The sequence below is a fragment of the Astatotilapia calliptera genome, chromosome 9 (genome assembly GCF_900246225.1).
Source record: "Astatotilapia calliptera chromosome 9, fAstCal1.2, whole genome shotgun sequence".
Classification (NCBI taxonomy): Eukaryota; Metazoa; Chordata; class Actinopteri; order Cichliformes; family Cichlidae; genus Astatotilapia; species Astatotilapia calliptera.
This window is the reverse complement of record NC_039310.1, coordinates 2,111,741-2,183,829: the sequence shown is the minus strand read 5'-3', so window position 1 is coordinate 2,183,829 and position 72,089 is coordinate 2,111,741. Positions and strand designations below refer to the sequence as shown.

Below are 72,089 nucleotides of genomic sequence, written 5' to 3'. Positions count from 1 at the left end.
TTGACAGCGTTTTAGTAGATAAAGGTGATGCTTGGATATGAATTGAGCTGCGGTTTGGGGAAGGTCTCGAAGGGGACTGCCGGCGGCTCCCGTCCCTGGCAGATGCCCATGCACTAAACTGAAGTGAAGAAGTTAAAGAATTGAAAAGGGGAAGAAGCGTGGGGCACATAAACGAGAAGGAACAGCTTGTAGAACGTGTTTGGAGATGTGGTCCCGCTCCTGAAATTCCAATACTTTATCTCCAGTTAATTAAGTATTTATTTAAGTATTTTAACCTTAACCTTGCTACATTTTTTTAGTATTTACTATCATCTTAGTTTGAAGACTTTTTGTGATCATCTTGCTCCAGTCATTGTTCCTTGGGCCGCTTCACATATATGTGTACAGATGTCATTGTCTCTAGAATATCACCAGGGGCTGCCACACATACAAGCCATCAATCAAACTCTCTTCTAGTAAGCCAGCCAATTTAAATGACAATGCTCGCTTTCAGGTGAGCTACTGCAGTCACTGTAGCTCCAGCTTCCAGCCCTGAAGTCTGCTACAAACTCATCTGGACCCAATGTTTATTTAAAACTGCAATCCCATCCATAATCCCTGTGACTCCTGAATGGCAAACATAATTGCATCACTGTAAGACATTATAAAATCTTTCTCTACTGCCTCTTACTGGGCTTTAAAAAAATGTAGCTCCTTAAATATTTAAAATTAAACGTTGATCAACTGTCACAGAGGCAGCTCTGATCAATATACAGTATTGGATTAGGTTCATATACATGTGGTAAGGTTTGTTATTTTAGCTGTGTAGTAAAAGGGGTTTATGTGCCTCAGTCTTTTTTATAAGGACCAAAATATAACTGTGAAACTTACTGAAGATAGGATTCAACATCAGCTGAAAAACACAGTGAAGGTATTGTGATTCACTGGCACGCATGGCCTGAGTTTTACCAAAAACAACCAGATGTATGCCACGTGAGGCGCTGTGGTGGTCCACTGGTACCTCACAGCTACAAGGCCCTGAATTCAACTCCACCATCTGAGCCTGTCTGTGTGGAGTTTGCATGTCTTCCCTGAGTCCTCCCACAGTCCAAAGACATGCAGTTAGTTACGTTAGGTTAATTATTGCTTCTAAATTGTCAGTGGTTGTCTGTCTCTAAGTTGTCCCTGTGTCAGATTAACAACCTGTCTAAGGGGCAATCATGACAGCTGGGATAGGCTCTGCCCCCGTGACCCTGAGAAGGATGAGTGGAGGAGAATGATTGGACGGTATGTGTTCATGCATCAGAGCTCCTGTTTGAAAAGCTGTGTAACCGCAACAGCAAATTTACATACATTTGTCAACTGACAACAAGATTAAATGTCAGACGATTATATTTTATGAATATGAAGCTGTCACTCTAGCTTCATATTCATCTCTGCCTGTCATTTCTCACTATTCTCAGTAAAATAACACGAATTTGCAGCTGGCTGTCAAAGGCTTAGTGTCACAATCATAATGTCTTCTTTTTCTTCTTGCATGTGTCTTAAACAAAAACCAACCCCAGCCCTACAAGCAATCATTTAGTGGATGTTGAGAAGTTAATGATACTACACATGCTATACTTGCAATACATACTGTAGGTCACCAGCATGGTTGAATTCACCCATCACATTCACATTAACACGGTTTCCTTTAACTTCCATGGAATGAAAGTGCAAGTAAAAAGATGGTGGTATCAACAGTAGAGGTGTGAGTGCGGCCCTTCCAACCAGAGCTGACTGGGAAACGGAGGATTCTCCAGAGATCACAAACACACTCCACTAACAGTGTGTCAGGAAGGACCTTTTGGGGTTTTTAATAGAGTCCACACACACACACACACACACTTGATGAAAGCTTTTTGGGAGAATGTTTCATCTCACTGTGCCCTTAGTGAGATGGGAAGAACAGGAGCACAAGTTTGAAGATATCTTTATGTGTGAGGTCTGTGTATGTGTGTGCACTTTAGCAAGGCAGCTGGGTTATATCACTGCTGGATTTGCAGTGTGTGTGTGGCTGTGTCCGCGTGCACCTGTCTGCCTGACGGCCACAAGCCAGCTCCTCAGCAGAGTATGAGTTTCACACACATTTCATTTCCTGCAGTCAGCATCAATTCAAACCCTCAGAGGAATTAACTCTATCTACCTGCTTGTCGGCTTCTTCTGTCGCTGCAGGCGCACCTCACTCGAACACACACTCTCGCCTCACACACCCTTACACAGTCGCACGCATTTTTCTTTGAAGGTTTTCAGTCTCCTCAGCCAGTCTGCGGGGGAGATAAGACTACACACAGGAGAAAAGAGAAGTCACAGTGATGAATGGTGTGCACAGCTGCAGCACAATGCTCTACTATTAATGTGTTATTGATTAATGTCTGTCACTGGCCCCCCACTATATGAGAACACACACACAGACACACACACACTGGCCCAGCACCATATCTTCATGCTATCATTAGCAACTGACACTAATTTGCCCCTTATGGTTGATGTTAGCACTGTGTTAAAAATAGTTCCACCTAGTATGGAGGCAGTCGTCAGTATTTTTAAGCTAAAGCTGCTGATGCAGACGAAAATATTGCTGATTTTTTTGTCTTTTTCACATTGTCTTGTGTAAACTTATTATATGCAGTGTCCTGAAAACTTTTTTTTGTGTAGCTTTAGCAGTCAGCTGATGTCTGTCCAGCAAACTCTGAGAATTAAACCTTATCTTGACAGCTGCTGCTCAGGTTGTCTTTAAATTAGGCCCCTGCAGTATGAAAAAGTTCAAGACACCAGTGTTGTCTTCTCCTCATCACCTATCCTGAACACTTTCCCATCTACCCGGCAGCATATGACCATTCACAAACTGAGAGGATTACTGGCAGCATAGACGCTGACTATGTAAGGGAAGAGCAGCTTGTAATATTGGAAACCACTGAAGAATAAAAACAGAATGCAGGCTAAAACAACACCTTTGTTTCAACCCAAGCAGACTTGTGTACGTATATATATCCTAATTTTTTAAATTACAATGAATGTATCTACACTTTAAGACTTTTAAAATGAAAAACACTAAATTAACAGTGCTCATAGTTCAACAATAAGAAAATGACTAGATAAAATTAGCATCCATGGAAAAAAAGGCTCATCTCACATTTACCAAAAAAAATATTAATGATCCCAGAAACTATTAGGAAAATATTTTTTGATCTGACAAGATAAAAAGTTGGAATTTTTGGATGGTCTGATTTCTGTTCTGTCTCATGTATCAAACGTGACAGTCAAACATGGTGATGGAGGTGTGATGTGGATATGGACCACTTGCCATATTGGATGGTACCTTGAATTCTGCTCTCTACCAGAGATTCTTGACTTAGAACGTCCATCCATCTGTTCTTGCTCCAAAGCTCAAGAGCACTTGAGCAGCAGGACAGTGAATCAAACCAGCAAGTCCACCTCTGAAACAAATGAAGGTTTTGGGATGGCCGAGTCTAAGTCCAGATGTAAAACAGCTTGAGATAATTTGGCATGACCTTTGTGCTTAAAAAGCCACAATTTAGAATTTAAACAATTCTGCAAGGAAGAATGGGCCAAGATTCCTCCACAGGGACGTGAAAGATTTATTGCCAGTTATCACATTCACCTGATTGCAGTTCTTACTGGCCAGGTTGGCAAAACCAGTTGTTAGATTTAGGGGGAAGTTATTTTTTCACAAAGGACCAAATAGGTTCGGAGAACTTTTTTCAGTTAATAAATGAAGTCATAATTTAAACACTGCATACGGTGCTTACATGGGTTATATTTGTCTAATATTAAAATTTGTGTGACGATCAGAAACTTGCAAGTTTGACACAAATACAAAAATATCACAAATCATAGACAAATACATCGTCACTCTAAACATCGTGGACAGTGGCCACATATTCACTGAGTGGTCAGTTATATTAATTAAAACCATGGATAGAGAGACTCTAGCATAAACATCCTCAATAACATAAAAAAAAATGCCACATGGCCTGGCAACCGCTTAAAAGCACACAAAAAGAAGGAGATAAGCTATAGAATGACAAACTCAGCAATGAAGTGTAAAATAAAAATGTAGCTATACAAAAACTATTTACAATAGTATGATTTTATCAAGGTGACAGGTGCAGCAGAAGGTTTAGATTTCTAAGCAAATCAAAATTTCATCAGCAGTCAGGAGTATGAAACTAAAAAGGAAAAAAGAGGGGAATCATACATTGTGCTATATGTGGAGTTGAGCCAGCTGAGGATGAATAATAATCTTAAAGTGCCAGAAAAGTGTTACACTGCTCAGTGCAATGGAAAACTGTCACATGATCTAAGGCTGTTGTTTGCAGTAGACAAAAGAGCTGTAGTATTTTTCCTTCACCACACCTGATTAGTGTTGCATAATATTCAGATTTAGTTGCAAACAGAACCTGCTTGAAGCAGCACATGACTTCTTGAAATATGTCCTCAGGATCAGCAAGACCAAGTCTTTGTGCAGAGGCGTTTCAAGCGGCAGACTTTACCTTTAACTTAGCGTAATTGTGGGTGAACCAGGGAGCAGAGTGAATAAAAGAGACAGTCCAAGCTTTCCAAAGAGCAAGTGCAGAAAACTCTGTAGTCCATTGTTGTACTGAGACAGTTCATCAGGAGTAGATAAATTGTCTCTTCTAGGCAGACTGTCAACTCCACTGAAGAAGGCAGATACATCACTGTCCTTAATGTCGCAATATGCAACAGAGCAAAAATAGTTTGATGCAGATGATATTAAAGTGACATTAAAAGATAGCAGCTTATGGTCACATATTGAAAGGTCAGATTCTACACAGTTCTGAAGAAGAACACCAGAGCAACAGATAAGATCAAGAACACGTCCCTCGGAGGGAGTTGGAAAATCAATAAAAATCTTGCAGATCAAAACTATGAGGAGAAATCCCGCAGAGACAGGAAAGAGTGCAATTACAGTAAGCAGACTAAAGGTTTCCATTTGGGGAAGGCACGGTTACAATAACAGGGTATAACAACCACTGTCAAATAGACAAACAGACAATAAATTAAGTAACAGAACTAATAAAATTATTAGTTCTGTTGGAGGAGTGGCAGCCAATAGTGCCGGAAAGAGTTGTAAGGCAAAACCTAAGAGGTGCAAGCTGAGGGACCATTGAAGCCAAACATTGCTGGAAGGTGACGCTATCAGGAGCCTGCTGTTATAAATACACACTGAACAGGCCTAACATTATGACCACTGACAGGTGAAGTCAGTCACACTGATTATCCTCACAACACCTGTTAGTGGGTGAGATATAAAGAGCGCCTTCTTTGATTTTACTGGAAAAAACAGAAACAGACACTGGATTTCACATCATAGACATCACTGGTCTATGATGTCGGGCATCTAGCCTAGAGACCGGTTGGTGACAAATCTGGTGGCTGGTGGAAAATGTGTGTGCTGTGAATGGTTACCAAGTGGTTGCTGGGAGAAATCAGCTGAAATGAAGGTGGTGCACTGAAACCCTTCCTCTTTAGTGCAGCATCATATACGTCTTTGTGACCAGTCTCACCTAGTATCAGCCAGCAACCAGTTCACTAACTGGTCAGGGGATGCACATTTTCCCTAGCAACTGGTGCTCCCCAAGCAGCCACTAAGCAGCCTCTAGCAATTGATTTAATACTCACAGGTCTTTGCCACTTGGGTCACTTCATGTGACTGAGGACAAATTTTCGAGTTGCAACAACAGAGTAGGGCAGAAAAAAATGGTGAAAGATTGTGGAAAATTAATTAATTAGTCTTTCTGTCAGAACTGAGCCATACCAAGCCTGGTTCCTTACATTATGATGCACTATAAGTATAAATAAAGCATTTGAACGCTGGTATTATTATGCATTTTGATGTTGAATTGCTGTTGCAGGTTAGGCTTAACTACATGCTTAACTAGATGATTTTTAAATAGCTCCTTTCACAAATTTTAAAAGTGTCAGAAGGCAAACCATGCCCATGTGCAAAAAGCTTCTCTCTATTTCGATAATTACCAGGGTGAGGAGTTCCACCTCAGGCAATGGTAATGGTAATTAGCTGAAAAGGTTGGACATTTTGCATGTACTTACTCACAAAAGTGCAAGAGGTGATTTAAACAGTGCCTGCTTCAACCCTCTTTTAAAACGGTTGTAAAAAGCACAACGCTACAGTAAATACAATGTACAACTAAATTGGTATTTGAGACGTTTGGAAAGTGGAAATAAACAAAAATGGGAAGCAGCTGCAGGTGTGCAGCCTTAGAGCAGGAATGCCTGCAAAATGGATGGCAAGGAGAGAGGAAAAACTATGGGGGAGAGAGAAAATAAGGAGCCTGAAAGGTTTGGAGTCTGAGGACCGGATTATTTAGTAAAAGCTGTGGTTACACCTACCACACACTCCACATACACTTGTAAACACCCAAACAAATTCAGAAAATCCAGGATCCCGGTCTGGGAGCCTGTGATACAGGCAGCATCATCAACCATGTCTTGATGACATTCACGTTCATACACACTCTCTGTCCCTGCCCCCTACTGACACAAACACACTCCAGTCCCGTTTGATTTCTCCCTTCAGGAGAAGGGATAAATCAGCTAGCTGGAACCTGGCAGTGTTGGTCCGAGAGTTTTCCCTCTTGTCCTGTTCTACTTCCAGCTCACAGTCTGTTTTCATAATGGAAACACGGGCTAGAATGTAGTCTCTATCTCTGCATGCACAGTGCTGATTCTGAGAAATGAAGTGCCACCACTGAAGCGGCAAAGTCTATGAAAAATAGAATTTCTTAACACAGAACTTAAAGCACGTTCTGGGTGACCTTTCACTTAAAATACGTTGTTCTTTTGCTGTCCTGTGATTAAACTTCTACACTAGCTATGGTTTATTTAAAGGGACAACAACATTCACCATTTTATACAAAAATGTGATAAATTCATACATGTATGTATTTGTATGCATGATATAGTAACATTATCAATCATTCTGAACTAAAATACCCAATTTTGTCAGGATGCCAGAGTACCCAGAGAGAACCCATGCAGACACAAGGTCCCCGGCTGGCTTCAGACCAAACACCTTCTTGAAACAAGTACAAAGAATAATTGAATGCAAATAACATGAGAAGGAAATTTAAGAGGCACATGAAAAAGAAAAACAGTAAGGCTCACAACAAGAACCCTGTTGCAAATAATCTGTGTTAGATGCTCACTTAGCAATTACAAAGACAATGTGTTTGTATTTGTTCTGTCCTGAAGGAAAGACAAACGAGTAGTCGAACGACAAACAATGCTACAATGTGTAATATCAACTTTTTCCCAAACAAAATTATTTAAATATTTAAGGATAGTATCCCACAAAGTTTCAGCATATCCCCGTCTACACATGCAGTTCCAAAAACTCACAGGGGCACATTAATTGATGATTATGCTACGTTAGCCTGTTCACAGTTCCTGACCTTTTACAAGCCATTTTGTAGCCTGTAACTCTTTTCTTCATGCTGACATATGACATATGACATCTATGTCATATCCAGGGGCGGAGCGTGGGGGTGGCTTACTGGGCTTAAGCCCGGGTTGTTTTGTCAGAAGCCCGGGGTCTTTTGGAGTGTAATTTTTTCATATTTAGATGCCTGGCTGACAACTGTATAAAACAAAGAGTACACACAATATTCGAAGCACATAGTGCGCACTGTGGGAATTTACGACTGTGTGTGAATCCCCCCTGATATTGGTATGATCCGAGCTCAGGCACTAAGCCACTGAGCGAGGGGGCGGGGCAGCTGCTGCCTGTGAGTGCGCTATTGGAGAAACGGAGCCAGCCGTACTAAGGAGAGCTTAAGTTTGACCAGGTACCAAAGCAAATCATTCGTACCGTACAAATAATGTAAATATGACGGTGCATCACGAAAGATTGATATCAAACGGATCACTTGACCCATATTACGTTACTCGCTCTTCAAGTGAATCAACAAATGGCGAAATGAAAAGCCGAACAAATGCTATTTTTTTTTAGAGTCTTAGCTTACATGTGTTTATTTCATATTTTCAGTTCTTGCCCTCCCCGACTAAATCGGTTTCAGTTATGTACTGAAATATAAGAATGGACATTAGAGGCTTCTTTCAAAGAAAAAACTCAGGTAAATGTTATTTTATATATTATGCTTTGTATGTTGTTCAGTATATTTCTATGCAAAACAAGGCTATCTGTGTTTTCAAAAATACCCGGGTACGTACCCGGGTATTTTTGAAAACACAGATTTTTCTATGCGTTTGCACCTTTCGTCCACACGTAAACGGCGTTTTTGGTCACTGAAAACGGAGACTTTTTAAAAACTCCGGGCAGGGTGGATATTTTCTAAAACTCCATTTTTGCATTTACGTGTGGACGAGAAAAACGGAGAAAACGCAGAAAACGCAGCGTCAAAGATGTGCGCCTTTTTTGACGTCACACTGTGCGCCACGTTATTGTTTCGGTGAAATGAATTTCTACAATACTGTTACTGTTAATTCTGCAGTGTTTAAATGCTTACATATACACACAGTTACTGTCCCTCCACACATACGACTCAGTTCTGCTTCTATGCCCCAGCTTTGTTTACTTTTTCCCACCGAGGCTTCTAGACTTCTGATTGGCCAACATTTCTACATGGTTAGGAATATAGCGCCACCTGCTGCTTTGGCATGTTCCCAGCAGCGTTTTCCTTCATTTCTGCCTTTACGTGTGGACGGGATTATTTTTTTAAAACGAAAACAGAAAATCTCCGTTTTCAAAAATACCCGTGTACGTGTGGACGTAGCCCAAGAGGGATTTCAGTACACAGCAGGATATTCACATTTGTAACCAGATATTTACATACATTTTAGGGAGAAAACATAAAACATTTTTACTGTACAACATCAGTTTAGAGTAAACTTTTGTTTTAGATAAACATTGAAATATCTTTTGAATTAGTTAAATGTCAGAATAAAGAGAGACAGAGCTTTCTGTTTTTTATCACTTTCATCAAATTTAGGGGTACATGTACACTAAGTTTATTGTTAATTAATAAGAAAACTGCAGACGATTCCATTCTGAGCTGAAGAAGCTTCTGATAGGTTAGTAGAGTCCATGTGAGTAAATTGGTGGCACACCTGTGGATGTATATAAGGCAAAACACAGAGTCTGTTTCTTTGACATGGGAACATCAAGAGATGTCAACCAAAACACCAGGAACAGAACTGTCACGGTCCTGAGTCTGTGGACTCAGTGTTTTTCTGTTTGTATTAGTTATCTTTGATTTCATGATGTGTTTTGATTCTCTTGGGTTTGATTTCTGTCGCTAGTATTCCTAACTCCCTAGGTCCTTGGCATTTCTTGTGTTCTCCTTCTTAGGTCGTGGTTCTGTGTTACTTCTGTTAGTATACAGTCATCTCTGTCAGTGTGTCTCTTGTTATGTCACTGTATCCCCTAGTTTAGTCCACGTCTGTTCAGTTTCCTGTTTTACTTTGAAAGTCTGTGTACTATGTCAATGTGTTGAGTTTTGCCTCCCCTTGTCTTGTCATGTCTGATGAGTCCCAACTGTGCTCTCCTCCTGTTTCACATTCCCTAATCACCTCAGTATGTATTTAAGCCCTGTGTTTTTCCCTGCCAGTTGTTGCGTCCCCCACTTTTGTCGTGTGTGTATCAATGGTCGTCTACCTTCAGCATCTCCTGTCTAGTTAGTTTAAGTTGTTGTTTATGTATCGTCCAAGGGTGACTCTCCAGCAAATAAAGCCGTCGTTTAAGTTAATGTTTTGTCTCCGAGTCCTGCACGTGGGTCCAGCCACTGACAGCCACACAACTCATCGTGACAGAAGGACGCAACCATAACATGGACCCAGCGGACTCAGCTCACCTCGAGAGAGAGGTGGACCTTGCTCGCATCCTCGGACTGATGACTCGCATTAGCCACGCCTCAGATTTGCAGACGTTCTCAGTCGGGCTGAATGCAATACAAACCATATTTGACAGAAATCCTCAACTGCGCCAGCTGTCTATTGCCTCGGAGTTCAGGCGTTCGCTGACCCAGGCTAAGGAGGCAGTCAAAGCCCGGGAGCTGGCCCAATTCACCCTCATCTCCTCATCCACACCGCCTCAGTCACAGCGAGCAAGCCCTCTCATGCCGCCGCAGCGGGCGGAGCATTCTATAGCCCCACTGCAGCAGCATCGGACTCCTTCCTCCCTCACGTCTGGTTCCGACCACCCCTCACCTGCCTCATGCCTGGCAGGAATGTGGTCGGAGGATGAGGGACCAGTCACTGTTGCTCCGACAACCTCCGTTTTTTTCTGTCGCTCCGGTTTCCAGGAGAAAGCGGCGTTCTCGTCGTCGCCGTCCCTCCCCGCAACCCGAGTCCAATTCCTGCTCTGGAGTGCTGGACGAGTCGCCCGTCCAGCCTCAAGTTTCGTCAGCTGGGGGTTCGGGAGAACCCAGCCAGCCTCAAGTTTCGTCAGCTGGGGGTTCGGGAGAACCCAGCCAGCCTCAAGTTTCGCCTGCTGGGGGTTCGGGAGAACCCAGCCAGCCTCAAGTTTCGCCTGCTGGGGGTTCGAGAGAACCCAGCCAGCCTCAAGTGTCGCCTGCTGGGGGTTCGAGAGAACCCAGCCAGCATCCTGCCTCGTCAGCTGGAGGGCCCGAGTCGCCCGCCCAGCCTCATGCCACGTCTGCTGGAGGGCCCGAGGAGCCCGTCCAGCCTCATGCCACGTCTGCTGGAGGGCCCGAGGAGCCCGTCCAGCCTCAGGCCACGTCTGCTGGAGGGCCCAAGGAGCCCATCCAGCCTCATGCCTCGTCTGCTGGAGGGTCCGAGGAGCCCACCCAGCACCACGCCTCGTTAGCTGGAGGGTCCGAGGAGCCCACCCAGCACCACGCCTCGTTAGCTGAGGGTCCTGGAGGACCCAGCCAGCACATCCTCACATCTGCTGACGGTCCGGGGAGGTCTGTTCAGCCGTCACCTGCTGACTCATCCCCCGCGACTTCCACATCACCGCCTGCAGCATTCACATCACCGCCCGCAGCCGTCCCGCTGCCGTCAGGTTCCGCAGCCGTGTCTTCATCCACGCCTGGTCCGGCCTCCGTGCCTTCATCCACGCCTGGTCCGGCTTCAGCTCTGCCTTCGTCTTCGTCTGGTCCTGCCTCGCCTGGTCCTGCGGTTGCCACACCGCCGTCAGAGCCAGCTCGACCTGTTCCGCCTCGCCTCTGCCAGCTGTTTTCCAGGCCGCTAAGTTGGCATCATGGCCTTTGGGGACGGCTTCCGGAAGGAGTTCGTCGCCACCGCTGGCATCGCGGCCGACCTCCGGACCTGCTCAGTGGCCGCCACTGCCTTCCAAGTGGTCGGCCTCCTGATTGGTTTTGCCTGCGCTGCCGCCGTTGCCGTGTGCACGGTCGGCCCCCTGAACTTTTCGTGGACTCTTGTTGAGCTCTGGTTTTCGTTTTGTTTTTGATGTACTTTCCTGCGTTTTTGGACTCTGGTGCTCCTTGTTTTTTGTTTGGTCTCTGTCCCTCCATCCTGGACACCCTCCGCCCACCCTGGCCTGGTGCTTTGTGCTTTTTTTTGTTTGGGGCTGTCGGGAGCCAGCCCTTTGAGGGGGGGTACTGTCACGGTCCTGAGTCTGTGGACTCAGTGTTTTTCTGTTTGTATTAGTTATCTTTGATTTCATGATGTGTTTTGATTCTCTTGGGTTTGATTTCTGTCGCTAGTATTCCTAACTCCCTAGGTCCTTGGCATTTCTTGTGTTCTCCTTCTTAGGTCGTGGTTCTGTGTTACTTCTGTTAGTATACAGTCATCTCTGTCAGTGTGTCTCTTGTTATGTCACTGTATCCCCTAGTTTAGTCCACGTCTGTTCAGTTTCCTGTTTTACTTTGAAAGTCTGTGTACTATGTCAATGTGTTGAGTTTTGCCTCCCCTTGTCTTGTCATGTCTGATGAGTCCCAGCTGTGCTCTCCTCCTGTTTCACATACCCTAATCACCTCAGTATGTATTTAAGCCCTGTGTTTTTCCCTGCCAGTTGTTGCGTCCTCCACGTTTGTTGTGTGTGTATCCATCGTCTACCTTCAGCATCTCCTGTCTAGTTAGTTTAAGTTGTTGTTTATGTATCGTCCAAGGGTGACTCTCCAGCAAATAAAGCCGTCGTTTAAGTTAATGTTTTGTCTCCGAGTCCTGCACGTGGGTCCAGCCACCGACAGCCACACAACTCATCGTGACAAGAACTGTGGAGCTCCATAAGTGTGGCTCAGTTTGAATACAATTTGGTGCCATTTACAATTAAGAAATACAGATAGTTTCTCTCTTTACGCTTAAAGTTAACAAATATGTTTTTTATATTTATCAATCTAAAAAAATAAACATTTAGTCTGATTTGATGTTACAATTAAAAAAGTGTTTGTGTTTTTATCTGAAGAGTTTGTAAATATCTGTATATTTGATGATTGTCAGCACAAAGAGAGAGAGGAACAGAGAGGGAGAGAGAGGAGAATGAGGACAGAACAGAGATGAACAAGAGCAGGTGAGACACACATGTTAGTCAAATGGTCGTTTACCAAAAGTATCACCGTATCACAGGTCCTCATGTATCTCGTACCTAGTGTTTCTTTTTAGGTTTGTTATTTTTCAAATTCTATATTTATTAAGTTATGCAGGCTTGTTTACACAACAAGGCTAAATAAATATATAAACGTTTCTCAATCTAAATAGTGGACTTTGGTAGAATTAAAAAATAAGTGTAGTGCAGGTCTATGATGATTTTTAGTGCTACTATCATCTAGTTCTGATTCTGGTTCTGTCTTGGTTAAATCCTCAGTAGTCCTGATTTTGAACTGTTGTAGTCCTGTTTTAATTCTGGATCAGTTCTGGGTCTGGTTGAATTGGGGTTTAGTCCTTGTGTCTTGATACAGCCCTGACTTTGTTCTGCCTCGCCGCTTAATTAAAAAACTAGTTTAAGGTGTCCTGCACATGTGATATATATTTTTCCCTATATGAAGTCATTCTTTCTTGAACAAAACTCAAAACAGAGCCTATTAATCTTTCAGTCATTTCTACCCCCCCCCCAAAAAAAAATCCCACATGCATGCTACCCTTTTGGGCTAAGCCCTGGGTGTTTCAAATGTCTGGCTCCGCCTCTGGTCATATCTGATGTCACTAGTGGGCTGGGGTCTCTTGCACTCCCTGCCTCTGGCTTGTGCATTGAAAAGTAGGAAGGTCCGAGAACAGAGCCATGCTACTAAATATAAATCACCGCAGATGGCCTGACTGAACAGTTTTTGGGGTTTTTTTGTCGTAAGTCATCAACACTCTGCTGACTCAGTAACTCTAAATAACTGCAGTTCCAAACCTCCTCTGGTGTTGACAGCAGAAACACTGTGTGACAGGAGCTTCAAGCACTGGTTTCAATATCCAAACTGCTCCCATGTACTGTGCAGGAAGTATAGTACTTTTGTCCAGAGCATATCTGCTACTGTGCACGTTTTGACTTTTTATACCAGTGAGGCGGCTGTGTTATTTTGATGTGGATTATTTATTGGCCACATGGCCTTTGTATCCTTGTAAATGATGTAATGCTACATTTGCAAACTCTGCAGTAATTTGCATCATATGTGTATTCATTACCACTAATTTTATTTCATGCATTTAAAATAGCCCACAAAGCAGTTTTCAGTGGTGGTCCTAGCCTGTTTGGCGCCCTGGGCGAACACTCCCCCCCCCCCCACACACACACACACACACACATAAAACATATTAAGGATTGTACATTAACATAAAAGGCTACCACAGCCATCATAATTCGTCAAACAATGAGAACAAGACGAATCAACAACTGACAATGACTAATTAATATTAAAATCTGTAACATAATGTATTGTTTGGAGTTTAGTTTGTTACTGTTGCTATTTTTACCATTTCTTCTTGGAGCAACTGTAACCCACATAATTTCCTGAGCGATTAATAAAGTATTCTGATTCTGATTGTTTCAGGATGACCTGCCATCATCCAATCACACATCTTCTTACCTCCATCTTTTGCTCGTTTCTCCTCCTCTTCTTTTCTCTTTTTTCTAAACTGAGGACCTGATGGCTTTGAACTTTTCTTGTCCATCTTCCATTGGTTTTAATTTTGCACTCCAGTATGAACACCCATCCCCTACAACCTACACCTTAGTTCACAGATTCACTTTGTCTAGGGTTTATTTCTGGGATTTCACACAACCCAGGATTCAAATCATGAATACATGATGGACTTGGATTTACATCATTATGAATGAAATGTGCTCTATTTGGAAGCAGGCCCCCCTCCCCATTCGACGGGTTGTGTGTGAGACTTTAAATCATCAAACTGTAAATTATAAATTTTAAATTGTTATTGATCCCTTTACCCCGAGTCCTAAAGTGTATATTTATTTTCTTACTCTTCTTATATTTGTTGTTTGTTTACTTGCACTGCTGTAACTGGAGCCTCGTCGTCTCGTCTCTCTATATGCTGGACTGTCTGTAGCGGAGATGACAATAAAGTTTACTTTGACTTCAGCAGCGCGCAGTCGCACCGAGGGCTCTCGCGCTCACTTTTCGTGTACAGAATTTTGAAAAAACATCGGTGCAAATTATAAGTCTGTATCATGATGTCTGGTGTGTTTGTTGGTTTGTTTTTATTTTCGTTTTATTTTGCGACTTGGTTATTAGATGCTGCTCCATTCGGTCAGAGAATCCCCCGCAGCCCCACCCTCTCCTCCCTGTACCGCAAGCAGCAGGCGCACCTCGCAAACGGAGGGCGCCCTTGCTCCCAGCAAATGGCCGATAGAAAACCGATCGGTGCCTATGCCATTCCCGATATGCGCTGGAATGACGTATGAGCAATTTTTATTTTTATTTTTACTTTTTTTGCCGATGCCCGTGATGCCGCCCCCCACCACGATGCCGCCCCGGGCAACCACCCGTGTCGCCTGTATCAAAAACCGCTACTGGCAGTTTTCATGAATGTGGTTTCGTCTTGCTTGGACTTGCCATACTCCCCAAAGTAATACTGAAACTACAACACTGGACCAGTCAATCAAAAGCTCCCTTTGTGCTTTTATTTATTTAGTTCATGCATATTGTGTTGTGTATACCTGGAGCACACTTTACTCCCAAACTCATACTTATTGGTTTATGCAGTTGGTTGAATACTGAACAAAAGCACACATTTAGAGCATTACAAAAAATTATTAAAATGAAAAAATCTAATTATAGAAATGAAATTATAGTTGGTGATATCTGTACATACTTGTATACATTAATTTAACAAGATTCCCATTAATACATATATTTTAAAATTTGAGTTTGTCTTGTGTGCATCTTCATCAAGTAACTGTTATCCATCCAACAGGATGGACTCAAACCCTTAATACTGCACTCACAACAAACTCATCTTTCAGTACCATTTCAAGTGAATGAATACTCGCAGGGTCAAATGTGTTCAGAAAAAGAAGAGGTTCTCTATTTATCCCAATAGTTGGAAAATGACTGTGTCAGGTCAGCCAGAAATATTTAAAAACATGAGTCAATGAATGAAAACCTAAATGAGGTGGTAAAGATGTCCTGTATTGGTCTTTGTGGCAGCAGAGCTGAGTGTTCAGCTGCATGTCCAGGAGGTTTTCTCTGTGTCTGCTGATGGAGGAATCCAAAGAGCGTTTTGATCCAAACTGGATTATAACAGCAACACCAAAGACAACTTCCCTTGGAAAGTAATATGGACACATTCTAACGTTGCACAACATGTCCAGAGTAACACAACTTTTCACTCCCAACTTGGGCAACCCCTCCATATTTCTTCTTGCTGCTCAGATTCATCTCCTTGTCTGCCTGAAAAGTCCTGAAGCCAGGCACAGTCACACTGTGACTGAGCCATGTCCCACTGAAACATGCTTTTTGTCAGTGTTAAATCATTGCACAGTTTGCAGTAAATCGCCAAATGCCAACATTTATAGGATAGGTTGAGTTATTCATTTGAATACTCTCCTCCCTAAATACAAAGGTAAACTCTTACCAGCACATATGCAACAAGGCCAACTGCAGAAATAACTTATTTCAGTTTCATTAGTAGCATTTCACTGCACCTCTTACTTAATGCCATACGGCGGTCTCCTTTTATTCTAATGATTAACAATAGCAGCCATGAATCAATTTATGTACAACAGAGTATTAATTTCATCTGTTATCATCGCACATCGCTTGCTTTTCAAGTTAAATAGTGGAGACAGGTCATGCAATATTTCCCCTCTTTCCTGACAATCAATCTAGTAGTTGTTGAGGAATTAATGTTTGGCTGATTAAATGTACATTAGTTGCTGCATTTTGACTGGAAAACAAAACAATGCATTAACAGATCTTGTGAGTCCCATCCAAGTGCAATGTCCCTCTAACGGGTTCTTAAGTGGTCAAAGCTGCCAGGATTATGATACAATTAATTTTTACTGCCGTGCATTCTTATAAAAATAACAAACAAACATCTTCCTTCCCTCGGGATACAAGAAAGGCAAGACATCAAAGGCGCGTGATGTACTGAAGGTGAGCATGCTCCTTGCATTAAATAATACAGCTATAAAGATCAAAATTTAATGATCTCCAAGTCATTAGGCATCATTTGTGATTTAAAGCACTTGTTTTTATTCTTCTAGGAAGAAAAACAGCCTAATTTCAGAATGGAGATCATGCACAGACTGCCTGAAAGAAAAGTTGTTGTTTTTTACTTTGTCTTGTCTCAGAGAATTTAAGATGTGAACTATTTTAATGTCATTCAAAAAATGTTCAGTGTTGATGAGATGCTTCACTTTAAATCAGTGCTCACTCATCTAATGTAACGGCGCCACCTCCTTTGTATTTACTCTGCTCCATGTATACAGGCAAATTTAACAAGTCTATGAAACTCATCATCAAGCTTCTTACTTTAATTGTTTGAGCCTTTTTGTAATGCTGCAACCCGACTGGCAGGGTCGAGCCTGCACTCGTGCACTTACTCTACACTGGAAGAAATAATCAGTGGGATAAACATAAAAAAATTATTGTAATCGGTTGCACGAAATTAAGTTATGTTTGGTTAACCTTAGTTTTTTATGTTATACCTGCACACATTTTTCTGGTAACACGAACATGACTTTTTTATGTTGTTGTTATGTTTTTCATTCCGGTCAAATATTTATAGAAACCACTTGTTTATCAGACATGAACTTTTTGTGTTAATTGTATTGGACTACTATGTGTTATAGTGACAAGATTATTTTATGGTAAGCTTATTTTATTTTATAACAAATTTCTAATATATAATATATAATCTAATATATAATTGAGTGTTCAATAAATAAAACTAAATTAAGGCTGATCTTACTGTATGTACTGTACACTTTCTCTTCAATCAAAGAAATAAGCAAAACATTTTTGAACAATGACCTGTATTTTTGAAAATACTACACAGTTGTAACAATGGACTTTCAATTCAGGCTTCCAAAATATACATGAGTCATATTTGTACAATGCATCTCTTGAAAAACATTCCACAACATTCCTCAAAGTTATCTGCTGTAACCTGAATTCAACATTGTGGGGCCTTATGACATCGCGCTTATGTAAAAAATTGTTTTTTAAATGTAAGAGCCATGAGGTAATATGGCAACAGGGGTGTAATTATTAAAATGACACAAAGAAGAGACTTAAAATGACATCATAACCCACAGGCACACAACCAAGAGACCTAAACTGATTAGTATTGGCTTGCTTCTATCACTAAACATCACAATCACTAATACTAGACAATGCAATCTGTTTGTAGTGGTGCACCTTGGGAATAAAATTGCAAACTGGTGAAATTGGTGCAAGGCACCATTTCCATTGAGAAAAATGGACATTCAAAGTTTGAATTTTTTTAAAAGAGCCATGGCTTGAAAAGTGAAAACTGCAGTAATAAAGGCCCCAAGTTGAAAAGTGCCAGAAAAATAAGTTTCACTATGTACTGCAACTTTACCAGTGCTGGCTTAAAAGAAAGGATGGTACATATTCGAAGAGGTAAACATGTTGTTCCCACATCATAACTGGAAAACTGTTCAATCATACAAAACCTGGGCCTTCTTTGAAAGGCTGTTCCTTTTGAGCTCCATAACCAGTTTCTATAATACCTCGAAGGTATACTTTTCCAGTGGGTAGGTGAGGTTCAAAGTGTACATTAGTCCAAACAGCATTGCAGCTGCTAGGGTATAGTTATCCAAATCCTGCCAGACTCTCTGGCCTTCAAGGACTATCCCGATGTCCTCAGGGCTGCCATTGGCATCTCTTGACTTTATGATGTAAATTCCCATGGTTGTTTCCTTATTAGATCGTTGGATAATGGCTTCATCTGTGGCCTAGAAAATGCAGAATTCCAAAATTTAATTAAACAGAACACTGGTCAAAGAACATTATACCAAATCTTATTTTAATCTGTGTCACTATTCCAAAAAATGTTACATTAACACATTAGGTGAAAAAAAAATGGATTCATTACAGCATGTGACTTGAGTCCTCAGAATGCTTAAAAAGGTAATGAAGTGAAATCTCCATGCAAAGAAGCAGAATACTGTCAGAGCATAGAGAGGTGTTCAACTATGAACTCCACACATAGCTCTAATGCAGGTAAAAGAAAAAAGAAAAAAAAAAACGCACCCATGGTAAATTGTGAAAATCCCAGGTGATTTTCAACATACTCCTGGCATAGAGTGACAAGCAGCCTTTTGTTAAAATTATTATTTTCCCTAAAGTGTATACACAAATTATTTTTTTCTTACCTGGGCCGTGGGCTCCAGAATGTTCTGAAGTCTTCTTCCTATTTGTCCTCCTCGCCTTTTGAACACCTTTATTAGTTTGTCAGATAGCACATCTATCTGCGAGAGTAATATGGACTGCAGTGGTATGGTGGTAATGCGCTTAAACTCTGTATCTAAAAAGAGAAGTTGTCACATAAAAAGGCTGTCAAAATCTCAAATCTCACAAGGCTACATCCACACAAAGTTGTTATTTTTTGTCATATTACTATTTATTAGCTATGGGTCCCATGTTGCTGAGCAGTTCCATAGTTGCCCTTACTTCCATACCACCCAAAGCCTGTTTGCAACCACAGCAGTTGCCTCCTTCTGGCCATTTTGCAGTTCTGCCAAATGACCCAGGAACTACATCTATTATTGTCATATACACATCAAGGTCTTTCATTAATACTTAGTTAAATTAGTTAATTTGACTTTTCCAGAAAATTTACCTTACAGATGCAAATCTTCACTAGTAAATAAAATAATGTTATTAAAACCTTAACTGTAACACCTCTACATAACAGCGCTAGAGAATTGTTCTGAAGCAACACCAATCTGCCCTTCAGCAGCGATAAGCACCATATATCGATACAGAAAAAATAAATTTAACATATTTATATTGTCATTATTTTTTATCTCTTTAAGCCCTCCTCTCAGTCTCTCTATAAATCAGTTAAAACAATTTGTTGGGTTTTTGTGTGTCTTTAACATGTTATCAGTAGATTACATTCACTGCCCCAGAACATGAAATAAAGCCCCACGTCATGCACTTCCTCTCCTAATGAGTACTGCATAGGTGTCATGCCCTAAATAAACCGACTTTAGTGAAGACCCCCACCCCCTCTCCCGAACACACACACAGAGCCCACCCCATGGCAAACTAGCTTATTTAACTGTTAACTAAATGGACACGAGTTTGTTAGTCTGTATTCACTGAGAAAAAACAAGCGGATGTGACTGGGCACACACTGAAAAAAAGCTAATGCACATAATATTGTCCCGCAGCTTAAGCTAGCATTATCGTTAGTTAACTTAAGGAATGACTTGTTTTTTCCATTATGTTGCTCAACAGCAATTCATGAGAAAAACTTCCCCATCTAATGGATGTTCTCTTCGTCTCCTCTCAAACATGTAGTTTTCAGTTTACCTCGACAAAGTAAAGCTCAGCACCAAACGTAAACGAAGCGAAGACAAAAAATGGCGGACCGCCACAGTGAATTTTCCCTCGTAGAACACACCCTGGGGGTGGAGTTTCAACAGAAAACATAACTATTTTCTGTTATTTTGATATGACTGGTTTTAAAAGACTGAACATCCTTCTAAAACAAGTGAAAGGCGTGAGACTTAATTATGTTTAGACCAAAAATATAAATGATTCATGTTGGATATATTTACTGTATTTTTACTAATTTAACAACCTCATCATTACATTAGTTGCTTTATGCTACTAGCATTAGCTTGAAGCTCAAGGTCGTCATTTTATTTAATTTCTTTTTCTGGGCTTACAAACAGGACACACAACATTTAGATAACCGTTACACTGAATCTTGGGTCTGTGTTGAGTCTTCCAGCTGCTGACTACAGAAGCTAGATTGACCTTTCAGCATGTTTTTAGCGGCTGTGGCTATGTGCTGGTAATGTTACCGTGTGTGAGCAGTCACATTGGCAGCAGACATGTTTCAACAAACTAGTCATATCCCGGCCCTACATTAGCTTGTTTAATGGTTAAGACACTGCAGGTACCACCACTTACTACAGACACCGATGCAAGTTTGTAATAGTCTGTTAATTTAAACTGAAAGAATATACAAACAATATTAACTCACATTATATATGTTAATTACTAATTTGCTTATCGCATAATTTCGGTTACCATTAGCTAACTGGAGCTAGCTAACATTGGCCTTTCATGGTTTTCGATAAACAGCCCACATACCTGTAAAATAACAACACCCAGTAAAAGTCCACATATATAAAGGGTCTACACTCTTTCTCACTGGTGTGTTAGCTTTAAAATCTTATTTACCTTCAAGTGTAAAACTCCAGATGGTAGTAGATTTTCCAAAGCGAGAGACAAAAATGGCGGACAGTGCAGCCGATTTTTCCTTTCCAGGGGGCGGAGCTTGAGGATAAAACACGACTAACTTGTTTCTTTTCAACATGATTTGTTCTAAAAGAATGAATATTCTTAAAGAATATGTGAAAATTAAAAGACAAAAATATGTTTAGATGTGAAATTTAAATTAGTCATGCTGGATATATGAAGTAATTCTATGCAAATTCAACAACCACCCTATTGCATTTTTTTCAGTGTAGGCCTTGTAAACCATGTCTGCAAATACATTTCAAATGAATGGCATATAAAGATAATAGCATTCTCATACTTCAATATTTTGTCCCAAATGCATGTTGCACGCAGCATTCTCAATTAGCTAGAGGAACACTGTGGTGTCAGTCTTTTTGGTTCACCTTAACATAAAGTAGCTAGTAAAAACAAGGGGGCATCCTACATCAGTGGGCATTCTGCATCGATAGTGATTCATTAGCAGGAAATCTAATCTTCGGTTAGATTTGACCCTGTTTCTTGAAAGACAATATCAGGTGGAATAACCATAGATGTAGGCCTAAAGTTGCAGTTGGGACTGGTGCAGAGTACTGGGAAATTCCCAGGTACTAATTAGAGGTATGAGAGCATGTAAGCAAGGTAAAATAAACACAAACAAGTAAAAAGGTTAACATACTGGTAAACAGTCTCTGACAGGTGTCGGGCAGGTGTCTGGCTGTTCTCGGGTGCTTGGGGAACTGTAGTCCTGTCTTTGCCTCATGCTTGGATGGCCTTGATGGAGTTGACTGCCCATTGACTCTAACCCATTGGCTGAGGGGGCTCCGTCTGGGGGATCCCTCGTCCTTCTGCTGTGGTGGACACATGGTTGTTGTTGGGACATGTGGCCTTGGGTGTTCAGTACTCTTGGAGGCCTGCAGACAACCCAGGTCTCCTGGGCCTTTTTCTGTCTGCCTCTGGCTCATGGGGGATAATGTTGTAGCTTCTCAGAATCATTATGAAGTATTGTGAGATTACTATACTGTCTCATGCCACGTTATACCTCTAATTAAAGATTGTGAAATCATTATGTAGTTTTAGGTTGCATTATTCTCCTGACTTAGAAGAAGGTGATAACTATTACATTTATTAAACTCATTTGTATTACATTAGACTGCTGATTTATTGTGAATGAATTACATTGTTTTATGATGCATTATACTGCTGAGATATAAGAAATACTGTTTTCAGAGAGTCATCGGCTTATTTGTCTGATTAGAAATGAACAGAACATACTGCACAGGAAGCCAAGGTCATAACTTAGGCTCACTGAGAGAGAAAGAATGTGAATGTTTAGGTTTTATGAATTTGGAGGGGGGCTGACGCTATAAGAATGTGAGGAACGGTCAGACACTTCGAGATCTGGCGGACACCCTCCTGTCCACATCTCCCATCTAGACGTTAATGCTCAAAGTGTTGTATGGAATAATGAGAATTGTATGGAATAAAGAGATTGTTGATTGAGCGTTTATACACCGAGTGTTGTTCTTCCTTCAGCCCAAAGATCAAAAAATTGGGATATTTAACAGTATGTTTCATGACAAACACACAGCTCTTGCCTGTCAGCTCTGGCACTGTTACACAATACATATATTAATGTGAATGATGAAAAAATAATACAATAACATAAAAAGAAATTTTCAACCAAGGGGAACCTATAGAGAGTTTATAGAGCTCGTCTTGGCAAAGCAAATGTGCTGGGACACAACAGGACATTCAGATCATGATTCTGCTTGCTGAAGCTGCCAGGCAGGAAAGGTTACAAATAATTAAAGAATTAAGCACTTTTTAAACAGAAACTCCTTTTCACAACATCTGTAACATTTTTCAAGGGAAGAAAACACAAGTTGTAGAAATTCTTCTTTACCTAGCTTTTTCACTATGTTTTTACAGCACTTGCATTTACTTGCATATGTTAACTCTCCACCTGTTTTAGGTCCTGGTTAGAGTAGCCTTAAGCTGAAGAACAGAACTTGGACTACTACTGCCGTCCAAGATGACAGAGGTGGTGTCCGTCTAATGATGTGACAAGACTGCCACGATAGCAATTTGGCTAGTGAGCCTGCCAGTAGGGAAAACATAAGAAGGACAGTTGGCTAATAAACTGGCAGTATTTGTTAAAATCCTAAAATATGGAAACTCTGAGTCACGAATACCATATCTACACTGTTAAAAAAAAACATCTTATAAAAACGGTAATATTCCAGCAGCTGGGGCGCCAAAATACTACCGTAAAATAACAGAAAATAACTTTCTCAGGAAAATACAGTTATTTTCAGTAATGAAAATAGAGTTTGTTGCGCTAATTTTACATGGGATTCTGCCTTTCTGCGTTTAGACATTAAATTAGGAACATTTTAATGTGATCAAACAATAAAATTACCTATAAACAAGGTCAATGACATCCAATGGCATGTCACATTGTTTTCATGGCCACACCCTCACCCCAGGTGCAGAGGCCTATTTCTGTTCAGGAATGTTGGGAATACTTTGAGATTTATATTAATTGCAATTCCTACCTCTACATTTATTTTTTAAAAATATATAATTAGCACAGCGTGGCCGTGCAATGTTTTTTTTTTTTTTTTTGTTATTCCTATTAATTATATTTTCACTGAATTATTGAATCAGACCTGGATGACATGAAATTTTCAGCAAAATTATAATTCAAATAAATTTGCTTGGACAAATGCCCACCTACATTTGCGATCTGCTCACACGGAGAAGTACTGTTTCTTACAGCCTGCGTTCAAGCGATCTTTTATTGCTCAATGTTCCATTTGCCAGAACTGAACTGGGAAAGAGGGCTTTTACTTATGCTGCCCCTTTCACATGGAACATGATGCAAAAAGACTGGAAGATAGCAGATCTTATTTCATTAAATGCTTTTAAGTCCAGATTGAGAGAGCCAGAGAAAAATGTTTTTAAAATGTAATTGTTATTTATAATATGTATGTAACTTTGTAATTTCAACGTGTTGTCGCCTCTTGGCCAGGACTCCCTTGCAAAAGAGGTTTTTAATCTCAATGGGACTTTTCCTGGTTAAATAAAGGTTAATAATAATAATAAAAATACTCCTTTAACTATTGATTATTCTCATTAATTTTTGATTATTTTATATATTTTTCCATAGTATTACATTTGAATTTAACAGATCATTCTCTCACATAACAGACAAATATTTGTGAAATGATGATACATTTCTGAATGTATTTTTACAATCTAAATATGCATATGTACAAAAACATATATTTAAAAACAAGTAAATTGTGTTTTACTATATTTACAGTGATGTTATGTTGTTTTACCTTTGACATGTAAAATCACAGTCTATTTATGTAAATTTAATGATATTCTAGAAAGACAGTACAAAACTGTAAGATACTTTGACATTACTATTTTTTGGAACAGTGTATGAAAACAATCCAGCTGACAATGACTTGGTAACACACTACTTGTTTAAAAGCACTTATCTTGCATTTTTCTCAAAGTTCAATGCACACATTTTCTCCACACATACACATTGTGAAATACCATCTCCTTGTGTCCCATCTGAAGGTATGTTGGTTTGTCAGATGTATTCAAAGAGGGTGAAGGCTGTTTGATAATGGTGTGCCTGAGAACAGTGTGAAACAAATGAAATGAAAACAGTGAAAGGCACACAGTTCATTTCCCTGTGTTTATTCACAGTAGGCCAAGTTATACATTCAACATATTGAGACACCTGCTGAGTCAGTGCTGGAGGGTGGGGGTCATAAATTATGGAGTGAGACCTTGAAATACACTGTTATGCATTTGCAACACAACACCTAATGGCAGAATATGAAACAGGGGGCGTGCATACTGATGATGCAAATAATACTGCAAGTCAGTGACATGTACAATAAGCTGATGACGATGATTTACTTTCTTGATATACCATGACTCTAAAGTGCCAAAGTGCAAGAATAACTTTTTCAAAAAAGAATGTGCTTATTTCCTGGCATGCAAACAAGATGACTATGAGAGCACCTGTTTCATTTGCTTCAGTCAAATGCATCCCTTCTATAAGATATCATGCAACCGGAACAAAGAGCACCCTACTTTGGGGACATTTCGCATTTTCTGTCAATTTGTCATTTCCCTTCAAAAGTGCATAGTTTAAAAACATGCTGTCATACTACACAAAATGACTTAAAGGGAACCCTTTATGCAAAGTTCCAGCTGCTTATTTTTGTTGTAAAAGTCCTAAACTCTCAGCCACAGGATGCCTTTATGACATGTGTGTTTTTTGCCGCCTGGCTGATTTGTTTCTTTGTAACTAATTTTTCACTTTGCTGTCTTTTGCTGGTTAGGCTTGGGTACTAAAAGCCTCCTGTTGCATTAGGAAAAGATCATAGCATAGTTTAAAATATTGGCCCTCACAACTGTAGCCGTACATGTTTTATTTTGATAAGTTGCCTCATTACGTATCCTGATGTATCACATACTGATGAGACACACCAGTTGCTTTGCGTGTAACTGAGACTCACCAGCATTTATACCAGGAATGACAGCAGCGTGGGTACACGCATATAAGCGTGGCAAGAGCTGGCATGTTTGAAAAATGTAACCAATGTAGATGTATCTGTTCCAAACCTGCAGTCTTTGGTCAGCGCCTTCTGAAAGAACTCTACGAGAAAATGACCACTGACTTCTTGCTTACTTCTGTTGAGTTTATGGTCACAATGGCTAGCTTGGTAAATGTCTTATTTAATACAAAGTTATATTAATTTTTTGAATTATGATCCCCAATGAGTTCCAGGGGTCATAAAGGGATAAAGCATTAAAGGGTTTCCTTTAGGATACTCCTACGTTGTGACTGACAGTTTGAACTGTACCTATTTGCATAATCTGAACACTAACATCTGATGTATTAGTGTATAAACTTAAACACATTGTTATCTATATTCTGCATGCATTGTAATGTCAAATTGGGTTTGGATTTCAGTATGCAAAGTGGTAAGGCAGGCTGGCAGGCTTGAGAGCAAAAATTGTTTCTCTCAGGTCAAGGAGAGCAACCATATAAATGAACATTATATGTGAATGCTCCCGGCTATAAAAGTTTGTTAATTGGTTCACTTTCTCTTATCTTCTCAGCTTGTAGTCACTACAACCTGTTCTTTTTTACATTTGGTACCATTCTAAATTCCCATTTTCCCCTCACCTTTCTCACATGTCCAATCTATCGCTACTGCTTCAGTCACTGACTTTGCAAATTTCCCCAATCTATTGTTTTACTGTGTTTTGTTTAGTTTAGATAACAAATTTCTGCTGTATCGCTTGCACAGCCTCCCTTTTGTCTCGCTTAATGAACTGCTCTGTGTGTTTGCTTTAATTCTGACGGCAAATATGCATTTCTGTGTGTCGAAGAGGCTCATTATAACTGAGCATGCTGACAGACACAATTTTCCTCCTTGCCAGACAATGATAATACTGTGTCTTACAGACATTGCCAAAACCTAGTTTTTATCTCTGCCAAAGGGAGGCTTCTAGTGAGTTTTGTTTTCTTTTTTTCTCTCTGTACGTCACAGAAAAGTCAACATATATATATAACTCACTTGGGTGAAAAGCATAGAAAGGTCAGTGCCATGGTGAAGTAATGACTTTCCCTTTATTTAAACTGCCAGCATATAATGATTAAGGATTTCTGATAGGTTTCCATTGCTTTTCAGGCAGTCAGTCAATCACTCAGTCAATCAATTAATCAGTATCGCTGCAGGCATACACACGAGTATCTGTGCCAAGTGGGACTGAATATGGAAGTTTCAAGGTCAAAAACGGTTACGCCTCCTAGGGTGATTGAAAACGACCAAGCTAAGATCCTGTGGGACTTTCAGTTACAGATGGACAAACTCGTGATGAGTAACCAACTGGACATAGTAGTGGTGGACACACAGAGGAAGACAGCCATAGAGACAGATGTGGCTATACCAAGTGATAGCAACAACAGGATGAGGGATCTTGAGAAGCTTGAGAAATACCAAGGACTGAAAGAGGAATGAGAGAAGATAATGAGAGTAAGGCAAAAGTTGTCCCCATGGTAATCTGAGTACTTGGCGCAATGACCCCACACTTCATGAGTTGCTCCAGCAGATCCCAGCAACGACATCTGAGATATCTGTCTGGAAGAGTGCAATCTAGGAACAGCAACGCAAGACCCTCAAGCTCCTGAGCTTGAAGGATATAAGGATACCATATATCCTTGTATATAGCAATAATTTTGCTGTCCCTAGGATTGCACTTTTCTAGACAGAGCTCTCATTCCTGGGAACTGGAATGATTCCTACTGGAGCTTCTCACCCAGTTTTATGCTATCACATGTTATAGTTATATCTGTCACTACCACCTTCTTCCTCTGCTTGTCCACCACTACTATGTCTGGTTGGTTTGTCCAGTTTGTCCATCTGTATCCCACAGAAGCTCAGCATGGTCATTCTTAACCACTGTAGGGTGCGTATCCAATTTTGATCTATGTGCAGGATTGTCTCTGGGCTCTTGCCAAATGCAGGCTCTGCAAAGTGGTAGGCCCCAGCCTCTATTGATCTGCTCAGAGTAGACCCCAGCTTCTATTGTGCTGTAAAGATTACCCATCTCTGGTTGGTAGTCTTTTTTCAATATCAGCCATTTCTATCCCGTCTTCTATTTGGCTGCTGTGCAGAGGCCTATCCTTCTATGATTGTTCCTCTTCTTGCTCCTCTTCTTTTTTGTGTTACTGCTGCCTGGGGTATTCACTAAGCACATGATCAGTTATGATCTTCTTTCTGATGCACTCATGGATCTTTGTTGTTTAATGGTGATGGATAGTGGTGTTGATACTCACTAGTTGCCAGCTTCTCTCCTCTTCTTAGCCTATAGTCTCAAGGTGCTGGTAGCTGGGATAGGCTCCAGCTCCCCTGCAACCCTCATAAGGAGAAGCAGAAAACAATGGCTGGATGGGATCCATGTGTGAAACACTGAGTCATAGAATTTTTTTAAGTCAATTCAATTCCTATCAGGGCCTCACTCATGTATTGAACCATGTGCCTGTTTATCTTATCTGCTATGATGCCTGACAGGAGCTTCCATGAGGTGCTAAGGCAGGTTATTGGTAGAATGATATCAATTGCTTCAGGGGACCGTTGGGGATCAGGACCATCCAGCCTTTATTTAGCCATTATAGGTGCGTCTTATCCATTAGCAGATGAGTACAGTTAGCTTCTTTGGAGAGCTGGTGTGAATCATCTCATTGGTTCAAATCCCAACTTGGGCATGTATCTAACAAAGGTTACCAGGGTAGGCCTTAAATGCTACTTACATAGCTTACATCAGAATATGATAAAAAAAATAATATATATACATATATATATAGCTAAAGCCATACCAGATTGGATGTTACCTGGATTACCAAGTTCCACATCAGTACATACAGGACCTACATATGAGAAGTGGTTACTGGAACAAAGAGGCATAAATGGACAAAAGATGAGAATTTGTAACCCCAGAGAATAGCGTTACATGAAGAGGATGTGGGGCCTATGCCTATGGACATGTCTTCTGAAAGAAAAATAACACTGATTCCAAAGGAAGGGAAAACACTGCAGGCTGGATGAAAAAAGAGTAAGGCAAAGCCGAAGAGAAAGAAAGCCAAATGCAGAAAGAGGAGGAAGGCATACAAGGAAACGTCGGTGAAAAAATCTACCAAAAGAAGAGGCTGCAGTAACTGCTACAGCGAAGAGGAAAACATATTTGAGAGAGGTGGGAATCAGAGATGTGATGAATAAAGAAGTGTACTGTAGCATAATAGAATCACAACCTTGGCAAGAACCTTTATCTTGTATCGAAATTCATGAACACCAGGAGGGAGCCTGTGAAATTATCACAGCGGCAGATAATTTACAGGATTTCTCCACTGATTTGACAAGAAGTGAGGCTCATGTAATCAACACAGGCTTCAAAAGTTTAATTTTACACAAAAAATATCAAGTTCTGCTCTCTTGTCAGACAAAGAATCCATGGAAAAAAAACCACAAAGAGACAATAATCATCTTTTACTGTGCATGAGTTGTCTTGAGAGTACAGAAGAAAGGAGAAAGAAAATTTGTAAAAAAGCAGAGATAAATTCAAAGGCAGCAGCAGGTAGAGGTGTGGAGGAAAGAGGGATATAAATAAGGTGAAAAGAAAGTGAGAGAGGAGAACAGAGCGGATTGATTGTTGCCCTGCAGCTCAGGAAGCAATCATGAAGCAGCAGCGTTCATGACCTCCTGCAGAAGGCTTTATTACTCTGCTTTATCTGCTGTTGAGAGGAAGCTTCCATGCTGCTGCTGAAGCAGCTCTTGACTGCAGTCTGCTGACGTGCCTGATGATCATGAACAGGATAGTTCTGGACAATTAAATGTCACCTTACCTTCTTACCATTCCCTAGTTCACCAACGACCTGTCTAGGGTTAGATTGTGTTTCAGAAACCGTTTTTCCGTTAGGAGCTTTTCCATTTTAGGGTTTCCAGGAGTGGATACATACCGCACCGCTAACACTAACCCAAATCCTGATATGCTCACTTCACTCCTGCATTATAGCCACCACAACGTTTTTTAAAGGCTAACAGATTCAAACTCGCTCTGTTAAATAGGCAGACACAAAAACAGATACAAATTTATGTCATCCAGCAAAACACTGTCAAAACTCTTTTTGCCTCCTATTAATGTAAGAAAGCCTTACAAGAACACAGCCTTGAACATATGCCTTAGTTTACACTGCATGCATACAATACTTTATTTGACATTAGAAAATATTTTCTTTATAAAAAAGATTTAATTTTTAGATTCAATTTTCTTTATACAGCGCCAAATCACAACAATAGTCACTTCAAGGCGCTTTATATTGTATGGTAGACCCTACAATAATACAGACAGAGAAAAACCCAACAATCATATGACCCCTATGAGCAAGCACTTTGGCGACAGTGGGAAGGAAAAACTCCCTTTTAACAGGAAGAAACCTCCAGCAGAACCAGGCTCAGGGAGGGGCGGGGCCATCTGGGGTTGGGGAGTTACTCATGCCAACAACCTAAACTGGAGCTTAATGTAGGTGCTCCATCACAACTATGCCCCTGATCACAATGTAAAACACACGAGTTATTTAGCAGCATTAATACAGCTGTAAACACCATTTATTTAAATCCATCTGCACCAGTCTCTTAACCACACTAACGCACACTTTAACTTTGTATCTGCTTCCTGGAAAGTTAATCAGTGTTTTTGGGGTGTTTGTTGACCACTCAAGTTTAGGCATACACACACTTTGTTAAAAACCAATTCTTACCTCCTAAGACCTAATTTAGTCTACAGTGGGGAATTTTTGCAGCACCTACAGTGTAACCTGGCATTTGTTTTTTTCCACTTCTTTGTGCATTCCCTCCTGGATAATTTCATTCTATGGATACTTTTCATTTGGGAGTCCTTGTATTGACACTGTAACGTGACACTTATTCTCTCACTGATGAATTGAAAAAACTGCAGCCAAAAAGTAGTAGGAGAGAGAATCAAACGAACCAATCACTGTGTGTACTGGAACATGTAGTTACATTTCTAGGGAAGTGCAGGTTACACCGTTGTGTCTCAGAGGGGTTTGTGCTCACGACTTAGCTTCGGGATAGATTTCTCACAGAAGCGTAAATGTCCAGTAACAATGGTGGCAACTTCTTGTGATACAGTTTTTATTTTTATTTTAGTCAAACAGTAATTTAAAATATTGTAGACAAAATATTGTCTGTGTACCTCATCATAATTTTTAAAAATTGCTGGAGACATTTGTTGTGTATGAAGGTGATGTTGGCTGTAATTTAAAATTAGAAATCCATTAACTATGGTCTATGTTTGACTTGATGAAAGCAGAGTATTTTGATTAATTTAACTTAAGGTAAAATTAACAAATACTTCAAAGGTTATATGCTTTGACCTCAAGCTCAACTCGTTAAGATATTCTGATGGGGCTCTGATGTCTGATGCTCTAAATTCTGCATAGCATATTTTGGAGGACATGCCATCCTGCCTCATTTCTGGCTTGGATCTAAGATATGAAAGCAGTTAAATGTAAAGATGACTATCAGCACAGATTGTTATTTTTCAACATCTTCCAGCCAAATATCAGAATCTGTTTCAACTTTAAAAAGTCCGTTATCAGTAAAAGCCTATTAGAACCTCACAGCTGGAGAGAGATTCTAATTGAGAGTCTCTTTACTTGCTCAGTCCTGGGGAGAAAAACACTCTTTGTTTTGAAGAGAGGTGACAGTAGGGGGAAGTAAGAGAAAGTGAGTAAAAGTGATGATTAATCAAAGCCAACATGTGTCCTTTGATGTCACAGTGTGGCGTTATAATCATTTTCAATGATCTGAAGCTAATGAATGACACTCCTGCACTTGTTTCAGAAGTGACAGTTAATAGCAGCTGAGTCTCTTGGCAGCAGTTAGAAAATAGTCCAGGACATTCCTTTCTCTCTCTTCCATGTCACACTATCTTTTTGTTTCCTTTTTGCTTCCCTCCTCTTTCATTTTGTCCCATTTTCCCTTCCCTCTTGCCTCTTTCTCTTTGGGAACATGATAGGTTACTTTGACACTTCAAGGTGCCAACTTAAAAAGCTGCTACGGTTTATAATTTTATAATGAAAGTATATCAAATGACCAGTGTAAAAGACTTTGCTGATAGGAACAAGCTCACAGAGACTTACAAAACAACTCCTCTAGTCTGATAAAATGCTTTAGTATCACGCTTTTGATAAGACAGTCAAATATTCCTACACTTACTGTTTGGGACAAGATCAGTTAAATTAATTATCCATAGTAAAAGTCAACTGTTGATTTATTTTAGGTTGCATCATGTCAAACAAACAGCCAAGTGCCAACATTTGTTCTGAACTACAACAAAGCAGGCCAGCCCTCACATGAGCTGACCAAGCATCAGAATTGGGATACTGGAGGTGAACATCAATCACGTCAGGATCGATCCTCAGCTTGAGGCGTCACAACGGGACTTAACTAACCAATGGATGAAGTTGCAACGGCTGAGACTATGTAAACTGAAAAGCTGGAAAGTAAGACAGATGACAGTTGCACAGTTGTGCAGAACTGTGATATATGTTCTGTGGTACCAGTAGACTTACAAATGCAACACTGTTTAAACAAGCAGTAGACAAGTTAAACTTCCTTTGCAGCTGCTTTACTCTATTTATTTACTTGCAGCAACCTTAGCTCTGACATCCAGCAGCAACAACTTCTCAGAGAATTGTAATCGGACACTAAAATCACAATCATGGGGTCTCACATAAGGAAGATAGTGTGACCTATACTGTAAATATTTTCAGCTGTTGGGAAATTATCTATTGAAACACCCCCCATATATGTGCTTTGTATGTGGTTCTCCAAAGGTTGATTTTGTTCATCTGGACGTAGCGTTTTGTGGGAGAAACGTTTCGTCACTCATCCAGGTGACTTCTTCAGTCTCAGCTGACTGCAGCTCCCCCCCCGCCCCGACACAAACAGAGTAACATAGTGTACGCTGTTAAGTGCCAGGAGGATTGCCAGGATTTATACATCGGGGAAACCAAACAGTCTCTGGCAAATGAGATGGAGTCTATTTACACCTACAGGCCAGTGGACACTCTTTCAAGGATGAGGATGTAACATCCTGGACAGGGAGGAACGCTGGTTTGAGGGCGGAGTCAAGGAGGCCATTTACGTGAAAAGGGAAAGACCATCTCTGAATGGAGGAGGGGGCCTAAGGGTACATCTGTCACCATCTTACAATGCTGTGATTGCAGCCATTCCCAAACTCTCTGTGAATGGTACTCATGGCCATTGATCAGTGGGCTTTGATCAGTGGTTGTTGATCAATGGTCATGAGAATTTGCATAATTATGATTAAGGAACTGACCTCCCAGCCCATTGTTCCTCATTATGCAAATGTACTGTTTATAAGATTTGGGGAAACCTGCAGTCAGCTGAGACTGAAGAAGTTACTTGGATGAGTGACGAAACGTTTCTCCCACAAAACGCTACGTCCAGATGAACAGAATCAACTTTTGGAGATTTATTTTCCTGGATGATTGAGAATGCATCAAGACGTTTGTATGTGGTTGAAATTAAAAACATTTATTGGTAAGCTTAACAATCAGGAAAAAGTAGCCACAACACTGTTATGTCTTAATTTTACACAAAGAAATGGTCAGAAATATCAAAAAGAGTAAAAAAAAAACACGAGGGTCAATGAGCAGTATCGATATCCATCAATCGATAAATCCAATGATACCAATGGTAACCTGCAAGGAAAGGCTACTACTCACACTTGACAAATTGACATTGTGGGTAATATTGTTCACAGCTCAGTGCCACATGAAATGAAAATAAGTTTTGGTTATCATAGACCCTGATTAATAGACCATACACATAGAGAATATGTGTATGGTCAATGTTAAGACTAGCTTATGCAGAGTCTTCATGTTTGTAGATGAACCAATTAGTCTGTTTTTTTCTCCCATATTAAAATTTAATTCATCCTGAGGAACAAGAGTAAAACCACACTTCTTAAATAATAACTTGGTGGCATTAAAAAATATTAATCCTATGCATTTTATAGTTTCCAACATAGTTTCTGTCAAGGATGATGACATTGCTATGTAATTGCTGGCTGCCAACTGTGTGGTTTCTTACCTCTAAAGTGTTAAGAAACTACAGCAGTCAGAAGATCTGTAAACAAGCCAAAAGAAGCAGAGCTATTTGATATTCTGAGGCATGTCTCCATAAGTATCAAGTCTCGAGAAAGCAGGTCTTAGGTCGAGCACTAATCCTCAATGGAAGTCCAGGGGAGGTTAGAAGAGTTCACCGAAGAGTCCACTTTGCACAGCACTTGGACACTCTTGGCGTTATTAATATTTTTTTTATTTACAAACCCATAATCTCACATTATTCTGGCCTTGATAGAATCCGGGCCAGAATCATTTGTTTGTCTGTGCTGAGCCCTGGCTGTAAAAAGCTCCACCCACCCACATACTGCACAAACTTGTTTTGAGAGGGGCAGCCAATCAGATGAGCATTCACTTAATTAGAAGGGAGATAAAACAGCTTGTAAAAGTTATAATGAACCAAGAATTATGCATGGATAAGAAAAATATGAAGTTGAAAGTTAATAGGGAGCCTATAACTGACGATTCTGGAGATCCCTTTGAAAATGTATTTCTGGGGGTGTTATCCTCTAATTAAATTTTTAAAAAAGGGAATTACTGATATCCATAGTTGGTGATTCCACTTCCATTGTACTTAAATTCACTGCCAGTGTAATATACAGCATGTCCTAGATGTATAGAAAATTAGAAGCTTATCTGCTGAGTTTGTATATGGAGCTCTCGGCTGCTGCAATCTTGTTGTTCTTGTGTAGCAGGAGGGCTGTGATGAAAATATGATTTTTATTTTGAATATTTCTCAGGGGAGCTGGCTTGTCAGTTTGATCTAGAGGGAAATTGTGTCATTCATGAAACAAAATGTTTACTCTTGCCTTGTTTCAGCGCTGACATTTCCTGGCACCCACCATCTCCGCCTTCACTTTCATCCTCTCTTCATAACCCCTGCCTCATTGCCCAGACTGCGATGTACGGAGCTTCATTAAAGACTCTCCTTCACTCCCAGATGTCTCTACAATGAGACATCGGCAGTAAAGAACCTATTTGTATCCATGCTAATGAGGCTGAGTGAGTCCATCCCTCCTGGTGAGCATGCAAGCACGCACTCATGAACACCCACAAGCCCCTGAACCCGCCCCCCCCTGTAGAGAGTCTATAGACCGAGGGAATATAATATTCTCTTTTTTCTCCATATCAGGCCTGTCGGAGGCTCTCCTCATTGGTATTTACTTTAGTGGAGGCTTTTCAAATTGAGAGCATTATCTGCTGGTGATGGAGCTATAATTACAGGGCCTCAGCACTCCCTCTAGAGAGAACCCTGCATCGTTTCATCATTACTACAAGACAAGAGACTGGCAATGTGCATGAACGAAAAAGCTAAAATACAACGAAAAAAAGCACCAATGGAAGGTTGGGCTGTATTAATGGTATATTCTTTTCAATTAAATGCATAGTTTAGAGCTGTGTAAAGTTAGAATGGATCCACAATTAAGTGCTATTAGAGAAAGGAGTAGTGCAGATTGGGTCTCAGCTTCAGTGCCAGATGTGGCCCAGTTTCTTTTTTTAAATCACTTATTCAGATGTTTTTTTTTCTCTCTAGAGCAATCAGTTCCTTTTAAAGGAAAGTTCTGCAAGCTGAAAACATTTTGGAATTTCTGGAATGGACCCACGGAAAACATGATGCGCATTCATACATTTTCAAAGAACACAGATAGACGATCCGAGGGAGCCCCAAGCACAACCAGATCAGAGCAGCACAGGCCTGTGGATAATTAGAGCAGTTTCAAAACCCACTCAACCTGAACAGACCCCGACAAAGAAGGAAAACAAACATGTCCTATCAGTTAATCGATCGAGCTGTTGTGTGAAAGAGCAGCAGCGTTTGCTGTACGAGTGCCAGCGCGATCTAAAATAACACATTTATATGCTTCAAAAAAAAATAAAAAATCAAGTCCAATTTCCATAAAAGCTATTAGGAATAAAAGATAATGAGGTGGCTCATGATCGAGTCCCTTAGGATTTGTACCGATACAAAGGTTTGACATCAGCAGCAGTAAAAAGAGACCCAATCCAACTCAGTTACACAGATTTGAATGAAGCAGAGATAAAAGTTACTGGTAAAAAACTGATCGTCCTCTGTCTTTATTTATTTATTTGTTTTAAACCAGCTAACATTCATGTACTGATTTTGTTGATTTTTTTTTTTTAATTAAAAATGACAACCTTGATTAGCAAGGTTGCATCGAGTGTATGGGTGAATTGTAGAGACTCGTATCTGCTAATTAGTGCAAAATAAAATGTGTAAATATGACTCATCAAAACTAAAAAGGCCTCTCGAGTAATATGCCAGTACTAAATCACTGCAGAGAAAGCCGTGTTAGTTCACTGCAGTAAAAAAAAGGCAGAATCATGGTCAAAAAGTAAAGTTCAGAAGAGAATCAAACTGCCTAAACTGATGCCTACTAGTTGCAACTGCCTGTGTCAAAGTATCCACACCTCTTAATAATATCTAACTTTTATCCTTAATGCACATAGATGATTGGTATGATGGGGTAAATTAGACCAGACCAACAAAATTTTTCTAAACATTCATTTCAGCTAGAAAGTTTAACAGTCTAAAAGCTCGCCTCCAGTTGGTTATTAAAAGAACTGCTGTTTTTTCCTCAGTGGTTTCATTTCTCAGCCCTCAAGGCTGATCAGAACCACAGAAGGTTCATGTTTTGGTAATTTTACATGAACATACAGGGAGTGCAGAATTATTAGGCAAATGAGTATTTTGTCCACATCATCCTCTTCATGCATGTTGTCTTACTCCAAGCTGTATAGGCTCGAAAGCCTACTACCAATTAAGCATATTAGGTGATGTGCATCGCTGTAATGAGAAGGGGTGTGGTCTAATGACATCAACACCCTATATCAGGTGGGCATAATTATTAGGCAACGTCCTTTCCTTTGGCAAAATGGGTCAAAAGAAGGACTTGACAGGCTCAGAAAAGTCAAAAATAGTGAGATATCTTGCAGAGGGACGCAGCAGTCTCAAAATTGCAAAGCTTCTGAAGCGTGATCATCGAACAATCAAGCGTTTCATTCAAAATAGTCAACAGGGTCGCAAGAAGCGGGTGGAAAAACCAAGGCGCAAAATAACTGCCCATGAACTGAGAAAAGTCAAGCGTGCAGCTGCCAAGATGCCACTTGCCACCAGTTTGGCCATATTTCAGAGCTGCAACATCACTGGAGTGCCCAAAAGCACAAGGTGTGCAATACTCAGAGACATGGCCAAGGTAAGAAAGGCTGAAAGACGACCACCACTGAACAAGACACACAAGCTGAAACGTCAAGACTGGGCCAAGAAATATCTCAAGACTGGTTTTTCTAAGGTTTTATGGACTGATGAAATGAGAGTGAGTCTTGATGGGCCAGATGGATGGGCCCGTGGCTGGATTGGTAAAGGGCAGAGAGCTCCAGTCCGACTCAGACGCCAGCAAGGTGGAGGTGGAGTACTGGTTTGGGCTGGTAGCTTGTGGGGCCTTTTCGGGTTGAGGATGGAGTCAAGCTCAACTCCCAGTCCTACTGCCATTTTCTGGAAGACACCTTCTTCAAGCAGTGGTACAGGAAGAAGTCTGCATCATTCAAGAAAAACATGATTTTCATGCAGGACAATGCTCCATCACACGCGTCCAAGTACTCCACAGCGTGGCTGGCAAGAAAGGGTATAAAAGAAGAAAAACTAATGACATGGCCACCTTGTTCACCTGATCTGAACCCCATTGAGAACCTGTGGTCCATCATCAAATGTGAGATTTACAAGGAGGTAAAACAGTACACCTCTCTGAACAGTGTCTGGGAGGCTGTGGTTGCTGCTGCACGCAATGTTGATGGTGAACAGATCAAAACACTGACAGAATCCATGGATGGCAGGCTTTTGAGTGTCCTTGCAAAGAAAGGTGGCTATATTGGTCGCTGATTTGTTTTTGTTTTGTTTTTGAATGTCAGAAATGTATATTTGTGAATGTGGAGATGTTATATTGGTTTCACTGGTAAAAATAAATAATTGAAACGGGTATATATTTGTTTTTTGTTAAGTTGCCTAATAATTATGCAGAGTAATAGTCACCTGCACACACAGATATCCCCCTAAAATAGCTAAAACTAAAAACAAACTAGAAACTACTTCCACAAACATTCAGCTTTGATATTAACGAGTTTTTTGGGTTCATTGAGAACATGGTTGTTGTTCAATAATAACATTATTCCTCAAAAATACAACTTGCCTAATAATTCTGCACTCCCTGTATGAAGATAATTCCTTATTTTACATGACGACAAGATATATAAATAAAAAGAAAACTCAGGAACAGAAATAAACTGAACAACACAAAAGTCCACACGATGAGTTTCACTCCCAATCAATCAGTACAAAAAGTACAACATCTGCATCAAACAACTACCACAATTGACTTTCCAATAGACACATGGTTGTTAAAAATGAGTTTCAAAAAGGTTCCAAACCTTAATAAAAGGAGTGCATGTTCCTTTAAATACTAAAGTACAACCCAGGGACATTTGTTAAGTTATTTCATTTTAAAAGAAGTATTGTATTCATAAATATACACTGATTAGTGTGTAATTATGTCTTCAAAAAAGTTGATGTGTCCTTATAAACATAGTATCATCTCATCTTAGCCTCAACTCCTGAACTGAAGTCTAACACTAACTCATGAAAACATTCATAAACATGCTGATTTATTCCCAATATATTAAAATTACTTATTGTCAGCAGATTAAGACATGCTCTCCTTCCATCTCCAAACAGCCAACAACGAGCAGGCTAAACAACAGCAACAGGCTATAAGCTAACATTATGCCAGCTAATGTTAGCTTCAAGTGACGTGTCCTAAAACTGTCCACAAGTTCACTCTGATAAACATTTTTATTATACTCTCATATCACATGAGAGGCAACTGTCCGAGTCTAACAGCATTAGATCTTCTTTTTGCAAACGTTGGCTAACAACAGCTAATACTAACAAAAAGTGCAGTGCTTACCCAATGATTGTAGAAAACATGGATGACGCAACAGCACCTCCTCACATTGTTCAAAAATTAAGCCAAAATATCCCGCTTGTGGAGGCTGCCATCTTGTATTTTTGGAGCCAGAGTCTGCGCAGTAGTGTCTTGAGGTGGAGCGACTGTGCACGCTCCCGCCCACACACCCGCTGGATGTGACAGCAAACACGCCCCCTACACCTTTTACGTAGCCTGGCTGCTCCAGTTTATTTGCTGATGGGTTTACTGCGACTGACGACTCATTCAATCAAGGTAAATACAACCACGTCACTGTTATAAAAAAGACACACAGCTTATCATCTTACAAGCTCTAAGTTCTACAACATCTAAAATCACCCTGTTGTTAATTCGTTTGCTAGATTAGCTGCTAGCATACGCAACGTGTTGGAGGCTTGTTGCCACCTAGTTAGCGATGCTACACAGCTGTTATTCCCATAGTCTGTATTATTGAATGATTCAGCGCTCCTTAGGTCTTGTTATCCATTTTTAGACAGCGATAAGATCAGCTGCACACTCCACAGAGGCCCAGAGTTACTGTTAATATCAGAAATGTAATGCTGTCCTTAGAGATTTTAACATTTAAGACTGTGAGTGTAATGGATCTGAAACTGTTTAAATCTTCAGAGCCATCTACATCCTGTTAACATGGAAACTTTAAAAACAGCAGCAGAAGGTTTCAGTAGTGTAGTCTAATTTGTTCTTTTCATTTAATAATAGAGTCTACCCACATAGCAATATTGGTATGGCCCAGATCAGACCCACACAATGTGCTTACACATGGCCCACATACCGCAAAGAACGACGCCCCTTTGGTGACCCCGATCTGGTTTGTCAGATGTGGCCCACACATGGGCCAGCACAAGGCCAGTTGCAGACACACTGGTGGTCCTGTGCTGGCCCATGTGTGGATTACCTCTGGCAAACCATATCTGGGCCACCAGAGGGCTGTCATTCTTTGCAGTATTTGGGCCACCTGTAAGTGGTGTGCACCAGTTGTAGACACACTGCTGGCCCTGTGCTGGCCCAGAACAATTTCAGCTGTGGCCCCAGATGTCAGCTTAATGTGTACCTTAATCAAGCCATGTAATAACAACATGTGCCAGAACATGCAAAAGTAACAACATGAGGAAACTCTGTTCAGCTTGATGCCGGACCCAGGGAAGACCTGTTTTCTATGGGCCTGGGCCACATACACCAAACTATAATCGGGCCAGATATAGCATGCAATCACATAGACAGTGCCCTCTATGCCAGGCCTGGCCCATATCTGGACAACATACGTCTTATCATGCCAGAAGTCAGCCAGCAGTGCCGGCTAGTGATGGTAAATTTGATTCTTTTTACTGAATCGAGTTTTAATGAGTCACTCACCAAAGTGAATCGGATTTTTGAGTCATTTGATTCACCAGGGAGAGCAAAAAATTTACATTTTCACTCAAATTTAATTTGTTTCTCTTTTCATGTAAATCCCCAAGATGAATGATTCTAAAACAAAAAACAACTATTTTATAGCGCAAAAAAGAGCAAAAACATTTCTAAAATTAAGCAATTTCCTATAAAAATTGCTTAATAAACATTTATTTTGTTTATTTTTATTTTATTAGTATTTTCCTTAAATGTGTTAAATATATATTTTCTCATCTAAATGTCCACTGAGCTGTGAGCCAGGGGGCGGTCATGTGCCTTAACATTGGTTGCCAACCAAGAAGAAGAAGAAGCTGTGATCCAGGAGGGAGGGGGTGAGTGAGTGAGTGATTCGTTCGTTCACTCTATGATTCAGCACAGGAGGGAGGGGGTGAGCGACTCAGGGTTTTTTCTTCCAGTTCAGAGCAGAAATGCTTTTGTTAAGAAACTGGCTGTTGTTTCCCCCCCCCCCCCCCCCCCCCCCACAATTTTAATTATAAGCTAGATATATTTCTACTAAGTGAATTAGTTTGCTAACAGAAACAGGGATGAGTCAGTGAGTCAGTTGGGCTTGTGAATCATGATTCACGAGTCAGTAAAGTGATTCTCGAGTACTGAACGATTCGTTCACGAATCGAACATCACTAATGCCGGTTTGATACCAGATCCAGGCCAGACCTGCTTGCTATGTGGGATATATTATATCAACAGCTACATTCACCCTGGGGAGAAACTAGTGAGGGAGACCATGAGGACTAAGCTGGGTTTCTGGGTCCAGAGATTTGGAGAAACTTCTTCCCTTTCTTTCAAGATGAAAAAAAATGCTCACCTTAGCTAGCTAGGTCTCAGGACCTAGTTAAGGACAGTAGTTACGGATTAGCTTACAAACACGTTTAACTTACCTGAACAGAGATATGCAAGTTTCTCCGTGACTGCAGCTGCCAGTCAAAGCTGCTATGATGACGTTACACCCCAATTTAACATCCCCGCAGTAAGAATTAGAATCAAACTTATGGGAAAGGAGACCCCTTGGACATAAATCAGTGTGATGAAAACTATTGATAACAAAAGAAAGAATCTTGGGGAAAAAATTATCTGAGGAGAATTAATTTATTTTAGTCTGACCCCAGTCCCATCCGCTAACATGGAGGAGGCGGGTTTTATGATCTATACTTCAGCCAGACACCAGGGGGCGATAGAGACGTTTTGGCTTCACTTTTGGGGAGCTGTCGCGTCACCCATGTTTTCTACAGTCATTGTGCTTACCGATAGAACAGTGCAGAGTTTGCTCCACAGCTCACCTCAGTATCACTGATATCGGACAGAAGTAATCTACGACAAGTCATTTGACATAGTATTGTCATGTGTCACTGTGGCCCCATCATTTTTTAAATATATTTTTCTACACTGCCAATTAAAGTGGAAGGGTCTGTACCAGTGCAGTGGTACAGAAACAAGTGTTATTACATCCAAAACTACTCTTTTCCAAATGTATTGTTGTTAACATCTCACATAGTGATGCCAGCGCTGTAACAATACCCCCACAACTGTAAGTGACTGATGTTTTACTGCTGCTTTTTTACAGATTTTTAAGTCTTCACTTAATCAGCATGAAATGTGGGTATTGAGCACTCTACCACTGAAAGCAATTCAAACTGTCCTCCATAAAAAATGACAGATAATATTATCATCTTCCCTCTACTTTCATGTCTTTATGAGCTAAAAGCATAAAGCAAAAGGCACTAAAGACATTAGCTCGGACACTAAAGGACAGGAAATGTGCTGAACAAGAATACTCTCTAAGAAGTATAATGTGTATTAAAAATTGTATAACTAGCCTTGTGAGCCCCGAGAGCTCACGTGGAAATAAAATAGTCGACTTCAGAAAAGCTGATTTCTGGACAGCGAAAAAAGAAATGAGTAAGGATGAGAAAGAAGAGAAAACGTTCAATAAACAATGTGGCAGGAGAAAATAAATTTTTATGTGCTTGAGTTTATAGATAGATTGTGCTTTGTGTCTGTAAATGGTGCTCTGAAGCACATCACTGCATGGTTATCAGGCCTTGAAAAAAACAAAAACAAACAAACAAAAAAAAACAAAGCAAAAGACATAAAACCACCAGCTGTCCCAAAAAAAGGATCCAGGGTGCATCTGGTTCACATAAAAGCATGTGGCTTCAATCACTGTTATGGTTCAATTTCCTTCTTTGTCTCTATAGAGCTCCTCACTAGTTGGAATAACATTTGTCTTTCCAAGGTGATATTTTAACTTTACCTACAGCTTAAACACTGCTGTTGTAAACTGATCTGTATCACTGATTGAACACTTTAAAGGGGATTTTGCTTAATTGTGTTGGAGGAGATCCAGGTGGAGCTTTCAGAGACTTAGATATCAGGAAAAAGGGAGAGTAAATCCTAACTGGGAAAATAGTTTGAGTTTCACTTGTACGCCAATCCTAAATAACCTCTGAGCAGCAGATTCCACTTAATGTCTTTGTCTTATACCTTATAGACACGTGGCCACACAAGTTTTGATGCTAATTTTACACTACGCTGTCTTCATTTGGTTTACAAACTTGGTTTTAAAACACATTAATGGCAAAATACTGATTTGGAGTGATTGGTCAAAAGCAGGAGTCTCATGTGAGGTCCACTTTAGTGTTCAAGCAGTACAAAAAAACAAACAAAGAAGAAAACACAAACAAATATTTCCAAAAATGTAGTGTTTTGTTTATGTTTGTGCTCTTTGCTCATATTGCCTCCCTATTAAATCGTTTTTTGATTTTTATAGAACTTATTGTAACATTGAACTCAACAACAAACAAAGTCTCCTAACAAAAAAACCTAATTCAAGCGCCAAACTGGGGCGGAGGTAGGGGTGGCGTGGGCAGCAAGTGGACCCCGGGCCACGGTTTGAGACCCCTGGTCAAAAGGATACGTCATCCCATTCAACATAAATGGCTTGAGAAAAATACATCAACCATTTGGTGAGATTTCTGACAGAATTAGTTGCAGCTTTCACCTCCTGCAAGCTCCTGAGAGAATTTAAAGGATTTGTTCTTTAGAAGTCAGGAATGCCTGTGATGGATTTCTTAACAGTCCTTCAAAGATATTTATTAATTTCAAATCTAGATGGAATTAATGGATAAACTATGGGAGGTTAGTTAGAGCCAAGCCACTAACATGGCTGAGAACTTTGTTGAGTGTGTACTGTGGGGCTTTAGTGTTGTGAAGGTGCAGTGTGAATCATTTTTAAACATCACTTTATCACTGTCAAATTACAGTGTTATCCTGCTGCATTTACTACGAGGAAATGGTGCCACAGCAGAGAGATTTGCAGTGTCTGTCTCACACTCTTATAGTATTGTAACACTACTGTTTGCACAAATTATCACCACATCCCCTATAAACCCTGTTTATGGGTTGGATACTAAGTGTAAAATAAGGAGGGGATGTTTTTCTCATTTTCATTCTCATTATTTTAATATGGCATTATTAGTTCATTAGAAGTATATAACCAGCTTTGCATTAAACATAAATTGAAGTTTTTGACCTTACATTATCTTTTGCATTTTACAGTGATGGCTATAATTTCAGTTTGATCTTTTTCCTTGCAGGTACTAGAATAATAACATGATTTTCCATTGCAGATGTAACCCTGATCATTCCATACACATTGCAGTTTGTTGCTTATTCTAGAGTTGTGCTCAAGTTAATTAAAGGTTAAAAGCTACAGCCAGCGCGAGTCTGGCTGATCTATGGAGGGCAAAGGCTTTGAGCTTGGAAGGCCGCACGCGCTTACACAGCACTTATAAGATGTTATTCTTGGTGATTTTGTGCTTAGCCATGTTTTAATATGTTTTAAGTAGAAATAGCTGATCCAGCAATATTCAGTTAATATTATATACTTGATTTAGAGCAATACACACTGATGGTCTTAATAAATGAGAGAGTCCTTGTAGCTGCCATGTTGTGTCTTAGCAGGGTACAGACGGTTCCAGGAGACGGGGGCAGTCAGCGTCTGCCCTCGGGAAGGAGACAATGTTATTCTTTGTGTTAAATAAAATTGTCAACATTGATTGTATTACACCTGTCACTACGCATGAAGGGGCGTTCTAATACCCTGATTTCATGAAACTATGGTGATGTGTTTTTTGAGACGAGATCTGAGACTGTCTGCATACAGTGTCCATCTCCCACGTGTGTGATCATTAAATCATCGTTTGACTCAACCCGACCGGACCAGTGTTGTTATTGTGGGTTTTTCCTCTGGTGTCCATCCCCAATATTTTGAACCTTAACATAATTTTTAGCACCTAATATTTCTCTGTGCTCCTGTGTTCAATACTGAAGTTCCACTGAAATTAATAACCAGATCTACAATACGTTAAATTTATTAAAAAGTGCCCTCAAAGTATATAACCAGGACTGTGCTTTTAAAGTGTGCTGTTTCATTTATAGTACTAAGGCCCATTAGTTTCTTAGATACACTGGCACAGATGAGTGAGATTATGCAGGGATTGGATTCGACATGAATGTATTTGAACATCTTAGAAAATTCTTCTTCATTTAACACCTTGCCTTTCCAAAAATGTGCTATTTTACTGTCTCTATATATATTCGTTTTTCTTTCTTTTTTTTTTTATCTGTTCAGGCATTCAAAAACTGTGGGATGTAGTACTGATTATCTGCAGATTGTGCTGACCGCCTGCTGTGCAGGGAGATTTACAGTATACCAACCTAGAAAACAGCCACATTCACACATCAATGCTGTTCTTACAGAGAGCTTCAGTCTGTCACACAATCTGCAGTGTTTGCATGGAGAGACAATTATTCCCTCACTTCAGCCTTTAAGCTGGACATACCTGTATGACTTTATAATTGTATTTTTGGGAGATTACACCCATAGCTAACTGATCTTGTTGCTAACCCCATAAGCCCAATACATTATGAATTTGTATGTTTTTTAAATTATATCTGCCCCAGTTATATCACTTTAAACCATGTAATGTTTTCTCAGCACCAACTGTTTCTTTCCTTGTAATTAGAGTGTGTACACACACACACACACACACACACACACGGAAATTCTAATCTTTCCTGTTCTCTAAGGCAGTGTTTCCCAACCACTGTGCTGCAGCACATAGGTGTGCCATGGAAGATTATCTGGTTTCACCTGATTAGTACTCTAAGCGTAGCGGGGAGAACAATTACATTCTCTTCCACTAGAGGGCATTACAACTACCTAAATGTGTTCCCAACTGCCAGTAAAACAGAAGAAGATGAAGAAAAAATTACATAAAAGTCATGCTGTGAGGCGACGCAGCGTGCAATAGCAATAGATAAATATTTGAAAAGAGAAAGTAGTCAGTCTGACCTGGGTCCTGGAGAAAACTCCAACCCAGATCAAGGCCCTAGCATGAGTAGTGGTCAGAGGAAAGCAAAATAGGTATACTGGGGACAAACTGAGCCAATTCCACTATACCTGATGCGCAGGGTTAAATGATCAATTTACTTTCTGTGACATTTTAGTTTGGTGGTGTGGCCTGTGATTTTTCTAACGAGAAATATGAGCCGTGGCTCCAAAAGGTTGTGAAACACTGCTCTATGAACCACATCAACACACACAGTGCTTCCAAGCATTTAGTATTTTCTTTTTATTTGAATAAAAAGTGCATATATAAAAAAGGGTTAAGGGCAGTTAAGCATGGGTTTATCCGGGATTTTGTTTTCAATAAGGTGGCACAGTACAACTATGAAACATCCAGGGACAGCCACTGGAAATCATAATATTTAAACTGAAGACATAGGCATGAAGATAGACATAGAAAACAATTGACAAGAGTTTGTTTTGCACTGAGCAAATTTTTTTTTAAAAAGCAGCAAAATGGATATTTAGACTACGTAGGATTTTCAAGCAGAGTGGAGCCGCTGATTTAAAGGGTTTAAGATGCTTTCTGGAATAATACACAGGAGACAGAATGCAGTGAAGCTTTGTCTCCTGCCAGCATATTTCTCATAACTTGTAACATGAGAGATTGTTCAGGACCTGTTGGCTTCTACAGGGCAGTACGATATAGTTCTGCAAAAGTCCAAAACACATGATGAATCTATTGCCAAAATAGCTCTGACTGCATGTTACTATTGTGTGGTTTACATTGTGAAAGAGTGTATTTTAACCCAAACCATGTGGTTTTCTTCTAATACCGTATTTTCACGACCATAAGGCGCACTTAAAAGTCTTAGATTTTCTTCAAAAAGTACGGCGCGCCCTATAGCGCAGTGCGCCCTGTGTGTTGTAATGAGGACGTAGTAGAGAACACAATGAGAACGCTAAAGGGTGAAGTGTGGCCGAGTTGGAGGAAAGACTCGAGTGGTGGATCATCGAGCAAAGAACGAGCGGGAGAAGCGTTTCGACGGTCACCATTCGGCTAAAAGCAGTTTCACTTTCACTTTTTATGAAACTGTGCCATTTTTCCATCCGGACCAGGACTACGGTAGCGCAGCAACTTCCAGCGGATTATAAGGAAAAGCTGGCCATCTTCCGCTCCTACTGCAGCAAACACATCGGCGACAAAAACATCCAGCCCAGCCACATCACAAACATGGACGAGGTCCCGCTCACTTTTGACATCCCGGTGAGTCACACTGTGGAGAAGAAGGGGACCAGCACGGCAGCGATACGCACAACGGGGCACGAAAAGTCTTCTTTTACTGTTGTGCTTGGCTGCCATGCTAATGGACAGAAACTGCCGCCTATGGTGATTTTTAAGCGAAAGACTTTGCCTAAAGAGAAGTTTCCAGCAGGAATCATCATTAAGGCAAATGAAAAGGGCTGGATGGATGAGGAAATGATGAAAGAGTGGCTGAGGGAGGTGTATGTAAGGAGACCAGGTGGTTTTTTTCCACACATCACCATCGCTCTTAATCTGTGACTCTATGCGTGCCCATCTCACAGCCGATGTGAAAAAACTAGTGAAACAAATGAACTGTGAGCTTGCTGTCATTCAGGAGGCCTGACAAAGGAACTCCAACCGCTGGACATCGGTGTGAACCGCCCGTTCAAAGTAAGGCTGCGAGCGGCCTGGGAGCGATGGATGACCGATGGAGACCACAGTTTCACCAAGAGTGGAAGGCAGCGCCGGGCGAGTTACGCCACAATTTGCCAATGGATTGTAGATGCTTGGGCTAACATGTCTGCTGGCACTGTTGTTCGAGCTTTCGCAAAAGCCGGCATCGTTTCTGAGGAGCCGCACGGCACGGAAAGTGACTCTGACGGGGAAGACAGTGAACTTGGCATGTTTGATGGAGATTTAGCGCAGCTGTTCAATTCAGACACAGAGGATGAGGACTTCGATGGGTTTGATTGATGATAAAAATGTGAGTACCAAACTTTGTTTTGCTCCTGCTTTATTTTTAAATACGCACACTTGTATGCTTGTGTGTTGTTGATGATGACGATTACCGGTAATAGAAATGTGAGTAAGGTACCGAACTCAGGTTTGCTCCCGCTTTATTTTTAAATACGCATACGGTACTTGTATGCGCCCTGTAATCCAGTGCGCCTTATGTGTGTGTTAAATACAGTAAGGGCACACATAACTGAGACTGCGCCTTTTAGTACAGTGCGTCTTATGGTCGTGAAAATACGGTAACTTAACCAGGTAGTTTTAGTGCCTACACCTAAACATATAATTTAATATCTATTTTAATATCTAAATGTAAGTAAACAGGATAAAATAAAGGACATTTTACAATGATCTCTAATGGGCAAAGATGATGAATCCAGGAACAAAAAGACCAAACAAAAACATGGGGTATACAAATCCAATGTCCCGATAAGGACCAAGGGCATAGACACAAACTAAATACACAGAAGGAGAGAAGGCTAATAGGGAATTAGTGAACTTAATCAGATATTAATGAGGGCAAAAGAACAAAGGAGGGACATAAAAACACAGAAAACCACACGAGGATCTAACCTTCAAAATAATACATGAGGTAGCAGGACCAAACTAATAATGCCAAAGAGAGAGGAAGAAAGAAGGTACAGGAAACAGAAAAAACATTTAACAAAACTAGGAGAACAATAAAAATCTACGAATTAGAGATTAAACACACAAAGGAAAAGAAAAACTGTGGGCAACAAAAAGACCAAGAAACAATATGTTGTACAAACAGAATGGACCAACAACCTTGAGGTCAAAGACCATAAAATGATATGGACCCACCTAAACAAATTCATTGCTATAAAACATACAGATTCATATACTATTCAGAATGAAGCATGGCTACAACTGTTCTCACGAATAGTACTGGATGGATTATCTGAATAACCATGACTTTGGGAATATAATATCAGAAATCACATAAAAGTATTATACATTTTTGGCACACATGTGCCTTTCATTACACAGGATAAAAGCTTGGGGACACCGCTGGACAGGAATAATGGCACCAGAAATTCACGATTCATTGAAAACTCTTTTCCTTAAACTGTGAATAATGGTATTAAATTTATTATTAACCTCCTAAAATGGTAATTATTCTCAGTATAAAGAAGTGGAGAAATACTGAACAGGAACTAGAAGTACATATTTTCCAAATGAATTCATTATCATGTTCAGGTGCAACATTTGCACATCAAACCACCAGCTGATTCGGAAAATGAATTGAAATTCTAAATGCATCAGAGACCTGTGACACAGATATGCCTGTTGAGTTTCATCCGTAGGGGATAGAAATAGATATAAAGACATAAAAGGCTGTTGACTCATCCTGACTACTGTGCTCTATGATTTTCTGCAGCAATATTAAAAGAATCAACAAGAATTTCTGTTTTAAGATAGGAGCACAGTACTTTGGCTTACAGCAGAACTTCACTTCAGTTGAAGATGCTTTTTAGTATTTTCATAGAAAGCAAGTTACCACATGCTGTTTTGACAAGAAATATTGTAGAACGCTTTTACTATCACTGCTCTTCAGCTTTGAAGACATTTCAGAAGCTTTGATCTTATAAAGTTTTCCACTTAAAAAAACCCCTAGAACTTTTAGAATACCAAAGTTGTGAAACACTGTACCAGCAGATGAGGGTTGATCTCAATAAATGAGGCACATGTGCTGCTGTGATGCCCAGTTCCTGGTGGTTAGTTCATCACATTCTACTCCCAGCTACTGACTTGCATGTGAATTTTGAATTTTCTGTAGTGAATAGCAGAGAAAATATTTCACCTAAATGTTAACATTGTGTCAATAATGGAGCTGTAGGGATGAACTGTGAGCTAATTAAACATCCTGTGAGTGTTTGGAAAGTAGACTAGTTAATACTAGTCTACTACCCTGACTAGTTCGGGGTTAGTATTTTGCTCAAGGTATTCGACATGCAGACTGGGGCAGCCAGGGATTAAACCACCAACCGTCTGATCAGTAGATGACCTGCTCTACCTCCTGAGCTACAGCCACCCCATTACTGAACAGAACATGTGGAGGAATGTTCTGTTCAGTAATAAGTCACGATTCAGTCCATGGCAGTTGAATTGTAGAGTCAGTGTGAGGAGAAGACACAGAGACCACTATGCAGGTTGCTGCACCATTTGTGGGATCAGCTTGGGTGTGCTGTTCGGCCAGACTGACTAACCAACTTCATTGGCTGACTTCTGACAAATGCTCATCGAAGAACGGGATGCCATCCCACAGCAGTGTGTGACCAAGTTGGTAACCAGCATGAGGAGGCTCCTGTTTGTTAAATAGATTAATTGTAAAATTGCCAACGTGTCTTGTTTAAGGGGAAATAAAAAGGCTTTCAGACAGTATATGATTTATTGCCAAGAAGCATTGTTACAATAAAGCAATAATTGACCAAACACAAGTTTCCTTACTTTTTATGCAGTTAAGTACAAGTTGGTCCCTGGTTTTTGCTTCAGTACCTCAGCACTGTGGTCTTTAAATCAAATAATCAAGATCTCATTGAAGTGTGGTTTTAATCAGGATGTTTAGGCTAGTGTATTAGCTTTTTTGGAATAACAGCCATTTTTAAACTTAACCCCTAAAATATGTTGTCACCACATATTTATCTGTATTTTAACTTGAGAAATATGAATCAAATATGAAGAAATTGCACATACAGTGGGGCAAAAAAGTATTTAGTCAGCCACCGATTGTGCAAGTTCCCCCACCTAAAATGATGACAGAGGTCAGTAATTTGCACCAGAGGTACACTTCAACTGTGAGAGACAGAATGTGAAAAAAAAAATCCATGAATTCACATGGTAGGATTTGTAAAGAATTTATTCGTAAATCAGGGTGGAAAATAAGTATTTGGTCACCTCAAACAAGGAAAATCTCTGGCTCTCACAGACCTGTAACGTCTTCTGTAAGAAGCTTTTCTGTCCCCCACTCGTTACCTGTATGAATGGCACCTGTTTGAACTCATCATCTGTATAAAAGACACCTGTCCACAGCCTCAAACAGTCAGACTCCAAACTCCGCCATGGCCAAGACCAAAGAGCTTTTGAAGGACACCAGGAAAAGTATTGTAGACCTGCACCAGACTGGGAAGAGTGAATCTACAATAGGCAAGCAGCTTGGTGTGAAAAAATCAACTGTGGGAGCAATCATCAGAAAATGGAAGGCATACAAGACCACTGATAATCTCCCTCGATCTGGGGCTCTACGCAAGATCTCATCCCGTGGGGTCAAAATGATCATGAGAACGGTGAGCAAAGATCCCAGAACCACACGGGGGGACCTGGTGAATGACCTGCAGAGAGCTGGGACCAAAGTAACAAAGGTCACCATCAGTAACACACTACAACGGCAGGGAATCAAATCCCGCAGTGCCAGACGTGTTCCGCTGCTGAAGCCAGTGCATGTCCAGGCCCGTCTGAAGTTTGCCAGAGAGCACATGGATGATACAGCAGAGGATTGGGAGAATGTCATGTGGTCAGATGAAACCAAAGTAGAACTTTTTGGTATAAACTCAACTCGTCGTGTTTGGAGGAAGAAGAATACTGAGTTGCATCCCAAGAACACCATACCTACTGTGAAGCATGGGGGTGGAAACATCATGCTATGGGGCTGTTTTTCTGCCAAGGGGACAGGACGACTGATCCGTGTTAAGGACAGAATGAATGGGGCCATGTATCGTGAGATTTTGAGCCAAAACCTCCTTCCATCAGTGAGAACTTTGAAGATGAAACGAGGCTGGGTCTTCCAACATGACAATGATCCAAAACACACCGCCCGGGCAACAAAGGAGTGGCTCCGTAAGAAGCATTTGAAAGTCCTGGAGTGGCCTAGCCAGTCTCCAGACCTCAACCCCATAGAAAATCTGTGGCGGGAGTTGAAAGTCCGTGTTGCTCGGCGACAGCCCCAAAACATCACTGCTCTCGAGAAGATCTGCATGGAGGAATGGGCCAAAATACCAGCTACTGTGTGTGCAAACCTGGTAAAGACCTATAGTAAACGTTTGACCTCTGTTATTGCCAACAAAGGTTATGTTACAAAGTATTGAGTTGTATTTTTGTTATTGACCAAATACTTATTTTCCACCCTGATTTACGAATAAATTCTTTACAAATCCTACCATGTGGATTCATGGATTTTTTTTTTCACATTCTGTCTCTCACAGTTGAAGTGTACCTCTGGTGCAAATTACTGACCTCTGTCATCATTTTAGGTGGGGGAACTTGCACAATCGGTGGCTGACTAAATACTTTTTTGCCCCACTGTATAATGCAGAACTTATTATGTGTTATTTTTCCAAGTTTCCAAATAGCACTGTTTCTGCAGATACATTTATGATCCAAAGTTTATATATACTCATTGGTGGTATGAATGGTTTGGTCACTCTACTGGCCACTCCTTGTTTTCAAGTTTGCTACCTTGTTCCTTTTTTGTCTAATGTCAGTCTGGCATAGTTTGGATTTATGTTTTGTGTGATTATCTTGGACAGACGAACCCCTGACCAACTAGCTGCACATCAGATGGCTGCAAAATGCTGCGGTGATTATTTTTGGTTCAGGTTGCCTCTCACTCACCAACCCAGGATCCAGCAAAACAGCTTCAGACTTCAAACTTTTTCCTTCATGTGAGGAACCATCCTTCGGCATACTTGACGAATGATGAACTGGAGATTTCAAATGTTGATTCATCCATAAGTCCACAACACCTCCTTCCAGTCTTCAGTAGTCCATTGGTGGTGTTTCATGAGGCAGCCCAGCCTCTTCTGCTTATTCTGACATGTGAGCAATTGCTTTCTTGCTGCAATTCGACCTGTCAAACCTGAAGTCTACTCTTTAAAGTTAAACTGAGATGTGCTTATTACAATCACCTCTAAGCTGTGCTTGGAGCTGCCTATATTGCAAGCTGCTGACTTTCAGAAACTTGTCGTGTGATTCTGTCATGAACTGGGGTCTGCACATCTCCTCCTGACTTTCCTCTAGTTTCCGAGTGACTTTTGATTGTAAAGGAGACCACTCACTGACACTTTAACTTTCTCTCCAGGGAAGACCGACACTTTATGAAGTTTTACAATGGTCTGTTTCTCTTTTACTGTTAACTGCCAATTTCTTGCCATTTTTATAGCATCACACTACTTACTGCAGTGCAGTACTGTTTATGTAGTGCTCATAAGGGTATGGCACCACAGTACTTACAACCCCCTCTGCAGAGAGAGGGGTTTGTAAGTAATCAAGAAAATTTGGGACACCTGTAGGAATCGGTGGTACCAACTTTCAAGGCTTGATCAACCTTCGTTACGGCAGAACAGCTTTAAGCTGTGAAACCAATTATTGTTCCCGGAAAAAGGTCTTTTTGTATAATTCTGAAATGTACATTATTTTACATTTTTGGGTGACATTTTTTTTTCCTCAAGCAGTTCACCACTTAACTTTATACCATTTCAAATTATTTGTTGGACTTTAATTGCTTAAATTTTCATTAAAAACTGGAAGAATGGGGTGTTCTAAAACTTTTGACCCATTCTGTCAATAAGTTTAAACGAGGTGCAAACCACAGGGTATACTAAAGAACAGGAAACCCAGATCCCAGGAACCCAGAAAGAAACATTATGTACCAACTTTATGTGGATTTTTTTTGTTGTTAATGAAAAGAAACTGTACTTATTCGGTCATTATATAACTCACAGTTTACCAGGTACAGTGACTTTATTATTAAAATACTGTCTACGATGTGGTCATTGTAAGCATACAGTAAATTTTTCAAAAAGAAAGAAAGAAAGATTGAAACACTCCGGGACTGAATCATTCCGGGTGCCTCTATGACATTTCCTGCTCTAGGCAACCACTAACGTCGCAGTCATGCAGTATACAGAGCCAAATAACTAGAAATGCTTTTTCACTTTAATCTTTTCAGAACTTTCAAAAGTAGTAGTTGATAGCATTCATTATACTAACCTCCCTATGAGCTCAGTGTGAAGCAGCAGCTATTAGCTTTGAGCAGGGAGCCAATATTTTGCAGAGAAACTAGTGAGAAAGAAAGGCCTGCTCTAAGGTAACAACACCTAACAGCGATACTTTAATGAATTATTGAATCAGTGAAGTATTTAAAAGACTGTGTTGTATGATATGTTTCGACTTTATATGGAAGAAACAGGAATTCATCATGGGCTGAAGGTAAAGCTGAATTTTGGGGAAGGTAATCTTAAAATATTAATTTGTTATCTGTAGTGCCACCACATCTTTACTGTTTCCAGTTGCAACAATGCTCTGAACAGCATACCTGTTCACTTGTCAGTTTTGCAGTTCTGGCATGTGTGACGTATGTCATGACCCAGTAAAAAACAGGTAAGGATATTTCACTATGAAGTACAAAGATGCATTTTGAAAAAGCAAAGATGAACTGCCTTCTCTACAACTCGCATTAAAAAACAACTCATATAGTCAGTACATTTTTCATTATTTACTAAGCCACAGTGTCACTCAGAACACCAACAATATCAGCTGTTTAATATTTAATGTTGAAAATAGAGGCACGAAAGTCAGGAGTGCCATTTTAAAGGGTTACAGTGGGAGGAATTGAACGTCAGCTCTAACCTTTAAGTTGCACATAGCGAAGACGTGACATTTACAGTATATCCCTCATTGTCTCGTATACTGTACACTAAATGCACTTCACTGTGTGTGTGTGGTGTGTGTGTGTACAGTGCCGTGCAACTCAGACTTTCAATTTGGCCCATAGCTTGCTAGTCATGAGGAGATGGCCTCTTGCTTGTCCATCACACAAATAGAATAAAATCACACACACTCACACATTAACACTCTCTCACTCACTGCTGTGCAGGCAAGATTGTGCTTCATCATCTCCACTTCCCCCGGCTGCCTCTGGTTTCCAGATCTCTATGTTGAGGGAAATAACATAGATTTATAGCTGGGGCGCTAACAATATCCTCAGTTATTGCTAGAAGTAAATGAATAAATCACCATGCCAAGATGCTTGATCTCCACTACTTGTATCTGTGTGTGTGAGAAAGAACAGAGAGTGTGTGTGTGAACTAATTTGCACCTCCACACAGGCAAGTGTCTGTGTTTTTACATTGTATTGAAGTATGTATTGAAGCTATGAAGCAAATGCTTGAATCTTCCCTTGTGTGATTTACCCAGTTGGTTTTCAATGACCTGATCATGCAGTCATTTATTATAAACTAAGGATATGCATTAGATTCTTTAGGGCTTTATGTAGAAACACGTATGTGGGCGATCGTGGCTCAAGAGTTGGCAGTTCATCTTGTAATCGGAAGGTTGCCGGTTCGAGCCCCGGCTCTGACAGTCTCGGTCGTTGTGTCCTTGGGCAAGACACTTCACCCACCGCCTACTGGTGATGGTCAGAGGGCCCGGTGGCGCCAATGTCCGGCAGCCTCGCCTCTGTCAGTGCGCCCCAGGGCGGATGTGGCTACAATGTAGCTGCCATCACCAGTGTGTAAATGGGTGGATGACTGGATGTGTAAAGCGCTTTGGGGTCCTTAGAGACTAGTAAAGCGCTATACAAATACAGGCCATTTACCATTATTCATTCTGTTGGATGCAGAATTCACAGTTGTGAAATCCAAGCTCAAAGTGGAAAAATGTATCATTTATATTTAAATTCTTATCAGCTAATCCGGTCTTAAGTCTGAAGTCATTATACGTTTCTGGGTCCAAACTCCACTTCTGGTCGCAAAGTCAAACAAGCACTGTGGCATCACTGAGAGTTACAAACTGTCCAAATTCTTTAATCTTTAATAAAATCATCAGTGTGGCTGCTCTACCAGGTGTGACAATTAAGTTTCACATCGAGGCATCCATGAAAAACAGGCTTTATTAATGTCTTGATGCATGTTCAATCATCCAGGTAAGTAAATCCCAAAAGGTTAATTCTGTTCATCTGTGAACAGAATTAACCTTTTGGGATTTATGAAGTTTAATGGAGTTAGAAGTTAGCAGGGAGTTAGCTCGCTAGTTTCTATCTAAAGATGATATACCATCTGAAGGATTTCTGAAATCCTTCCATAGCTGTGGCTAGCTACACAGCTATGGATAATATAATATAAACACAGTGAAGCTGGAAGATGAATTATTCATCGCCAGCATGTTTTAAAACTCTGTTTTTTAAAACCTTACGATGTAGCTACAGCCCCGCCCATGCAGCTTGCACATAGGAGGACATATGATTGTTGGGTTTTTCTCTGTATGTATTATTGTAGGGTCTAGCTTACAATATAAAGTGTTACACACTAAAGGAGGACGAGGTTCATCCAGGTGCACACTGAGGCTTATTGCTCTGAAACACAGCAAAACAGCAGTTCTGCATTACTGACGGCTTCCATTACAATAACTAATAATTACAATCCCTAACTTTTGTAAAGGATTATTTTGCCAGTCACCCATTTGTCTCAGCCGCAACTGCCACCTACTGGTGAAACTGAATATTGCCCTAACATCACATCAGGTGGGAGCAAATGAGCTTTTGGCTTTGTGCTATGACATAAATTATTGTCACAACAAAAGCAAAAAAAGGTGATTGGGGGAGGGGGGGGAGACATTAAAATAACTTCAACAAGAATTCTGAGACTTGTTTTTGATGCTTCAAATACTCAGGGTGCCACAGAAGCGCCTTCAGGCAACTGTTATTGTGATTTGGCGCTGTATAAATAAAATTAAAGTCAATTGAATTAACTATTTTCCACTCAAAAAATCACATGGCAGGATGCTGTAAACGGAACAAACTTCAGCCAGGAGAACAACTGAGGTAATCCATCCACAATACGAGGTTAGTCATTGATATACTGCAGCATGGGCTGGGCTGTAGTTACATCGTAAGGTTTAAAAAACGTAGCTTTAAAACATGCTGCAAATGAATGGTGGTTATAAAAACAGAGAAAGGCAGACAGTGTTCACTGACTTTTTTTAGGGACTTCTGCAGATTTAATATAACACAATACAAATCCTTAAAACATGTTAAGAACATGTAAACACAGAGTATTTTGGACCCAGGAGCAGGGTTCATATGTCATCACTTACCGTATTTTCACGACCATAAGGCGCACTTAAAAGTCTTAGATTTTCTTCAAAAAGTACGGCGCGCCCTATAGCGCAGTGCGCCCTGTGTGTTGTAAGGAGGACGTAGTAGAGAACACCATGAGAACGCTAAAGGGTGAAGTGTGGGCGTTGATCGTATATACCGGACAATCGCACATACCTGTCTAAAAGGACAGGTATGTGCATTATGTGGAACATCGTTGTTTTAACAACCCTGAAAATGGCAAAGAGACACGCTTATGAAGCACAGTTTAAACTGAAGGCCATCAGCTATGTGGAGGAACATGGAAATCGAGCAGCGGCGAGAGAATTTAAGATTAACGAATCGATGGTTCGCAAATGGAGGAAGCTGGAAAACAAGCTCCGGCAGGTCAAGAAAACGCAGCTGAGTTTCCGCGGACATAAGGCGAGGTGGCCCGAGTTGGAGGAAAGACTCGAGCGGTGGATCATCGAGCAAAGAACGAGCGGGAGAAGCGTTTCGACGGTCACCATTCGGCTAAAAGCAGTTTCACTAGCTGAAGAGATGAACATCGAACATTTCCAAGGAGGTCCGTCTTGGTGCTTTCGTTTTATGAAACGGTGCCATTTTTCCATCCGGACCAGGACTACGGTAGCGCAGCAACTTCCAGCGGATTATAAGGAAAAGCTGGCCATCTTCAGCTCCTACTACAGCAAACACATCGGCGACAAACACATCCAGCCCAGCCACATCACAAACATGGACGAGGTCCCGCTCACTTTTGACATCCCGGTGAGTCACACTGTGGAGAAGAAGGGGACCAGCACGGTAGCGATACGCACAACGGGGTATGAAAAGTCGTCTTTTACTGTTGTGCTAATGGACAGAAACTGCCGCCTATGGTGATTTTTAAGCGAAAGACTTTGCCTAAAGAGAAGTTTCCAGCAGGAATCATCATTAAGGCAAATGAAAAGGGCTGGATGGATGAGGAAATGATGAAAGAGTGGCTGAGGGAGGTGTATGTAAGGAGACCAGGTGGTTTTTTCCACGCATCACCATCGCTCTTGATCTGTGACTCTATGCGTGCCCATCTCACAGCCGATGTGAAAAAACTAGTGAAACAAATGCACTGTGAGCTTGCTGTCATTCCGGGAGGCCTGACAAAGGAACAACAACCGCTGGGCATCGGTGTGAACCGCCCGTTCAAAGTAAGGCTGCGAGCGGCCTGGGAGCGATGGATGACCGATGGAGACCACAGTTTCACCAAGAGTGGAAGGCAGCGCCGGGCGAGTTACGCCACAATTTGCGAATGGATTGTAGATGCTTGGGCTAACATGTCTGCTGGCACTGTTGTTCGAGCTTTCGCAAAAGCCGGCATCATTTCCGAGGAGCCGCACGGCACGGAAAGTGACTCTGACAGTGAAGACAGTGAACCTGGCATGTTTGATGGAGATTTAGCGCAGCTGTTCAATTCAGACACAGAGGATGAGGACTTCGATGGGTTTGATTGATGATAAAAACGTGAGTACCAAACTTTGTTTTGCTCCTGCTTTATTTTTAAATACGCACACTTGTGTGCTTGTGTGTTGTTGATGATGACGATTACTGGTAATAAAAATGTGAGTACCAAACTTAGTTTTGCTCCTGCTTTATTTTTAAATACGCACACTTGTATGCTTGTGTGTTGTTGAATATGACGATTACCGGTAATAGAAATGTGAGTAAGGTACCGAACTCAGGTTTGCTCCCGCTTTATTTTTAAATATGCATACGGTACTTATATGCGCCCTATGATCCAGTGCGCCTTATGTGTGTGTTAAATACAGTAATGGCACACATAACTGAGACTGCGCCTTTTAGTACAGTGCGTCTTATGGTCGTGAAAATACGGTAACAACCGGATACAATAACAAGTGCAAACTTATACTCCGCCATTCAGCTTATAATAACTTTGCAGCGGAGATTTCTCACTGGAGCAGTCTCGTGATGACAACCTGCACTCAGCCTTTGACAAAGTGATAGAAATTGATGGTCACATGGTGTGCCCTGTGCACAATGGTGCGTATCCTCCCCGGAATGCCAGCTGGTGAGTCAGCCGGCCATCCCAAAAGCGCCTTTATGCCCTTTACCGTTAATGGAGGTCCCATTCAACCACATTAGCATGGACCTCATTGGGTAATTTCACAGGAGTTCACGCAGCTATCACTTTGCATTAGTTCTAGTGGATTATGCAATGCGATGTGATACCTGGAAGCAGTGGTACTGCACACCATTTTGCAAAGAGTGGCGACAGCGTTCTTTCAGGTCATCTCCCGAGTCGACATCCCAAAAGAGATACTGACTGACCAAGGCACGTCGTTCATGTCTCGTACACTAAAAGAGCTGTACAAATTACTGGGCCTTAAATCTATTCGGACCACGCTTACCACTCTCAGACTGACGGGTTGGTGGAGCGGCTGAATAAGACATTAAAGTCCATGATTCGGCAATTGATACACGAGGATGAATACAGTTGGTATCGTTGGCTTGACGCTCTGTTGTTTGCAGTGCGCGTGGTGCCCCGGGCCTCCACAGTATTTTCTCTCTCTGAACTGCTGACGGGTGCTCAACCTGTTTAAAGAAATTTGGGAGGAAGGTCCAACCAATTAAGACTAAATTAGATACTTAAGACAAGAAATACAGTGAGGAAAAACTGTAAACCCAATAACACCAACTTAAAACCAACATAATCTCTAACAAAGACTAAAACAACCCATGACATTATGGATTACATAATTTTTCAAAATGTGTTAGATGTTATGTGTTTGATGTTAAGTTTTATTAAGCCCAGACATCAATGATCTAAAGATTTTTAGCATTTTTAATATGACTTTTAAAAGGGAGATATTTTTGATTATCGCACCAAAACTCCATGGGAAAGACTAGTGGTTTAGCCATGAATGTAGCAGTTTTCCTAACACTCTAAACCAGGGAAACTGTTATTCTACAGTTTTCCAGTATTTCTGGCACTTCTGTTATGACTCACTACCAACCCCATGACACTTATCTACAGCAGTAATATGAACATTTGAGAAATGTCTTTGAAATCAAGAAAGTAACAGGAAATGACCTTCCCGACTCCGGTGTCTTGATTACATCATCACCCTGAATAATAGTCTGCCATTCACTTGAAATAAATCTAATATGCAATTCAGTAATATCTAACTATCTTATATTATTCTGTTCTTTGTCCTCCATGAAAGAAGAAATGAACTGTAACGGTCCGACTGAAGCCAGTGACCACACTTTAGCACTGTTTTGCTCACAAAGAAAATGAGACTAAATGTCAGAAAGCATACCAATTATGTAATATTCACAAATGTGACAAAAAAAGACATCTGTGGATGACCATGGGATATTATCTCTGCAGTAATGGGAGGGTTTTGTTTTTCACTTGACTGACCTTGTAGTATTTTTCACAGTTGGTCAGTGTTCTCAATGCAGATAAATTTTCAATTCAGGTTGATTATTTAACACCAATTCACGATAACAGTCCACCCAATGTGTTTTATGCTCCAAGTTATGAACCCTAAAATATTAGACCGATAACCTCAATAATTAGAAAGTCTCCCAAGAGAAATAACACTGAAACACTTAAATCCCTGGCCCCAGCAACGTGAGTTACGAATTCATCGATCGGTGTAGGCAATATGATTCTGAGTGGGTGCGGGGAGGTTATGTACGGTGGCCCTGAAGTGCAAATCACACCAACAAATTGCTAAACACAACAACAAAATCGAGAAACAAAAAAACAAATGGAGAATCACAAAAACAAAACTGAGAATCACAAAAACAAAATTGAGAAGCACAAAAACAAAACTGAGAATCACAAAAACAAATCAAGAAGCACAAAAACAAAAGAAGAATCACAAAAACAAATCAAGAAGCACAAAAACAAAAGAAGAATCACAAAAACAAATTGAGAAGCACAATTACATTAAGAAAACCGGAAAGGGTAGGTACCAGTCGGCAACAGGAGACATCACTGATTGGACGTCCGCGCTGTTCATCTTTGGAACCGGAAGTTACTCTGCCTGTGGCGCATTTTTTTCAGACATGAACATTAGCGGTGACCCAAACATAGCTGTCGCTATTCGAGAATATTTTGATTCAGGACATACATACGAGGTGATACTGGATATGCTCAAGTGTAATCGTGACATTTCAATTAGTATGCGTACACTGAAAACGCATTTAAAAGAATCTGGACTGTACAGACGAGGCAACTATTCTCCAATTCCTGAGGTGAGGCGTGCCATTTTGGCCGAGCTTCGAGGACCAGGACAATTGTTTGGATATCGGACCATGTGGCAAGTTCTCAAACAAAAACACAAGCTGCGTGTCAAGCGTGATGTAGTTATGAGGCTGTTGAGACAACTAAATCCTCAAGGAATCGCTTTGAGAACTCGAAGGAGGTTCACAAGACGCACGTATCACTCCATGGGGCCCAATTACATATGGCATGTAGATGGCTATGATAAACTGAAACCCTTTGGCTTGGCCCTGTCAGGATGTATAGATGGCTTTTCAAGAAGACTGATGTGGCTTGTGTGTGGAGCAACAAACAACAACCCGGCTGTTATAGCTCACAATTATATAAACTGTGTAAAGAGTCTTGGTGTGATACCAATGAGATTACGAACAGACTTCGGGACTGAGAATGGGACTATGGCAGCAATACAGTGTACCCTCCGTCACGCGCACACGGACTATTATGCTGGATCGTCAAGCCACAGTTACGGATCATCTACTGGGAATCAGCGCATCGAGTCATGGTGGTCTTATTTCAGAAGAGGAAGGTGGGTACATTTGTGTCTGGTAGGTGTAAGCTACAGTGAAAGCTGATCAGATCGTTTTTTTTACATGCATTTAAGAAAATAGAGTAGCGTCCTGCTGGACGTGTTGAAAAGTTGGATGAGATAGACGTTAACAGCCGTCACTTTATTGCAGGAACTCAAAATGGTCACTGTCAGCTGTTGTGCCGAAATGAGCATGCTTGCCTAGTTTTAACGACGCCAATACAAAATGAAAAACTCAGACCAAACTCTCCACTCCTCACAATCAACACACAGAACAGAGTGAAAAGAATACAGCATTTTTAACAAGAACATTACTGCAGGGTCGCTACAATATTTATGGAAAACTAATATGCATTACTTTGTTTGACATCCATTTGTGGCATGTTTTAAATGGGACCAAAATGTAACAAACCCTATAAAATGACCAAGAACAAAGCTAAATTGATTCTTAAATATTAATTATATACCCAGGTCTCAGTTTTGGATGGACTTGTTTGGAGACCTAAGAGACTCTGGAAACTTAAATGGAAGCCACGAACACCAATGCTTGCTGAGATTCTGCTTCAGAGGGGTTCTACAGAAAGACCTGGATGAATGCAAAGACCTCTGGAACAAACACAGGATCCGGCCAAGCAGACTTGCATCGTGTCCAGGGGGGATTCCAAACGAACTCTATCTCTTGCCTCACAGGTATTTGAGTTCTTAACAAAATGAATTAACCTTTTGCATCAAACTAAATGCAAGGTGTTGTTATTGCTTAAGTTGGTTAATATATATTCATAATTTTACACATAAGTATGATACAGCAGTTTATAACATGTCACTGCATGCGTTGATTTATATAGTTCCATATTGTCAGCAAAAAATCCTTCACTGTTCTATTTTCATTTTGCAGATATGGTTCAAGAGACTGTGGATTTGCTGTTGAGGAGAGGGAACTGGATGTGTTTCCCGAGGAGGGGCTACCGGTTGGATTGTGTGGTGATCCAAACATTGAGGAATATTTACAACAGGCTGTACAACAAAACACACTGCAGCAGCCACAAGACTGGGAATCGGCCACAGAACTGTATTTGGCCCTGAAGGACATAGCTGGGTTTTAGATACCAACTGAACTTCAGTTTGTAATGACATTTGTCAGAGTTACTCTGACGAAGACACACACTGTGTTGAAACGTTAGTTTCTTTCCTTTTTTTGCACCTAATAAAACCTTTGGACTTGAGTGCTCCAGCCCTTCTGTTTTTCCTTCATTTTTTTAATGTTAGTAGTGTTTCCTTTCCCTCTTGCTAAATTGAATATAATATTGTTCATAATATACAGCAACTGGCATGAATTTAAATATTAACATTTAACCACAAGGAAACATTTACAATTTTCTTTAATAAAACCATTTACAAATAGTGTCCAGCATTTCTGTCACTTTTCCAACATACACAATATTAAGAAAAAACAACTAAATGTTTAACAATATGGAAGTTGCTTAGGTTCAGCTGCCGTTGGCACACTACTTAACAGGGTAACTCAGTAACTGTAACTTGATGACCTTGCTGATTTAAGAACATCCAAATCCTGGAGCATTTTGAATTCCAAAGTCCATGTTGGCCTTAAAGATGCCATATGAGTCACAGATGGGTAGCTTCAGAGTATTTGCACAGGTGTTTGCAACTGGAAAAGGCGAATCACTTAAAAACTGGATGCATGGTGGTGGTGTCATTCCTGCCGGTGGAACTGCCGTCAGCCCTGTGGCAAACATCATCAAATCTTCCAGACACACTGCTGTTGCCTTCTCTGAAAGAAGAAAGTAAACACTGTAGTACATTACAGAAAATTAATTTCCTTACCTCTCCTTTCATAAAACTATAAACAAATAAAAACGGCCATTCAAACCTTCACAATCAAGGAGATAATCTGCCCAAAAGCCAAGTGTTAGGACCTCCTTATGCCGCTTGTTGCTTCCTGCTGGGCTGAGATCTGGTCTGAACATGCTCTCCAGTTCTGAAGCAGTCAGGGCCTTTGCAGAGAAGCATAGGAGTGGGGCCAGCACACTGGAATGTTTTTGCAGTGCACTTAAAAAATTCAGACTTTCCAGTCCATCTTTAAATCTGCAAAGGATAGACAAATAACTAATAATTGGTTTATAGCTATGACTATTGCAGTCTTCTAAATTGTGTTTGAATGACTTTACCTACTAGATCTTTCATTATAAATTTGGACAGATTTCAAATGCATACACAAAAATAATTAATAGTGCTCATAAATTAACTGTGACAGCAAAAAAAGAAGAGCTCATTGGGATTTCAGCATTTAAAAAAAAAAAAAATAGTGCTTTCACACTGGAATAAACAAGTGTGTCGAAAAAGGGATCACCTCTTTTTATAAATAACTGAAAAATTAATCATGTTGCATGACATTATTATGGGTCATTGTGAACAATAAATGTATACTAAATTAGAGTTCTAGTGTCAAAAGGTTAATAGCGTGCAACAGTGGCTCAGGAATTAAGTTGTTGTTCATCAGATCACCGGATGCTACCGAATCAGTTTTTTCATATACATCTGAAGGTCTGAAAATGTCAGTGGCTGCTGTGATGAGCAACTGGCCATCCTGAATTTAAAAGGAGTAATGAGTTTACCGTTGTATGACACTTTGGTTTCTTTCAAGGATGTACCATCTGAGGTATTCCTCCACAAATGCTTGTTTCTCACAAGGCTTGACATTTCTGAGGCATCCAGCAGTTTGGAAGATTGTGCTGTTTTGCAAAATAAGATTATGCAAAGACTCCTCTGATTCAGCTTTCAGGACCTATAACAAAAAAAAAAAAAAAAAAAAAAAAAAAAAAGGTTTACTGTAAGAAAAACAAAAATAATTTTCACTACTTTTACGATTCATTCAAACATTGGATTAAAGAAATAATCAATTTGTTATTTCACTTGTGTTGTTGGGAGGTGGAAATCTGTCCTTTCAGATTACAGAATCTACCTTGAACCTACTTTCAAGATATGATCCAACACGGATAACTGTTATCCTGATTTAATCTTTTAAACTGGCCCCAAGTGTCTTCTAAGTAAACCCATTCCCTGAGCCTAGGTAATTTTCTACCTGATGTAGAACTTTTGTGATCTCCTCATCTTGCACATCTTCTACAGTGGCGCTGAAACTCTGATTCCCTGTGATGTGGTTGACCAGGTTCTTGGAGAGGAAATGTGGTGCTGGTCCCCCATGCACAATGGATACAGCGATCATCTTTCCTGCTAAAAAGTACTCATCTTGCCTGGCAGCTGTAATACAGGGCACATAATTATCATGGTTAATTGCTATTAAATATGCTAATGAAAAAAATAAGCCAATTTTTATTAAAATTTCCATTGTAATAATTACGGAGAAAACATCCACCTCTTGAATTATATACAAGATAACGGCTCTCTGGAGGTCCATCAAAGATGGGGCGATTTCTCAGACTGCCCATAAGAAGTGTGAGGAATTCACGCCTCGGGCCACCTGTATCCAAACCGTCTTCAAAGCTGCCAGCATCATCATTAAACTTGATGAACATGTCGTAGTTGTCAGAGTATGTGCTGCGTCGAAATCCTCTAACAGCTCCATCCCATACAGCTGACCTTGATATATTGAACCTGCTGACCTTCTTGTGGTCAAGTTCCAGTGCCAAATTTGCAATAATTTCATGTGCCTCCAAATTGGTGTCTCTAAAAAAAAAAGAAAAAGGGAAACTTATTTTTTAAAGGTGTATATACTTCTCTCATGATTGCATGATGTCTTGTACAGAACAAGATGGCGGTTAATTGGATTCAAATGTTTAAATTACTAACACAGGTTCTTCTGGGGGCTCAGCTTTGGCTTCGTTAGGAGTAGGATCTTCATCATCAATCACAATCGGTTCAAACAGCTGTGTGTAGTTTCTGCAGAGTGAAAACATGTACACAAAGTGTAGATGCAAAAATACAAATGCATAAACATGCAGTTCCACTTTTATAGAACGATTCTACTATTTATTTTTCTGAAGAATCAAATGTAAAAGAGTCAAACTACATACATTTATAATAATTGTGTGTATATATTTTGTGCAAACCTCTGGAATAATTACTCAACGCACCTGTAACAGGAGCTCTCGACAGTGAGGCATTTAGTAGTGCCTGTATCGTTTTCTTCTTCCAAATCTATGACCTGGAAATACAGAAAAGAGGATGAATGAAAATTCATATTTGACCAATTGATAATTATTTTAATATAGGGAGCCTAAGTCTCCTCCCCTTCTGGTCTGCTCGTGGGTCCCTGAACAAAAGAAAAATGAATGGAAGTGAATGGAGCTATAAAAGTTATTTTCTGGTCTGCTTTGCCTTACTCTCTGAATCACACATATGTTGTACTTCAATTTAAATAATAAATAATTGTGTTTCGACTATGTCTGTAATGTAATTTGAGATTTGTTAGCTTGTAAAAATTTGTCCTTAAAATGACTACAAGTCAGATGTCGCAAATATGATGTCGCCTCAGAAGCTTTTCTCCCCCAGCGTAGCTGCTAATTATCACATGGCCAGATTTATAGTGGTTTTCTCCACATCATCCTGGAAGAAGGATTCGAAGCTCGCTAAACAAAACTAAGCTTTTCCTCTTCTCTGTGTCTGGTTCGATGATGTCAATTTTGTGAGACGAACATTTACATTTCGCCACGTCTTTTCAAACAAAACATAAAATAACCTTTGCCACCTGTCGCTTAAGCACTTTTTGGCATCAAAATGTGTTTATATACTTCACGGACATCATATTTTAAATCCATTATACACATCAAACGGGATCAGAAAATAATTTTTATTGGCTCATAGACTCCTATTTTTTTAGCAGTATGGGACCCATGGTCCGGAAGTAGATGGATGTACCTTAGGTTTCCTATCCCAATAGATTATCTAAAGGTACAGTAAGTAAGAATGAAATAAGAAATCCTGTGGTCAAATTTGTGTACTACAGTCTATCTTTATAAACAAACGAGTGACTCTCCCTCCTCCCGTTCCATGAGTTTCATGGCTACGGATCAGCGCCAGAAGATTCTAGATGACAAAGACGAGTCATACACAGTTAGTTTCAATGTAACCTTCCTTCCAACATGATTGAGACATTAGACTGCTTTGTGATTATTTCACTTAGTGTACCTTTAAGGGGTGGATGTTATAATCTATTGATAGTATGAAAATTGATGATGTGAAATGCATTGTATAATAACAATGAATGTAATAAGCAAACAGTGAATCGTCATCTAATTGCAAAGTAAAGGCGGTGGAGATTGTCTGCTGCACTGTTTTACTAATAAAATAGTTTTTTACCTGTTGTACTTCATTAGCAAGCACAAGATCCCCAGCACGCTTCCTTAGAGAACAAAGAAAAGCATTATTGTTGTGTACTGTGAAAATATTAATTGACACTTTGAAAATATTTAAGCATCTTGATTAACAAACAAGCAATACAAGTATTATGTAGTCCATGTTCCAAAAACCATATACAGAATGAATGACTGTGTGTTATACTTGTATAACTATGCATGTGACAAAAAAAGAACCTTGAACCTTTAACCTTGACAAAAGTGTATATCTCATTAATACAAAAGTTTAGGCAAAAAACAGTAAAAGATTACATGTTCTTAAAATATCACTTACTCATATTCTGCCGCTTTCTGTAAAGGACTGCTTTCATGTTGAAGTTCCCATGGCTGAAACAAAAACAAACACACGCACGCACGCGAGCAAGCACGCACGCACGCACGCACGCACGCACGCACGCACGCACACACACACAAAATGTATTTCACATTTAACTATTAACTGTTTTACTGAACTGAGGCAAATGGTGGTGGCTAAACAACAAGAAAACTCTATAAAAAAAATTTAAATTGTACTTACCAGTGTATCAGCAAGATCAAACTCAGAGGGCCTTTTAATAACAATCTCGGGGTCAGAGTCAGACAAGTCTGAGTTTTCTCCAACTACAAAACATGAAAACAAATCAAGCTAAGCAAACTAAATTCATACTAATGTATGAAACTTTATTTGATCATGAATAATAGATTAATACGAAAGGCATAAAGTTAGCATTTAAAAATCATGACTCAGTAGATCCAAAAATGGCTGAATTTCATGTTTCCAGGAAGAAACATAACATATACAAGCTAATTTAGGCAGCAATGGTGGCAGAGGAGTTAAAAGCCCGCCCTGTAATCAAAAGGTTGAAGGTTTGAGCCCTGCTCAGTCTGTCACAGTCGTTGTGTCCTTGGGCAAGACACTTCACCCTCCATGCCAGGTGGTGGTAGTGGGAGGGATAGGTGGCATCTGTGTACAGCAGCCTTGCTTCAGTCAGTGAGTCCCAGGACAGTTGTGTCCACATTGTAGCTAATCACCAGCAGTGTGTGAATGTGTATGGGTGAATGACTGGTTTTGTTGTGAAGTGTCTTGGGGGGGTTGTAGAACCCTAGAAGTTGCTATATCAAATACAGGCCATTCACCATTTTAATGTAGGTATGCTATTGACTTGCGTGCTTTATGCGTAATGTTATCATTTTACAATTTCAAAATTAGCAGTTGTTGAAACTAAGGGAATGTGTGTCAAAATCAAAACAAACATTAGCAGCTTACCATCTTCAAAGTCACTCTTCAAGCAGATGAAAACAGTGATTCTTTGATAAGGCTTGCCAACTTCAGCCTTATAAGCCTCAAGTGTAAATGGTCTTTGTGTTCCAGGGACAGTAATGACCTCAGTGCCATCCGGATACAGAAGAAGGAAAGGTCCATCTTTTAGATCTTTGTTAAAGTCCTTCATTTTTTTAACAGCTTGATTGAGCAGACTTGTGGCAGTAGCGTCAGGGTCTGTTGTTAGGAAAATTGTTTTTCCACGGTATGGCTTCAAACCACCCTTTTTTATGGTCATCAAGCCGACATTTATCTGTAAGGAAAAAACACATGAACAATGGGCCAAGTAGATACTAATATGACTCTAAGCAGATCTATTCAAACTTGAATATTTATTAACTGCTAAAGAGGGATCTTCCTGACAACCTAAATGTACAATTACTCGTAAACAATTGTTCTTATTCTAGATAGCTTTACTACACTGAACATTTTTTACACAACTCCCCTAAGGAATAACAAAAGAATGTCATTAGAAAATTAACCTCAACTTGTTTTCAGACTGAGCTAGCCAAACTACCTGAACCTTTCTTTTTTCCTTTTTCTTTAAGCCCTTCCTCCCTTCAGAAAACTTTTGCCTCTCTTCATTTTTCTTTTTTCTGTATTCTATGAAGGTGCTGAAGGTTGGAGTCGGGCAGTTTGAGGTAGTCTGTGATGCTAAAGGGAAACAAAGGAAAAATGTACTACAATGTCACACATTAAAGACATTCATTCATGTAACATTCCATTGTCCACACAACACGCAAATAAGGACAACACTGAATAATCTCACTAGAAAATTTCTACCAAGGAATGACAATGCAACTGATACTATTGACCAATACAATTCTACACCAGTAAGTTTTAATGTATAGACACATAATAGGGTTAGTTCCTAAAGTTAACCAAACATAATAAATGAACTAATTTATTATCGTTTCAGTTGTGGAAATGCTCAGAGGACTGTTCCACGAAGCAAGCTAATCCCAAAAGCCAGGCTCACTCTGAAAATCCAGGCTCGATTGCCCCAAATTCGGTTCCAGGAACGAGGCTAACCTGCAGTCTTTCTGCTCATTCATTATGCAATATGCTTGTGGACAAGTCTGGTCCGTGGCACCCTAGCTGCGAGGTTTGTTAACACTAGAACTGCCCTCAAACCTTCACTACTAGAAAGGTCTTGAGCAGTCATTTTGACAGCTGCGTGCATTTTCAAATGAGCCTCGATTTTCTGAGCTCGCTTAGTGGAACAGCCCTCTGGTCTGCTATGGGCTGGAAACAGCTAACGCTAGGCTAATAAATCAATAAATAACAAACATTTTATTATGCTTATTAACTTACTCGATGGGAGTGAAGTGTCTCCGATGCAAGATGCGTGATAAAGCCTCTCGCCACAGCCGCTGCAAAAGTTCGGCGACTCCTCAACCAGCTTTTTCCCACAGCTAGGACAAAACATTCCGCCGTTCTTCTTCAAACGAAATGCGCCACAGGCAGAGTAACTTCCGGTTCCAAAGACGAACAGATCGGACATCCAATCAGTGATGTCTCCTGTTGCCGACTGGTACCTACCCTTTCCGGTTTTCTTAATGTAATTGTGCTTCTCAATTTGTTTTTGTGATTCTTCTTTTGTTTTTGTGCTTCTTGATTTGTTTTTGTGATTCTTCTTTTGTTTTTGTGCTTCTCGATTTGTTTTTGTGATTCTTCTTTTGTTTTTGTGCTTCTTAATTTGTTTTTGTGATTCTTCTTTTGTTTTTGTGCTTCTTAATTTGTTGTTGTGATTCTTCTTTTGTTTTTGTGCTTCTCGATTTGTTTTTGTGATTCTTCTTTTGTTTTTGTGCTTCTTAATTTGTTTTTGTGATTCTTCTTTTGTTTTTGTGCTTCTTGATTTGTTTTTGTGATTCTTCTTTTGTTTTTGTGCTTCTTGATTTGTTTTTGTGATTCTCAGTTTTGTTTTTGTGCTTCTCAATTTTGTTTTTGTGCTTCTCAATTTTTTTTTTGTGATTCTCAGTTTTGTTTTTGTGATTCTCCATTTGTTTTTTTGTTTCTCGATTTTGTTGTTGTGTTTAGCAATTTGTTGGTGTGATTTGCACTTCAGGGCCTCTCAATTTTGTTGTTGTGTTTAGCAATTTGTTGGTGTGATTTGCACTTCAGGGCCACCGTAGTTATGTGATGCTTGAGCTGTGATACATGAAAGACAGGGTGGACCTTCATGGAGGACAGAAGGCGTAAATAATAATTGACCGGATTGATACTGGTGACAATTTCACACGGGCCAATAAACCTGGGAGTGAGGTTTTTGGTCCCTGTATAGAGTTTCAGGTGTTTCCCAGTGAGCCAGACCCAGTCGCCTGTCTGAAATGAATGTACCAGGAGGTGTTGGCAGCAATTTTTTAACATATTTGCCATTTGATCGGGAAATGGCAGTCTGGGCCTTGATCCACGTACCTTGTCAGGTAGCTTGACCTTGGCCAGGGTGCAGGTGTCATAAGCGGAAAGAAACTCATGGACATCCCAATCCACGGAGGGTCACCAGAGGGGATGTCAAAGAAGTTGGAGGGTGTGTCTATATGTCAGGTTGGGTATCAGACGCCACCTCTCTGGGGACACCTCAGGCCCTCCAAGGTTTGGAGGCCTATCTCCACCCACCACCACTTCCCCTGCCGGTGGCGGACTCCCTCAGCTGTCGATGTGTTGGTGGTTCTTTGTGTCTGGGGGTGGGCGTCCGGGTACACACCGGCTCACTCCTTGGCGGCCGCTTGTCGGGGCCTGGGGCCTGGGGCTCGCTCGGGCCCCTTTGGAGGTGGGGTGCCCCCGGCCTCTCGGCCTAGGGCTCGGTCACTCAGGCGCAGCTGGGGGCCGGCGGAGCTCACGGGCGCGTCACTGCAACTCCCCCTGACTTCTGCTCCGCGGCTGCTGGGCGAGCCCTCATCTGGGACTCTCCTCAGCTCTTACTGGGACAGTGGCGCGGCTGCCCCTCTGTTGGTCTTCCATGGTCTCTTGTGTTCTGGGGGCCTCTGGATGTCTGGAGTTTTGATCTCCTCCATACCCGCTTCACACCCTGGAGGACGGGGCTGTGGCCCCCCCACACTCCCTAGCAGATCATTACATGGAGAAACCTTTGGAATGCAAGCATGCTGATCCACACAGGTATGCACACATGGGTATTCACAGACGCGGACTAAAGCTTTCTTGGCTGCTGCCTCAAAGCACACTGTGCGCTGTCTATCTTGCGTGCTGCACAATATCGTTTATTACTTAGTAAATACTGATATCTATGACTAGCTAGTTTATTGTGATGGTGCTTTGTTTTCTCTATTATTATGTTGCTCTTTGTTGTTTGCTGTCTCCTCTGTTTGTTTTTGTTTGTTTGTTTGTTTTTTTTTTTTTTCTCCATACAGGTGACCCAGGAGTTTTTTTTTTTTTTTTTTTTTTTTTGTCTCTCTTCCCCCCCCCTTCTCACCGTCTCTTCTCCCCTTTGGTTTTCTTTCTTTCTCTCCCCCTCTCTCTCTCATTCATTCCCCCTGTCCTATTTATTAAAAAAAAAAAAAAAAAATGACAAAGGATGAACTGAAGCTCTGCCATCACGTAATGTCGCATACTGCTGTTTCTGATGTCATTTAAAAAAAAAAAAAAAAAAAAAGAAGTTGGAGGGTCCTGTTTCCCCCAGGAGGCACCAGGAGGTGGGAGAAGTGTGCCCAGACCAAAACCTCCTGACTACACTGGGAGGGTGTCATGGTCCTGGGTCGTGTGACCCAGTGTGTTATGTTTAGCCTATTTTGATGTTTATTGTTTGTTTAGGTTCTCTAAGGTAGTGTGTTTATGTCTGTGTGTCTTGTACTGTCAAGTTCATGCTGTCAGTTATGTCATCTCCCCTGTACTAAGTTTCCCTGGGTCATGAGTCCAGTCTGCGTGGTTATGTTTAGTTCTTGTCATGTCTAATTTCCATGTTTCCTGTTTTACTTTGTAAGTCTGTATTCATTGTCAGTGTATTCAGTTTCACTCCTCCTGTCCTGTCGTTAGGTTC

At 40.5% G+C, this 72,089-nt stretch overlaps 2 protein-coding genes across 2 annotated transcripts; one reads left to right on the top strand and one right to left on the bottom strand.

Moving 5' to 3' along the window:
* The first annotated feature begins 60,864 nt into the window (after window positions 1-60,864).
* On the top strand, window positions 60,865-62,502 carry LOC113029919 (uncharacterized). Its single transcript, XM_026180941.1, has 3 exons — window positions 60,865-61,399; window positions 61,871-62,089; window positions 62,295-62,502. The coding sequence occupies exons 1-3, from the start codon at window positions 60,906-60,908 to the stop codon at window positions 62,500-62,502; spliced, it is 921 nt and encodes a 306-aa protein (XP_026036726.1). The 5' UTR covers window positions 60,865-60,905.
* A 440-nt stretch (window positions 62,503-62,942) lies between these two features.
* LOC113029918 (G2/M phase-specific E3 ubiquitin-protein ligase-like) lies at window positions 62,943-69,694 on the bottom strand. Its single transcript, XM_026180940.1, has 13 exons — window positions 69,407-69,694; window positions 68,610-68,746; window positions 68,039-68,345; window positions 67,310-67,392; window positions 67,067-67,119; window positions 66,737-66,779; window positions 65,512-65,582; window positions 65,228-65,317; window positions 64,794-65,104; window positions 64,500-64,678; window positions 64,033-64,202; window positions 63,288-63,502; window positions 62,943-63,188 (listed from the first exon to the last, which is right to left on the bottom strand). The coding sequence occupies exons 1-13, from the start codon at window positions 69,594-69,596 to the stop codon at window positions 62,953-62,955; spliced, it is 2,085 nt and encodes a 694-aa protein (XP_026036725.1). The 5' UTR covers window positions 69,597-69,694; the 3' UTR covers window positions 62,943-62,952.
* Window positions 69,695-72,089: the final 2,395 nt, after the last annotated feature.

Excerpts from the sequence above, each read along its gene's own strand:
- LOC113029919 (XM_026180941.1), top strand. The coding sequence starts at position 60,906 with ATGTGGCAAGTTCTCAAACAAAAACACAAGCTGCGTGTCAAGCGTGAT. Across the intron at positions 61,400-61,870 it reads TCTTATTTCAGAAGAGGAAG|GTCTCAGTTTTGGATGGACT; the intron begins GTGGGTACATTT and ends TTATATACCCAG. Across the intron at positions 62,090-62,294 it reads CTCTATCTCTTGCCTCACAG|ATATGGTTCAAGAGACTGTG; the intron begins GTATTTGAGTTC and ends TTCATTTTGCAG.
- LOC113029918 (XM_026180940.1), bottom strand. The coding sequence starts at position 69,596 with ATGTCCGATCTGTTCGTCTTTGGAACCGGAAGTTACTCTGCCTGTGGC. Across the intron at positions 65,583-66,736 it reads TTGCTAATGAAGTACAACAG|GTCATAGATTTGGAAGAAGA; the intron begins GTAAAAAACTAT and ends CTGTATTTCCAG. Across the intron at positions 63,189-63,287 it reads TTATCTCCTTGATTGTGAAG|AGAAGGCAACAGCAGTGTGT; the intron begins GTTTGAATGGCC and ends TTCTTCTTTCAG.